The sequence below is a fragment of the Thermobia domestica genome, chromosome 6 (assembly GCF_964235325.1).
Source record: "Thermobia domestica chromosome 6, izTheDome1.hap1.1, whole genome shotgun sequence".
Taxonomy (NCBI): domain Eukaryota; kingdom Metazoa; phylum Arthropoda; class Insecta; order Zygentoma; family Lepismatidae; genus Thermobia; species Thermobia domestica.
Window position 1 is genome coordinate 157,872,077 of NC_137459.1, and position 72,089 is coordinate 157,944,165.

Consider the following 72,089-nt stretch of genomic DNA (forward strand, 5'->3'; position numbering starts at 1 on the left):
GTTTCCTCCCACTTTCTTCATTCCACCATTTTCTTGATTTCTGATCATCACCATCTCCTTTAGCTTAGCCGGCATAACTGTGAGATGTAAAACTTAAAGACTTCATTTTATTTCATTTCATGAAATCTTGAAGTTTTACGTCCCACGATTATGCCGGCTAGGCTAAAGGAGACGGAGATAATGAGAAATGAATGCAATTATGGAATGAAGAAAGTGGGAGGAAACGGGAGAACCCCGAGAAAACCCATGCACTCGGTGTTTTGTCCACCACAAGGTTCACTTGGCGAGAGCAGGGATCAAATCAGGGACCCCATAAACCAGAGGTGTGCGCTCTACCGTTGAGCTCCCGCGGCTCCCGCTAATAGATAGCGACAAGTGGTTTGTAACCAATTCAACGTCTCAAAAGAGCATACGATCAACACAACATTCTGCCAAAATCAGAAGTGATTGAAATTTGCTAATAAATGAAATCTTTCAGCTTAACATCCCACGATTATACTCTTTAGGCTAAAGGAGTCGGATGAATTATGATGGAATAATTGGTGGAATGAGAATGTGGGAGGAAATGGGAGTACTCCGAGAAAACGTATAAACACGATGCTGTCCACCACAAACTTACTTGACCGGGAATCGAACCAAGGACACCACATACCAGAGGTAAGCCCTGTACCATCGAGCCACCGTGCCCCCGAAATTTACTAATGTTTCTGGTTTCAATACTTATTTCCATATTATTATTATTATTATTATTATTATTATTATTATTATTATTATTATTATTATTATTATTATTATTTTATTTTTGCAGGTTCTGAGTGCAAAGAATGAGCTTTGTCCCGACTTTTTTTCTTTCTGTTGAAATCAGAAGTGAGATGAATCTACTATTTCTCGGTTACTACACTGATCGATTAGTTAATGAAACGGAAGTAGAAAAAGACAGTTTTTTTAATATGGACTCAGTACCGCAGGAATTTGTTCCACGTCTGATTTTATTGCTTTATTGCAACAGAAACCGAGAGACATCTATTAGCACTTCCGGTGTCAATGTGCCAATCTCCATAGAACAGAAAGGATCCGAGACTTTGGGTAATGGCTTCCTGATATGGATCCAGCTTCCAAACTACGCAAGTTCAATTGTCAAACTGTCGTCTGCCCTGCCCTGTCGTCTATCTGTTATATCATAGGAAAAACTGTAAGAGATACCGATAAGTGATTTCTCGTAATCAATTGAGAGTACCAAGACGCTCCCCCAGCTGGCTAAATGCTCAGGGGCGGATCCAGGAGGGTGTTCAGGGCGATTGCCCCCAGAAGAGGAAACTTTCTTATTTTATATATATATAAATAAAATCCATCCCAAAGTTTGAAGCCCTTAAAAGTAGCAGTATGACAACCCACCGCCCCCCAGAAGTCGGTCCTGGATCCGCCCCTGCAGCTTGCAAAGAGAGAGAAAGAGAAAGGGTCAGTGGATCAACAAAGTAAGTTAGATGGAAACATTGGTCTCCAGGGCTCAAAAGATGAAAATTTCAAGAGATGTACTGATTATTTCATTGCCATCGTTCCTTTACTATTATTCTTGGGCATTGTTGTTTACTTAATTGATTGTATATATACAGAAAGCTATTATCTTTGATTTATAGATTTATTTGCAGATAAGACAATGTCATTCATTTTTCTGCACTTGAATATTCAAGGGTAGAAAAATGCAAGAGCTAATTCGGTTGTGTAATTTTTCTTCTTTTCTAGATCTTACCAACTGATAACAGTTTGGTTGTGGTAATGGAAAGACAAAGATTTGTCTTTGTCGAGATCAAATCTATTGATAAGCGATTTAACGCTCGTTTATATTCTTCTTCTTCTTCTTTTATTTGTTCAACAATGTAGTTTTCATTTAATTTCAAGAGATTTTATGAGAAAAGAAAACGGTATTTTATGTTTAAACTTTCAGTTATATTTGGCCTCATGTAACTTTTATTTATCTCGTATCATTTTGAGAATTTTTGTTGTATATTCCTTGTGTAGATGGTGAAGAATTTATTTCAGTCAGAAAGCAACAACAAAAAAAAAAAAGAGCTTATTCTTCATTCATTACAGTGCTTCATTCATTCTAAATAATCTGTTTTTCATCAAAGTAGCCAATGAAAATTAAGCATATAGAGAGTACATCCTTCATAAAATTACGATTTCGGTTATAAACAGTGTTGCTAGTTCTGAATATTAAAAAGTAGCGAGGTTGAGCTCCAAAAATAGCAGATTAAACTATTTGTAGCCCAAATATAAAACGAATCATTTTGCATCTATATACTTTTACTGATTGTACATATAGCCTTATTAATTGAATGGAAATAACTGTAGTTGGAAATACGTTAGATGTCTGGGTTGACAACGGTCAGGCGGCGACCACAGTATATATTTTATTTATTTATTTAACAATCACCAGATGCAGCTCAGAGGACATAGAATTTAGAAAGGCCTGTTTGATGGGTGCCATCCCATCGGCCAGGACCTGTTTGGGGGGTACAATCCCGGCATTTGCCTGGTAGGACTGAGGAAAAGCTTGGAAAACACCTGTCAGGATGGTCGGCAGCGGGAATCGAACCCACAACCTCCTGAATGCGAAGCCAACGCTCTATCACTTAGCTACTTCGCTTGGATTGTTGGAGGTGGTGTGTTACAGAAAACCATACTAAGTCAGGAGCGGTAGAACTGTGCAATCAACTGGGCAGACGGTGATAGTATAAAATAAACGGCCTTTCTTATTTCCAAGGAGACATGTTTGCTTAAGTCAGTTTTATGGGCTCTGAAATACACTTTACGCCGTTTTTTTTAGTATTATTCCTTTAATTCATTTGCTAAATTCTTTATCTGGGAGTCATAAATATTGGAAGTTTTTCCTGTAACTCCACTTACTCATTATGTTAATATGGATAATACAGTAACAGAATTAAATTTGAGATGTTCACGTTTATAGAGCTCCGTACAACTATTAGGCGTAGATATGAACTAAGAGAGTAACACAGTCAGTAATAATTGCAACAACGCAAACTGAGCAAAAGCTTAGTGTTATGAGATTTGCAGACTGAAAAATACTAAAACAAGAATTGAACTAGTATCGAACATGTTAGTTATCTCACGCCGTAAGCGTCGGAGGGCAACTAGCGACATCTTGCCAAAACTTGGCGGCCCCGCAGCGACGATCCGCGGTGGCCCCACTTCCGTTTTTAAAACTATACCACCAACGGCAGAGACGCGACGAAACGCCATTTACTTTATTCCCTTTATTTCGTAGTTCTCTCATATTCACTTTCCAATGATCAGTGACAGTTGTCATCTAAATTCATACAGTTATACACACTCATCTAAAGGTTTTTCACTTGGAGATATAGAGGTAGGGGTTACTCTTGAACCCCGGAGCTCACTTGAGAAACAATTCGACAGGAAAAAGTAATATATAATAATAACCGCATGCACATGACTGACGATAGTTCGTGTTGGTCCCTTCGCGTTTCTCTGCGACGAATCGAAGGAGCGCGAACCAAAATGAAGTTCTCGCTGCTACGCAGTGGTAACTTCAACACCCCGACTCTAGTTATCTGTTTCGACTCGACGAAACCCTGCTGCCAGTGACACACTAGCGGCAATCCTTCGACGCGTAGCTATACCGACGATTGACATTTACTGGCAATTGGGCCACTAGGTGTTGGCGACGTTTAGGGCATGGGGTATAATATAATTATCGTTCATTGTGTAACAGAATACTCCACAAACAAAACTTTTATTGTATTATATAGAAATAATAATGCGTGATTTCATATATTAACTGGCATTTCGCTAGCTGGGGGCTCATGTCTGGGGGGTCCTGGGAGAAACCCCCGGATGATCAGCCTTTGCATCAACAGTGAATTTCGTGAAGTTATTCTTCATATTTCCAGAATCTTCCCATCCGGGGGTTTCGCCCCCACACACTGTATTTCCTCGGCCTATGGCCTCGCACCTCTTCAACCCACAGTTCTATCGTTTCTCTTCCTATTTCAACTATCTAAAAGGTAAGATTTTTTATCCCAAGGAAACGCCCATTTAAATAGCATGGGAATTTCTTCATCCCCCTTTAGACCTATAAAATGAAAAATATTCACTTTTCGAAATTTTCCTATCGGTTAGTCCTGGAAGGCTAGAATCATGCCAAATTTCATCATTCTAATCCTGCCGGAAGTACCTAAACATTTTGGGGTGTAGAAGATGTCTCATATAAATAACATGGGAAAGAATTTTCAGTTCCCCATAACAGCGCTCTACGATTGGAAATTTTTATTTCTGATGATTCACCTAGGTAAGGCTAACAAGAACGTACAAGTATACTGAATTTCAAGTTTCTATTCCAATTCTAAGTACCTAAACATGAGATTATAAGTCCAAAAAACGGCCCATTTAAATGACATGGGGAAATTCTTCATCCCCTCTTTAGACTCCCTAAAAATTAAAAATATTCACTTTTGGCAATTTTCCTGTGGGTTTGTCCGAAATGCTACAATCGTGTCAAATTTAATCATTGCAGCCCTACTCGAAGTGCACAATAATTTGTATCAGCTCATGTAGTTTTATATATAGTTAGGAAATACACAAGTAGCATATAATTAATGATAGAACGTACAAGCCTACGTCCTTCGGGAAGGCTCTTTCGGGAGGACTTTTGTACAGAGTAGCCGTCTGCCAGTCGTACCAACATGATTTTTTCTGTGCTAACACTAGAGCTTCTCTTTCCAGCAGAAGAACTTTCTGTCCTGCTGAAGTACACAAAGTACTCTAATGTATAGAAAAACATGGAAGACCTTTTCGGACATTACGTATTTCCGGAAGGACATTAAGAGATATAGTCTGCAAATAATAAAAAGTGGCCCGAAAAGTATCATGTCGCCCAATTTGAAGTTTTGTTAGCAAGGACACTTAAAAATAGCCCAATACGCTACTTGAAGCCCAATCTGGCAGCGCTGGTTGTAAGTTTAAGATTTCTTTGGTTTCCTAGATTTACTCTAAATATTTTCTCTCGTAAAATTCTTCTCGGCCATATTTTCCATATTATTCTATTTTTCTTTAGTTACAAGTTATGTTATCTTCATTTTATAAAAAATAAATATACAGTTTGGGAACAACATGGTGACATTCGAAGTTCATCTAAAGCCTTTATTTGAATTCAGATATGGAAACATTTCAGATAAGAGCACTATTTACCCACCGCTTCTCAAAATTCAAGATAATTATCTTTACGGTTGTCGAGGTTGAACTGGCTATAGATAGGTATGGTAGTTGTGCCAAACACATCTTCCAGATTTCAAATATTTAGTTTCAAAATTTCACGGAATAGACATGGTAATTTTCCTTTCCCCCATCCCACACACCCTCTCTTTTTCCGCAAAAATTCTCAATAAGATGTCAAAATTTAATTGGCTACTATTTCTAAATTATGCTTTTTGATTGGCTAAATCATCTTAATCACATTTTGACCTAGCAACTGTCCGCTGAATAGAGCCGAACAGCTAGCTATCTTCCCCTCGGAGCAGGCTTGCCAATCATATGATAATTTATCGTCATATACAATAATGGAAGCCTTAATGCTATATACGATAATTCCCTTGCAATAATATATGAATGTACGATAATTTTAGAACGTACACTTTTTTTTTCAGTTTTTCAACGAGCAAATAAATTTTAGAGGTACATTAAATAATTATAAAACACATACACTGAGCTTATTAACAGCCATTCCCGCGAAAATAAATGAATAACGATTTGAAAATCGGCGAATGGCAACCCTGCATTCATTGTTCAAATTCAATTCCCTTTACAAGTGGTTGGAAATATTTTTATTGTCCAGAGTAATGTTAATAAATATTTTTAAAATGATGAGGACAGTGACGAAAATTTGAAGTTCGAAACTGAAGATTTCTAGATAAGTTTATTACATATTATTGCTATTAGTAGTATTATAATTGTTCCTACAATTATCACGTGCATAACGAATATACGATATTTTATTTGTAATATACGATAATTTTAAAAATGAAAATCGACAATTTTGTTCTCTGAGGTTGGCAACTCTGCCTCGGAACTTTTCCAAGTATTCGAGTGTTAGCCTTCCTGAGATATGGAAGCACAATCAGCGTCGGGATTGAAGTTTAACAGAAAAGTGAATTTTCGACTTTTCTCTCTACTAAATGTTTATAGTTGGAAAACGTTTTGAAGTCATTACTAAAACAACGACGTCTAGACTTATCACTGTAGGAAAGTACCATTTTGAAATTGCGCTAGACTTACAAAATTTGTGGTTGGTGTGGGGCATTAGCGTCATTTCAGATTTGGCTTGGGGGGCAAGACCCCTTGATATAAATAAAATTTCGCGTTTTCCACTGACTTACTACTATTCTATTGATAAAATCTGTATAAATCTCAAACTCGGGGGGCAAATACCCCTCCCTGCCCCCCTAAATGACGCTTCTGGGGGGGGGGGGGCAGTGCACACTCAGAAATTTTTGTTGGGAAGTTCCAAGCTTGAGGTGAGGGAAACCCCATACTTACAAGCCATTACATCTCTGTAGTATTGAATGGGTATTATTATGCATCAGAAAAGACAATAAGTAATTGTAAAATACTTCCACCTATATTTCCAGAGAAAATTAAAAAACTAGATTCATTTTATAAGAGAAAGAGCACAGATGAATTGTAAGATCAAATATTTGTGCTACATCAATCATTTCTTTCTTAAACAAGTATAGTTTTATATTGAGAAAGTGTACACATGTATGTTGAGTTAAGAAGTTTAGTGGGGTTTTGGGACCGGTGGATCCCCGATGGATGCGCCACTGGTGTCGGATCCAACTTTGTCCCTCCGCAATTTTACAAAGACAAAACCATATATATTAAGCAGTTTTACGATCGTGTTCAGTTATTAGAACTAATGACGATATTTGTTGAAAATATTTCCTCGCCGTTTAGTTATTGATAGAAAGTGCAGTGCAATGAAATAACGCTGGTTAGAACCAATTTAAATCAGTCAAAACTTAAGAACGAACACAGGAAGAAGTTGATTTCCTTGACCAGTTTTAGATTCCCAAAGTATTCTATGTTACGCAAAGCCTTAAAGAATGTCTCTCTTGGACAAGTAGGCTATAATACCAGAAATAGTAAAACACCATTTAAAAAAATCCTAATTACCAGTACTCTGAACCAGGGGTAAAAGTGGATCTGAAAAGGTGGGGGAAGGTAGGTAGCGGCATGACGCCACGCCGTTCCTCCTGCCTATCTTTGACCATTGTATTTTTTTAGGAACTGGGCGAACGCCGTACATATCTTTTCGAGGTGGGGGAACGGGGTCCCCGAGCGTTCCCCCGCACTTTTATCCCTGCTCTGAACAACAACAATATTTCCACACTGCTAAACGTAATATAATTTAAAGATTGAATGAAAGATTGAATAGCCAATTGCCAATTCTCAAATCGTTATTGATTTATTTTAGCGGGAATGACTGTTAAAAGCCCCACTGTGTGTTTTATAATTATTTAATTCTCATCTACAATTTATTTGCACATTTAAAAACTGCAAAAAAAAAAAGTGTGCGTTCTAAAATTATTGTATATTCACCTATCATTGTATATAGCATTAAGACTTAAATTATCATTTATCACGATAAATTATCGTATAGTTGGCAAGCTTGGCAAGCATTGAAACCCTCCAACTATTAGTCGAATAATATTTTTCATTATACTTTTTCCTGAAAGAAAACAAGGAACTCAAAGAAGCTGCCGCACATAGCACATAAAATATTAGGTCTCTAATTTCTAACCGCGACAGTTTTCAAGACAGAAATATTTTCTTGTGATGTTAAGAATTTTGTTAATTTACAAATTGCGATCACTACTAATACATTTAATCCAATTTTGTGATTTGTTATTAATCAACGAATTACAACAGACTTAAACTTTTTTACGTTTTACCGAACTTGATGTGACAGTGCCATCTACTATGTTACTTGAGTACGACTTAGGGGCAAACAGTACTTAGTAGATGAAAGGGATAGGAACAATTTGAGTAAATCACATTTCTATAATCACACCATCAAGCAGTAATGCCAACCCGTGGGAAAAATCCACTTTTGTGAGATTTCTACATTAATTTCTCGAAAACAGATAAAGGAAATTGTAGTCGAGATTGGCAATTATATGGGATTTTACATATAGTCCAGTTAAGTTGACTTGAGTTGATTTTGAGTTTAACGTCCCCTTCAGCAGCAAGGCTATATGAGACGTGGACCTATTGATTAACATGGATTCCGATCCACTTGATCTCCCACCGGGAATCGAACCTGGATCTCCCGCGCTAAAGGCGCGTGCGCTAACCGATTATAAATATAGTCCAGTCAATGAAGATGGTATAGAGGACATTGTCGGGAACAGAATTTTTTACTGCACGGCTGTGTTTGGAGTAGTTAGGAGGTAAACATACTAAAAGTCCCCGGACCTACAAGGTGAGCGAGGGTAGGAGGGGCAGGAGAAGGTCACTTTTTTGGGGGGGGGGTTTCGCTTATATCTCGAAAATGGTGCGTCGTAGCATTTTTTTTTCAAAAAGAAAGCTGAGAAAATTTACTACAAAATTGTTTCTACTCCTTTCTTCCCTATTCCTAATAGTTTTCGAGATATCCGCTTGCGAAAATCGCAAATTTTCAAATATCGTTTTTTAAGGCAAACTTTGCATTTTAGTACCTCATCCCTTAACTTCAGCCAATCGATTCCCGACGGGAGCTCATGAGGTTCGGATTCCACGGTTAATACATTTACAATCCCGTAATAGTAGATCCCGTCTCATACGCCCTCGCTGCTGAAAGGGACGTTAAACTCAAAATCATCTCAACTTTGGAAGGGTGGACAGTGGAGGAGAATTTTCCTTTAAAGGCCCCTTATATTCAGGCATTAGGACTCGAGTCCAGTTTTTAACGCGAACTGTGTGACATTGCTAAAGAATCTGTTTAATTATAAGAGTGCTTTTATATTTCCTTAGAGTGATTCGCAATGACTACCGGTAATACTCGTAAGTGTTTTGTGTGTGATGGAGACATCAATGAATCTGCTGATGACGTTTTGAGAGTGTCAGGAAACGAGAACTCTTTTCGCTTATGAAAGCAAACAAGGGAAGGAAGGACAACAAGAGCTCCCAGATATATGCTTTGAAATCCCTCCTAGTTCACACTTCATGTCGGAAAAATTACACAACGACCCAAAACATTGTGGCTGATTTGAAGAGACATGCTGCATCAATAGCATCACAACCAACTGAAAGAGTGAGTTTGAGATCTTTACTACTAGATTCTGATTTCAAAAATAATTGTTTTCTATGTGCTGATTCTATTGAGAATGAGGTAAAGAAATCCTGTGACAATCACACTGTCTCGCAAATATTGAACACTCCCTCTTTCCTCTGTCAGTTCATCCATAAAAATCAACGATGAAAAAGTTACAGTAGATACTTTCCCGCTTTTTCAAAGGATTACAGTAATGAAAAAAAGAATGAAGATTTTTTTTAGAATATGAATTGGCCCCGTTCCCATTAGCCTTGTTCAATGAAGGTGGAACAAGAAAAACCTGGGAGCGCAAGACGGTCAACCAACTCACCCTGTACAGACTAAAGAGAACTTTCTTTAGCACCAGAGAAACTTTTGAAGAGGATTTTCTGTGAGTGCACCAAATACTATAGTGGCGAATGTAGGTGCAGAAGAGCCTTAAGGAACTGTTCTCTTTTATGTCAACACTGTCTGGGAAATTATTCCAATAGCGCCCCCGCGTTGGACAATGAGGAAGATGGCGCTGAAGAGACAGAATCCCTACGCATCCCTGAAGAGACAGAATCCCTGGAAGACATGGAAACTAAGGTGGAAGAAAATATAGATGAAGATATAAATGAAAAACGATAGGAGCCACCTCGGGAGCCAATTGCCGTATCTTCCCGTCGCAATAGAGCCAAGAAACAAAATTCTCGTATGAATAGTTTTTTCTATAGTTTCAATGAATAACTGAAGATAAAATATTAAATAATAATTCACTTCAAAGAAACTTTAATGTTCTACGATCTTTTTTCCTGAGGACTTGGCTGAAGTTAAGGGATGAGGTACTAAAAGGCAAAGTTTGTCTATAAAAGTGAAGGAAAAAGCGATTTTTGAAAATTTGCAATTTTTGCAAGCGGATATCTCGAAAACTATTAGGGACAAGGAAAACAGGAATAGAAACAATATTGTAGGAAATTTTGTCAGCTTTCTTTTTTAACATAAAAACTTTTTCGCTACGACGCACTGTTTTCGAGATATAAGCGAAAATCCGAAAAAAGTTACCTTCCCGCGCCCTCTCCTGTCTCCCCTCACCTTGTAGGTCCTGGGACTTTAAGTATGTTTACCTCTTAACTACTTCAAACACAGCCCTGAAGTCAAAAATTTTGTTCCCGACCTTGTCCTCTACACCCCGGTTTTGAGTGTTCATTGACTGGACTAATAGTTCATCGCCAGACAACAGAATTCTCTATGGAGGCGAAGGAGACTAGTGACTCCTCAGTAGCTTGAAGTCAGTGTTAATTGTCAAATTTTGTTACCAGAAAACGTATGCACGTTACTGTAGAAGTTACGCGTGATTCTAAAAAAAAAAAAAAAAAGGTAAATAGTGTTCTGGTACTTAATAAATAAATTTTAAAAAATACGGAAGAAGTAAAATATGAGATTAGAAACAATCAACTTAGAACTAACTCACACAAACTGATTGTATAGTAAAATTCTTCCAATATCGTTACGTTCATTAAAAGATGATCTCACAAAGATATGATGTAAATGCTAAATACTGCCAAAAATATACTTCTTTGCGTCCATATTTTCAATTTTCTCTTTCTATTAAGGATAATACTTAATCAAAAACTATTTGATAAATGCGGAGTTCTAAATTTACAAATAGGCTAGTCCACTCATATATTGAAGAAAGTGAGTGATATACAATATTTTTCATATTTTATATTAAATTTTGTAATTAGTTTAACGTGGGAAATTCAAGAAAAAATGAAAATTTCTGCCTCTAGAGACGGGATTTTGTAATTTTTAGGTTGGCATCACTGCCATAAAACAGTGCAGGTTAAAGAGTTAAGGATGCAAGAACGGAGACAGTGACAATTGCAGCTGCACTTATTTCTTGCGGGAGTGAAAAGGAGGGGCGGAGAAGTTTTTAGGAAGGCGGCTTCTGTTTTGATACACTGAAAGAGATACTTCCGTATTATTTGAACTACAATAGAGCACAATAAGTCTGCGAGGACATTCAGGGTGCACACCAACACCGAGGGAAGCTCACTCTCTTGTCTCCTGTGGTGTTATCAATGGAGAGAAGAGGTGTAAAAGACTGTTCGAAGAATAGAATTGCTGTGGCTATTCCGGCATAAGACATGAAGAGATCTACTCGTAATACATATATATTTTCATATACGTATATAAAAACGTCCCAACGTAACCCTAAAACGCCTGGAGAAATTTCCACCAAACTTGATATACAGATGACTTACAATCTAAAAAAAAATGTAGTGGGAATAAGACAATCCTAGCACCGTTAGAAAATCTGGTGAAAGGGTGGCATGTAAAGATAATGGAAAACGATCGATATTAGACTCCAATTCATAGCTTTTGCGGCCTGTGAGGTGAATAAAGACATTTCCGATGCCATTTAAGTCCAAATTCATTTCTCATTGGTATGGCGGGGATGAAGGGGTGACATGTAAAAAAATAATAGAAAACGACCGATATGAGTGCCGAACCCAAAGTTTTCGTGGTCGTTGAGATGAACAGTGACATTCTTGATGCCCTTTAAGTTCAAATTCATATCTCATGCCTATTCTAAGGGGATAAAGAGTTCAAATAGTTTCCGTAAATCTATTCTCATGCGAAGGACAGATATTTCAGCTAGTTTCTGCATAAAATAAAGGTTGAGTTAGTATTATGTTTTAGAGAACAGAAAAATATCCATTCCACTGACACGGTCTAAAAATAAAAATAAAATTCTGTGAATAATGAACTTTCACTACCGCTTTAATCTAACTTCTGCTCAAAATGGTCGTTTGTTGCATCAATTTTACAAAGTGATCTCATATTAGGTTTTAGTAGAATATGTGGCGCTCGCAGTAAAGTGCTTCCCGAACGCAGAACGAGATAGAAGCGTACTTTTATAGGAAAATAAAAGAGGTCTTACAATTAGATTCGTTTCTTGATTTTGGTTTGTTCTTGTCTGCTACTGTGAATTAAGGCAACCCGCAATATTTTGAGGCACTGAGCAGGTGGTTAGGCAGCCAAATCAACAGGGTGGTATGTTGGGTTGCATACCATACAACTGCATAGGAGCAATGTGATAGCTTGAAAACTGATCAAATTTTCAATCATCCGTCTCCGTTAGTCTATCGGGCATAATCGTACGACGTTAAACTCAAAGATTTCATTTCATTTACATTTCCGGAAGTCGTCGAATTTACCAGTACTTTTTTTACGGGTGCTTAATTTGAAAAGTATTTTCAAAGAAAGCTGTGTCGTCAAAGTGAGATTCTTGGGATGTTTCTCAAGGGTAGAACGGGTCCTGGGACCGGACGACACCCGTCTGATTTTAAAAGAAATAAAAATAAGAATTTTAGCTTTTTTTGGAGAAAGAAAGAGTGAGGGTAGGAGAGAGGTGAGGAAGAGAAAGGAAGAAAACTGACGTCACAGTACCTGTAGCTTCATCTTCTCTGCTGGGCTTCCTCCTGTTGTTCGCCTGGCGTTCAATATGTCGGATACCGAATTATAAACTGGTCGGTTTGTTTTCCAAGTTACTCCCGAAGTGCCCGATTGACTGCCGTGCACTCCCCGGACCGACTCCGATGACTGTCTTTTGATAACTTTGCGACTAAAGACCTCGATAACCGACTCCAAAGTCTCCAAGCGTCTCCAAAGGTTCCGTGTGACTTCGAAGGCTCCGTGGGACTTTGAAGGCTCCGTGTGACTTTGAAGGCTCCGTGTGACTCCCTGTTTCCGGGATGGAGGGAGTATTTAAAGACAAAGATCTTCTGGTAATCCTGCTGACTCCAGACACGTGTAGATGAGATGTTTTCGTCCCAACAGGTACTCATGACGTCAGAGATGGACAGATAGTTGGGAAAGTAGCTCTCTCAGCTTTATTACATAAAATACACATTGACATAATACATTATATAACATAAACAAACACTTCCACGATTTAGCCACGAAAACACAAAAATACGGAAGAGAAACGTAGACTAAATTCTCAGACATATATGAATTTCATAAACTAAGACATCCGAATAACTAGCGTTCTTCGACACATAAGAGATAGCTTTATGAAATTAGGAAGAAAAAAAAGGAATAGTCTCACAACACCGAAGATAAGTCTTAAAGAATAAATGATTTTGTAGGAGATCAACGAAAGTCAATAAATATCAGTCTCTTCACACTCCCACCGCTAAACTTAGACATGCGGTTTTAAAGAAAACACGCATCGTCGTGACCACTATTTTGAAAATTGACTGTATATATTATTTTGATTAACGTCACTATACGATAAATAAAATACATGAAATACACTGTAGCAACAAACAAAAACAAAACAAAAATGACTGAATATCAGTTTTTCAGTATCTCATTTTTTTCTTTTTTTTTAAAAAAAAAGGAAAATAAATCTCACACAAAAGAAATCGACGATAATCAATAAATCGATAACCAAACACTGCACATAAACACATAAAGCACTGAATAACATTCTATGTTTCGAATGTAACTAATGACACTTGATGTCAACAAAAACATATGGAAAAGCACGTGTAGATGTTGAGTGAACTTGGTCAGCAGAATTGAACATCTTCACTGGGTCAGTGTTCTGAAGATAAGACAATTCTTGGAATGTACGTGGCCTTGTTGTTTGAGAAGAATCACTGGCAAGGTGGCCACAAGTTGGCAGCACAAATCAAACTTCTTGACATCCGTTGTCTGAGAGGGAGGGGGGGGGGGAAGATGACGCTAGCAGCCATCTTGACGGAAAGTGTATCTGCTTAGAATGGAGGAACAATGATATTTTTCCTTTACTTTTGCTTTCGTGTTTGTGAGTTGGAGAAAAAAAAATAAAATAAAAATGAAATAAGGGATATCAGCGTGGTTATGGAGCTGACGTATTGGCTGATAAATCAGGTGAGAAAACTGAGGATTATAGTTAAAACTGGTGGACGCTAAGTGTTGTCATATTGAGAAGTTCTTGGTTCGGGTTCATCCAAATTGCAGTATGGAGAAGAATTGGTGTCCTCTTCTTCTCTTCATAAAGCTGTGGAATCTTCTTGGCTTCAAATAGGCTGCGTACTGTGAGGGGGAAGGGGTATAATTGCTAAAAATAAGGAGGTTATGGATGTGAGTAGGACCATGAGGGAGGTGGAAATCTGAAATGCTAAGATTTAAAATTAGGGTTCATTTGGTACAGGGTGATTGAAATATAACGAGGAAGAGTTATCAAAATATACAGCAGAAGTGTAGTGGGTAAAAAGAGAGAGAAAAACATGAAAATTAATGATGGGAAAAAACGAAAAGAAAAATTTCTAAGATGGCGGCTGAGCGTTGATGCCAGTAAACGCAAGGTATAATGGGCTTAAAGATGGCGACGACCATGAAAGTGCAAGGGTAAATACAAGAACCGGTAAACTAAGGTAGGTAGGATTTAGGAAGGGGGAGGGAGTAGAAAAAGAAGAAAAAAACTCGAGCAGATATAAATACACATAAGTAAAACGATAAACGTAGTGCCCAAACTCTTGAATCATACAACTATTTATAATAATGACAAAACTCTAATTTCGGGGGGGGGGCTTATTATTTCCAACATAAACCTAACCCATTTCCTGATTAAGTTGGGAACTTAAGGTAACTAGAGGTTGGATTGGGTTTTATCGCCCAATACTCGATTGTGTTAGTAAAATTATGTTGGAAATAAAAGTTGGGGGAGCAGAAGGTCTCTAAATTCATAAAAATAGGTATGTGCGGTAATGATTCTCAATTTTATATGGTCGTGCGTATATACGTTCTAATATCTTCTTCTAGATGCTCTTTCACAAAATGCGTGAATTGCTCGACATCTCAGTTTCCGTATCCACTTTTAAGAATACACTATATAGTTGGAAATGTACGAAGATTTTACGTTAGAATTCGTTAATTCCAAGACGGTAGAAGGCGGTACTATGATCTCTGTACCAAAACTTCCGTCACTAACTATCAATTCTTCCGGAGGAGGAGGTAAACTCAATTCTGACACTGAATATGCATCCTTATTTCTGTTCGAAGTGGTGAACTTTTCTGGGGTCACTTCAGGTTCTTTATCTCTTTCTTCAGACCTCTCGTTACATTTATTTTCAAAACTCTTCGTCTGCAGTGGCGTATCATCACCAATTTTTTTCATTAAACTTTTCATTACTCTATAGAGCAAAATTAGACTTACAATTGCAATAACGGTTTGCACAATGTCTAAAAAGTAGCTCAATTCTTGCAAAGAAAATTCCGTAGACGCACTACATTTTCTACAAAACCATATAAAATTGAAAATCTCATGTTCCCTTAGCAAATAAATAAGTAGAAGAGTGAAGATGATATTCCAAATAATAATAATTCCTGGTATAAAATATTCATGCTTATAGATAGGCATCTTAATGGGCGTCTGGTCAATTATCGTAAATGCTGATATATTCATATGTCGGATCGAAGAACTCCAAACATCGTTAAGTAAAGATGAAACATTAAAAAATTCATTCCCTTTATATGTAGATCGTAATAACATCAGATCATTAGACACTAGCTGGCTCGGAAAAAGATGTAAAAATACAGGTTCTGTAAGATCATTGTCGAGACACGGAAAATCCGATCTGACGAAAAGATTTCTCTCCACAATTAATTTAGTATTGCATGGTATTCGAATTTTAAGGGCTCCGTATAATCTGGCTTCTTCTGGAACTCGAATGGTTGACACATTTTCTCTAGTCTTCAAAGTTAGAAATTCTGGCGGGTGTGTTAAAACAAACTCATGCGATCCAATGTCTATAATCTGTGCCTCTTTCGAATCATAGCACGTATGGTCACAATTGTGTAATATTTCCCTGACTGTACTGGCAACGAAAGCTGCGTGAGCACAATTTATTAAACGAGATCGTGTCATAGTGTGTGTAGGTATCTTACATAACTTTGATTGGCTATAATGACAAGCAAGTAGGCTTGTTCCTGTTATTGGTATAAGATCTTTTTTTGTCTTGAACTACCATAACTAAAGGTTGGATATCAACGGTACAAGTTTGGTTGTATACAGCAAACGGAAGTGGCTGCACATCATATAACTCAAGCGAAGGCTGTATTTCAACGATCGGAATTTTCATCTGTAGATAAATGTACGTGTCGGTGATTGAACAAGTCAAAACATTAATTGAATAATACATCTCCAATAACGACTTATCTATGGCTAACTTATATCCATTTTTCAAAATGATATTCTCAAATTCAGATAAATGTGCGTGCAACACTTTATAAGGAATAATATTAGGGTTCAGCCTAGCATCTGTACACATCTGAATTGTCAGATCATATTTAAAAATTTGTAGAAACTGTACAAACTGCGTTGAAATCGAATAAAACTCTTGAATGAACGAAATGACCTCTTTATGGACTCGATTTGCAAGCTTATTAAGATGATCTCCCAGATCACGTTCTTGATCCAATATTTTTGCCGAGAAGTTTCTAATTTTATGAAAATTATCCTGTATCTGATCTTGAAAACTTAAAAATTCTGAAGTTGTGTTCTGAATATATAAATTGTTTTTCAACAATTGTTTATGTAAACCCAGTACTGTCTGTTCCAAATGAAATTCCTTCTTGTTTATCGAATCAATAGATGAACTGTCAGCTACGTCACAACACCAATTCAATGCTTTCCCAATGAACCCTAGCAGTGCACGCGGAGATCTGGTTGATAATCGATGAAATGAAGTATTACCTTTCAACTCTTATATATATATATACATATATATATATATATATATATATATATATATATATATATATATATATATATATATATATTTTACCTCAGGCTTTCTCCCAAATGTAATGGGGCTGCAGTGAGGCACTATTTGCTAAGGACATCCCGTAAACAACAGTTACATATAAACGCAATTTATTATTATTATTATTATTATTATTATTATTATTATTATTATTATTATTTTAACTTAGCACAGAAAAGGGCAAATTCCCCTTGAAGCATACCTGGAAGGAACACTGTTTTAACCCCATACTTGTAAAGTAAAATAACATAACAGCATATAGAGAATCATGCTTTATTCGTAACTAGCAGCGTTCACCCCGCTTCGCTGCGGTCACCCCGGAACGCAATAAACTTTGTTACTTAGATAATTTTTACTTTTTCGCTTTCAAATTGCAGTAAATGTTAACATTATAGCGCCTGTCATTTATGTTAACCCGCCGAGTGACCCGCTTCGCTGCGGTCACCCCGGAACGCAATAAACTTTGTTACTTAGATAATTTTTACTTTTTCGCTTTCAAATTGCAGTAAATGTTAACATTATAGCGCCTGTCATTTATGTTAACCCGCCGAGTGACACGGTCATGCGGGTTGCATATAAATACGTTTATTTTTACCTATGATGAACTAATAACAAAGGATTTGTACGTATGGACACTTGAATGGTCAATTATCTCAAGACACTGGTAATTAAAAATTAAAGTGATATGATAAAAACCATCTAGGGTCCAAATCCTAATAACCCCCCAAAAATAAAAGAAATTGGTTCAGCCGTATTAGCGTGATGAGGGAACAAAGGTTTTGTACGTTCTCTTTTATAATATAGATTACCAGGGCCTTACTTAACTTGTTTGCCGGCCCGAGGTATTATAAAAATGCCCTTTCCTCTCGTCAACAAATACCGATAATAAAATTGATTTGAGACAGTAGCTGATGATGACACCAAGCTGATGGTGATAAAATCAACCAGGATCAAGAATATTAATATACGTTTTTCACTACAATGAAATACTCATAATTTTCTTGCGCTGGCGGCTGGGTTGACAAACTAAGAAATTGAATGTGAACCTGTATGTTACTCAACAATGGAAATATTTTCAAATTACGATAAAAGAACGTGATTTCAACAATAAAATAAAAAAAGAGAAATAATGATTATAAATTCATAAGTAAAATGTTAATTATAAGTTCTTGTCAATTGGATATTTACAAATATTAAAATCACATGTCATATTCACATCTGCATTAATCATGAATTTCTAAAATTTTCTGAAGAGTGTGAAAAAAGAACTGGTCTGAAAAAATGGTCACCTTCCGAAACTTGCCAACCCCGGCCATGCTCCATGATGCCCGCTGAATACATACGGCTCTGTAAGTTACCGCTTCTTGTAAAATCAACAAAGTCAAGCAGTGCCAAGTCTGGTCAGAGAAAAGATGGCTGACATTTTACACTCACTGTAGATACTTTTGCGTTTCGGCATTCATCCATCGTCTTAGAACACGTTGGGAGCCACTTGAAAGAAAGAAATGGCGAGCTTCTGTCTAGAAAGCAAGCATTAACAACGACTGGAGCAGATGTCTTGACCACACATCATTCCAAAGGCATGAGTGCCATAAGTTGGCTGGGAGGCCCAGAATCCTAAAGTTATTTTTGAATATATAAAGTTATTTTTGAATGTCTTCATCCATAGCTCCACGTTCCTTGTCCATTTTGCGTTCATGCCTTTGGCATTTTTCGACGAAATAAGATGATCATCGAAACTAGATGGATCCCTTAAATATCCTCGACTACTTCCGGACTCGAAAGGCTGTCGGAAGCCTTTGCAAGGCTTTGGGCATTCTTACAGAAGACAGTTGGAAGTCGCCTTTAACAGTTTCACTTATTAGCTGGTCATCGGAATCACCGAGACTTGGTTACGTCAAGAAGTCAGCAAAGAAGAAATAGACACGGGCAAGATAATTTCCTGCAGAACCTGAATTCTTTATCTATTTCTATCCAACAACCAATCTTTCTCAAGGAATACTGTCTACCCTTCTCTTTATATGTCTACAAAGTAGCATGAAAATACAGGGTGTAATCAAAGTCCCTTGTCATTGGACAACTTCGTTATGATCGCAGACAGAAAATTTTAAGGTTGTAAAATTTCTGGGAATGGTAGGTTTTCAATCTAAAGTGTAACAATTTTTCAAATCGGACCAGCAGTTTTGGCTGTACGCTGGTAGTCGTTCCAATGGTAATTGATAAAGCAATGATCCCATCATAGGGATACAATAGAAGCATTAGTTCACGCAGTAATTGAATGGAAAGCGAACAAAAGTTATGTCGCAGAGAAGAAATAAGAATACTACAAATCTCAGTTGCAATCATTTAGCATCGGGGGTGCAAAGGCGGGCCGGGGTAGGACAGATGCAATTTGCAATGAACTGAAAGTTGATTTTAGAAGTCATGGTTAAGATGCGAAATACATAAAGCAGTTAAAACTACATCTGATACTGTTGTTTACGAAGTTTACTGGACAGATTAATTCCAGTTCATTGGAGAGAGTTCCAGCGTGAATCCAAACTCTGGAGCAATTTCATCCAAATTTGGTAGACATATAATTTTTCAATCTGGAAAAAATACCGTGGGAGAAATACAACTGAAAGGGTGGGAGATAAAAGGAGTGATATGTAAAAATAATGCAAAATGACATACTGGGCAGTCCATAGTTTCCGAAGTCGCTGAAATGAATAGTGACGCTCACAATTTCTTCTAAGTACAAATTCATCCCAATCAACAGACGGTGAGTGGGAGGTGAAAACTGAAATGTCAAAAATGAGATTTGTGTCGAATTCGTAGTTTTCGGTGTCGAATAAACACCTGACCCGTTTGAAATGACTTTTGGAAAATAGTATCCACTTCAAGCTGGATTTTGTAATCACAAAAATTTGTTTAAAGGCGTATACTGTGTGATAGGATGTTTCAATATATTAAAAGTAGAGTATATTCTGAATTTTTATTATTACTTCTTATTGATATATATATTCTAAGAAGGAAGGGGATTCAAATATTTCCCATAAATCTATTCTTCCTCTGCGAAGAACGGGCATTTCAGCTATAAATGTAACCAAGAAAGTTCAGTCGCTTCTTGTGGAGGTTTGTGTTCAATTGGCCCTCACACCATGAGTTGAATGCAAATGGCGATAAGATGAAGCTCAGTTGTTGGTGCGGGTATATCCAACATACTACCTGGTTGTGGCAGTTCAGTTACACCGTGAACTTGCCTAAGGACAGAGTGAAGTTGGGACCTCCACAGAGCGTCACAATGAGTTCAAACTATGGTCAAATGCCGCTCCAGAGAGTGTAAGATATGTCAGGGTGCCGTGACTAAGAGGACAATGCAGCTGCGGCTTAAGAAGCTTAGGGACGGTAACGAAACACCCGAAGACGCACCACGTGCCGGAAAACCAACATATGTACAAAATAAAGATCTTCAGGCAGCAATTGAGGCGAACAGTGGCCATACATGTGAGGAACAAGGACTACAATATAGTGTGAGTGGAGAAACCATTCGGCAGCACCATCATCAACTTGGAAAGCACTACAAGTTGGGTCCATGGGTCCCACATGATTTGATTCCGGGCCAGAAGGCAACACGAACAGGCACCTGTGTTTCTTTGCTATCTCGTCTGAGGAAGAAGCCATTTCTGGACAGGGTGTTGACATGTGATGAGAAGTGGGTCCTGTACGAAGCTCCACGGCGCCGTCATCATTGGTTAGAATTCCCATGAACCGGTTCCAAAACAGCCGAAACCAGCAATGCACCAGAAGAAGGTCTTCCTGTTTTGCTGGAATGCTTGCGGCGTTGTGCATCGGAAACTGCTACCAGCTGGTCAGAGCCTCAATGCAACTGTGTACTATCAGCAGTTGAGCCGTGTTCAAGAAAAACTTAAAACTCTGGAACCAGCACTTCAAAATTGCAAAGGTGTCCTCCTGTTACAAACAACGGCAAGCCCCACATGGCTAGGATGACTCGGGACACCATTCTATGCCTTGAATGGAAACACTATTGCATCCGTCATACTCCCCGGACATTGCATAGTGCGACTATTATCTGTTCCATTCTATTCACAACCACCTTAGAGGACGCCAGTTCAAATCCCTAGTAGAGGTGCAAAATGCACTTGATACCTTCTTCGCTTCACGGCCCACCAAGTTCTACCGCGACGGAATCCAATGGCCTTCCAGAACGTGGCAGAGGGTCGTCGATGCTGATGGGGACTATTTTGATCTTCCAGGTATGTCTTAAGTGACATATGGATGTTCGATGTTTGTGGGTGAAAAAGCGACAGAACTTTCTTGGTTACCTTTAAAGTACATATATAAGAAAATTAATAATATTGTACTTTTGATTTTTTAGAACAAATTAAAACATATTACTTACCTTTAGTTGGCCATCCTTGTAAAGAGATCAACAGTCAAAGTAGCACAATTGTTTGCTATCCTTGCCAACACACACACTTCACGAAAAGTGTATAGAACGAATGGTGAACTTCGAAAATAATGCACTTCACTTACAAACACAGAGCAACCAACTGCATCCCTAGAATCACTTACACTTATACAAAATAAGTAAAGATGAAACATAATCACTCAATATTAAATTTGGACACACTGCACTATATGGTGATGCCATTTTCAGAACCTCTTTGCTTTAATCCTGGAACACAAATATGGGAACGACCTGAAAACAGTGAACAGATATCAGTATTTTTTAATAAGATTCTGAAATTTTGTTTTAACTCAGACACATTTTAGATTCAGTATTTAAAGAGTTATTTTGTTAAAACGCTCCTTTGTTTAAGAAAGTCAGGTCAATTAAATTACATATAGTCATTAAACAAGAAATTTATAGAGTTGTTCGAAAGTATGGAAACAGGAGTAAAACGTTACCTTGAAAGCCACCATATTAGATTCGAAACATTAAAAATAGTGTAAAAAAGGTACCGTTTTCTGGTAGAGCATGCTCGCAAAACCAATTACAGTTAACTATTAATAAAAACAGAATAAAAAATATTTACACTGATATATTTCTGAGAGCATATGCTATCGGAAAAATAGTGCCATATTTTATGGTTCCAGTTTAGAATTTTTGACTCCATTCAATAATTGAGTTTTCAAGACGGCCTCTAAGAACCTAACGTGCCCTGCCATGTTTGTCTCCGTTACCAAATCACAATCAAAGACATTGATTTTATAATTTGTACTCCGTTCCGGTATAATTTATGTATTTCCACCTTTTATAATCATTTTCCCTGAATCGTGACATGAAGTAATTGTAACAATTTTGATCTTAAAGGATTACTTGTTCTGGATCTATAGCCATTTTTTGTTCATATATTTCTTTCCACCAATATGTCTAATTGCACTGTATGCGTATTAGAAGTACCTGGTTTCAATTCACGGTAGAACAAGTTCTCCTTAGTGAGATCTTACTTAAGTTCTGTTAACAGTAAACTTCTTGAATGGAGACCAGAGTCGCTTCCTTCCCAAAATCTCTGTTTTATGTTTAATAAAGAAAATAGTTGCCGACTAGTATGATCAATAGGCTTAGCTTACTAGACAAACATCATAAAACGTATCAGCTTTAAGCTTCAATTTTGTGCATGAAACGCAGCTCCCTCGTGGACAAGCGGTCAGCGTACGTCTCTGTGGCGTGGACGATCCGGTTTTGATTCCCGGCGGGAGCTCATGCGTTTTGGAGACCGCGTTACCTATATGCCTCTTATAGCCAGGCTTCTCAAAGGGACGCTAAACTCAAAATCAAAACAAATCAAGACGGATGACCAAATAAGGAGGAAACGGGAGAGCCCTCAGAAAACCCACGCACAGGTGTTTGTTCATCACAAAGTCCACTTGGTGGGCGCTGGGATAGAACCAGGGACCCCATACACCACAGATGAGCGCTTTACCACTGAGCCACGGCGCCCCCGTTCCCAGAAAAATGCATGTTAATAACACTGTAGCGTCTTTAGTTTGTAAAACTGAGAAATAAATGTATAAGTTTTCGTCTGATATGTATATTTTAAATACGGTATCATCTAAGAGTACAGTTTGAAAAATATAACTTCATGTTGGGTTATCACAGTGTTGGTAGGTTTCCTAAAGAAACTTTCCCTCGACTGACATAAAATTTTCCCTTTCCTTTCCGAATTCTCTCTAGTTTGTTGAGTGTCCAATTCCTATGACGGAAATTATGTGATAAGATTCATTTAGTTATATTAAAATAAGTGCCAACCACATTTATTTTATTCATTTGCCTTTTGCTTATATATTGTTTATATTTTCCTTAACATTTTTTTTTTACAAAAAATGCAAATACACCCAGTCAGCAATGAGTGCAAATTATGCTACTTTGAACACATAGACACCAACTATTGTTATTGTATTGGTTTACTTCTAAAGAACAAAGCAAATTTAAGTATTTAGATTGGTCAAATAGTAAGCGAGAAAATTCCCCTGGATTTTTAAGTTTTATGGGAAAATTTCCCATTTCCCTTTTTGCTAAATTTATCTACGAAATTTCCCTTCTCAAGCTGCGAACACTGGGTTGACAACGCTGTACACCTCTTGGTGTTGCTGGATATGTTAAACAATTTTTACCTGTTGATGTTTCCTTTATACAAAATTTCAGCGTTTTCTATCTATTAGTTTAGATGTAACACGGTTGTCTCAAACTTCAAAAAAATATGGTCAATTTAAATAGTATGTAGTCCACATATAGGCTTATATGCTACAGTACATACCTAGATACATACCTGCCTGTCTGCTTGCCGCTATTATAGGGTTTTCTCATAGTTCGAAGGCTTTGCATAATAACGTGGACATTCAATTCCAATCACTAAATATGAACGTCGACACATTTTAAAGTCCTGACAGAGCGCTGTCGTGAAGCAGAACATTTTCTCCAAATTCGGGATTGATCAGGTAGTAACTCTGGAGCTACTCCTTAGCTACCTACTGTTAGCATAAATCACTATGCGCCTTTGGTGTGGAGGACCCGGGCCATGTTCTCCGGAGACCTGCCCTGGTCTAGTAGCTACTACGCGGGTTTTTGATGAACAGTCCTGTGTTCGATTTCCAGAAAAATAGACTTGAAATATTGGAAAGTATTCACTGATTTGGATTCCATCTTAAATTGTGGGTCCGGAGTGAACAGGATTCCATATTAAACTGTACTTATGAAACACGAACATAATCACATGAATAGTCTCTGAGAAGATCGTCCAAAAGGAAATCAGCCTCAAAGAGTAAACATTTCCCTTTATTGATTTTTCCCAGGGAAATTACTAATATCGTACTTTTAGGTTGCAAATAAAATATTGACATCTCCTCCATCACAGTAACATAAACGTAATATAATCACATTTATATTTTTTTACTTAACATATGGCCTAATTATGTCATTTTCAAAGAATAGTGAATTGAAAAAAAATCTTGAACGTTCCATGATTATGACCTTAAGGCAAGTGAATGATTATGGAAGAATTGGTGAAATGAGACTGTGGAAGGAAACCGGAGTACTGCGAGAAAATCCACGAATACGATGTTGTCCACCGCAAAACTTACTCGACCGGGGATCGAACAAGGGACCGCACGAACCACAGGTAAGTTCTGTACCACTGCTCCACTGTGATCCCCCAATAATAACTTAGAAACACTATTATATAATATGGCGGCTTCGTATTAGGTTATAATACGAGTAAACTTTAAATTTTAAAAAAAATAAGTGTATTACAGAAAATATGCAAGTAACAAAGGAAAACGGGAACAAGTGTAATTATCCGTAAAATATACGAACATAACTGTTGTTATTCAGAAATACAATGTAGTACACTGTGAATTTTCAACTTACAATTTCCTCCCCCTTCCATTCCATTCAACTGCAACCAAAGCTTTTCTAGGAAGTATGTTTTAACCTTAAAACAAATAACAATGCATCATACGTATACAAAAAGACACTTATATTAATAATAATTTGCGTACAGAATATATATAAAATTATTAAATGAAGATGGCGTGCAAAAGCAAGCATTTGAAATTTATCTTCTACTTTCGCAACCTTTTACATTTTTATTTCTTATGGGAGATAAAACAGACACAGAAAATTCATGAAACTGATAATTGTATTTTTTTAAAATAAATTTGACCTACATAGCAATTTTTTACCTTCAATAACGTATTCTCCTACTGAATGTAGTCCCCCATGAATTATATAGGCTAAGCAGTTGCGCAGATGTCGTCAGAAATCTGCTTTACTTACTGGCTGGAAATTATAAAACATTTTAGTTATCAATATTATCCACTCTGAAAGTAATTTAAAACAGAAAATAGCTACAATCTATAGTTGTATGTACACAATACAATAGGAACAGTCAAACGAAATTTGGTCCAGTGATGCCAACCTGAAACTTTATAAAATTCTTTCTCGAGAGTCAGAAATTCATATTTTACTCTAGAATTTCCCACGCTATACTAATTACCAAAAGTTCAATAACATGAAAATAAAAACTACTCTATGTCACTCATATTCTTCAATACAGGGTGTTTCAAAAGTACAATACCGTCTCTTTTAAAACCCGCACTGATGCATTTATATTGAATTTGATGTGAGAAATATACAACATGCCTAGGAGCACACCTTTTGGATGATGGTTCGCGGACGGCCACCATCTTGAACTTCATTTTTTTTTTAATTTCAAACAATAAGTAGGTCAGTTGATACACGACCTTAGGCTAGAATTTGCGCAGGATGTTAAATCTGAAATCAGATTTCATGTATTTTTATTTCGTGAGAAGTTATGGAGAACGACAACTGATGTTTACCTGTCATACAATGTGCTCTACATATGCTCCGTGCTGGGCAATTCACGTGTGCAGACGCCTCTCGCAATTGCTATGAACACGGAGCAGAGTAGCTAGGAAAATTTGCTCACAGGCAGTCATACGGATTCCATTTGTGCCTCTGTTGCACCCTGTACACTACACTGGGATTCATATCACATTGCACGAAGAGACGACGTGTGTTCTGCTGTGCTGACATCGAGAAGGATGCCAACGCTGCCGTAGCTATTGAGTCCTCCGTTGCTGTCCGTCGTCGTCCACTACGCGGTCTGTCCCCGACCGTGCATGTCACTTCAAATTTGGTTAATAACTGTGTCACTGCAACATGTGACACAGAGTGACGTGGATGACGCTGATTGAAATCGGCTACTACTGCACGAGCACTTCACTCACCCCACAGTTTGACGATCTGAATGCGTTCCTCAGTTGTTAACGATATGGTTCACCACCTGCAGACAGAGGAGTAATCACCAAATAAAGAGGAAATGAAATGAAATCTTTCAGTTTTGAGTTGAGTTGAGTTGATTTTGAGTTTAACGTCCCGTTCAGTAGCGAGGATATATGAGACGTGGGTCTACTGATTAACGAGGAATCCGAACCACATGAGCTCCCGCCGGGAAACGATTCCAGGTCTCCCACGCAACAGGCGCGGACGCTAACCGCTTAGCCACGAAGGAGCTCTTTTCAGTTTTACGTCCCACGGTTATGCCGGTTAGGCTAAAGGAGACTGTGATTATGAGAAATGAATGAAATGGTGGAATGAAGAAGGTGGGAGGAAACGGGAGAACCTCGAAAAAACCCACGAGGTCCGCCAGAAAGTCCACACGGCGCGAGCTGGGATGAAACTAGAGACCCCACAAACCGGAGGTGAACGCTCTGCCACTGAGCCACCGCGCTTCCCCAAATAAAGAGGAATAACTTCTCACCAAATAAAGACAAATGAAATCTGATTTCAGATGACATCCTGAGTAAACTCTAGCCTAAGTTCATGTATCACATGGTCCACTTATCGTTTGAAATAAAAAATTGAAATTCAAGATGGCATTCAAGGTGGCAACCGTCCACGAACCACCATCCAAAAGGTGTGACCCTAGCCGTATTGTATATTTCCTACATCAAGTTCAATATAAATTCATTCGTGCGAATTTTAAAAGGGGTGTTAGGGGACTTTTAAAACACCCTGTATAGAGTAAATTATGCGTAAATTCCGATTATCTACGTTTATAAAAAAAACATCTTCCTTAAGTGAAACAGGTAATTACAAGTGTTGAGGAAAACAACTACATTTTGATGTCAGAATTTAGCTTCTTCCATCTCACTTTTGTATTGTAATCTTCTACTGAACCTAATGAAAGTAGACCAGGTTCAGTCTTCACTTATTTCATATGGATTGGAATGAATGTTTCCAAAATTGGCGGTCGCTTGATTCGTATTTTACTTTCTTCCGTAGAGAACCATTTACTGTATGTTCCCTAATGCTTTTTTGAGCTTTCCAAGTCATGGTATACATTACTTCTACACTAGCATGCATTTTGCAGTAACAAAATTTGATAATAATCCTTGATTTCATGTTTACTGAAGACTCATTACTTTACTCGCTGCTTATAGAGAATTTTTGTTGACACTGATGAAGTAAATGTAAGAAAAATCCAATATATGATGTCAGTTCCTAGGAAAATTCCCTTTCCGCTATTCGATAAATTAGTGTCAAAAAATCCCACAAAATGCCACTTTTCCCATGGGTTTGCATCACTGGTTTGGTCCAATCAATGTAGGCCTATACAAAAGGAAAAAAATGAAAGTAAGGACCACTGCATTAAGTTTTCTCGCCCTTAATTCTTAACTTAGCACAGCAGATGCGCACCCACTCCTGATTCCCCCTCCAAAAAAAAAAAAAAAACTTCCTAACTCAACACACATTTCTATGCTTTCTCAATGAAAGTAACTTTGTTTAACAGGGAAATGATTGATGTATCATGAACATTTGATCATATACTTCATCTGTAATCTTTCTCTTATAAAATCAATTTAGTTCTATCATTTCTCTCTGAAAATATAGGTGGAAGAATTTTAGAGTTACTTGACGGGTGCAGAATAATACACGTTCAATACAATATAGACGTAATTGCTTATAGTATTGGAAAACTCCGCGAAGCTTGGATATCTCCCAACAAACATTTCAGGATGCCCACCTGGTGTACAATAAAGAAACTACGGATAATTAAACATATAAAATATATACATTGGAACCTAAGTTTAAGCTGTAAAAATTTTCACATACATCGAATAAAACGAATAGAAAAAATACGTATGATTGACAAAATGTTTTTAAAACTAAAAAAGAAAAAATACAGTAGACTCCGAGTACCCAGCCTAGTGTGGCGGAAGGGTAGGCCGGATAACAAAAAAACCGGATAGGCTGGAGTTCTATGAACTCATTTCTTTATGAAAATTAAGAATACCCCAAGAATTTACGAATACAGTACTGTACAGTTATAATCAGGAACAGCGAAAAGCATACTGTATTGAGGCCCGTTACACACTGATGAAAGAAATAAAGACCAGAACGCTGCTCTTTTCCTGTCACAACTTGTATTTTGCACACGACACATAGGAGAAACGTAACAGACGCTCGCTTCCAATGCCTTGGCAATGTTGCAAAGCCTTGCCTTCCTCAATTAATTACGATAAAAGAAAACTAGGACGGATAATCGCGGGCCGGATACTCGGGAGTCTGCTGTAGTTCGATTTCATTTTCTCCCTCAATTAAAAATTTACTGACCTTGTGTGACTGAATGATCACCGTAATATGCAGTCATAGGGTGGATTCCCAGTGAAAGAAAGCTTCATCAGTGTTGACCTAGTATTTTGACGCAATTAGTGACAGCTATTAAATGTAGAAATCTCAAACACTAGTTTTGGAAGCCAAGGATACTGAGAACAGAATTCAACGAACTCACCTTTGATTATCCAAGCTATCTGAAAGGCTCAGGATTACTACAGGCGGTACGACTATCTTGGTTAAATATCTCAGTGAGTTCATCCTGGGAAAATTAAACTTACAAAAATAAATATTAAATTATTGGTAAGTCTGATGGAAAATATAGGTTCAATTTGTACTGAAAACATATTGTTATATCATTTTCTTTGCAAATTTTTTCAAGCAAACGCAATATAACCAAATTCTATTTTTCCCTTTTACGAGGGTTGTTTAACTCGAAGGGGAAACATAGTTTTGAAATGGAATGTAGTGAATCACTCACCTCAAGAAGCGTACAGTCCTTCGATGTAGTCTCCGACAGCCTGTTGAACTTTTCGCCAGATGTCTGGTAACCGTTGAATATCTGTCAAAGCCCTACTTTGTGAGAGGGTGTTAACAGTGCGCCCAAAGGCACAAACAATGCTGGGAATGTTTCTGAAACCTTTACCCCTGATAGGTTCTTTCATTTTGGGGAAAAGATCAAAATCGCAAGGGCTCATATCAGGGGAGTATGGCGGGTGTTCCAGTACCATCCAACCCAATCGTCGTAACACAGTCTGTACTGGATTGGCTGTATGGCATCTGGCATTGTCGTGTAGGAGAATTGGTTTCAACTCCAGGAGGTGTGGACGTTTGCGCCGCAATGCTGGACGCAAATGGTGACTGAGGTATGGAGCATAGTTTGCAGCATTGACGGTAACGCCTGGTGGAACTGGATGTGACAAGATAATGTCTTCTTGGTCGTATGACATTATCATCATCACCTTCATGTTTGCTGGCTCTTGCCTAAGTTTTTTCGGTCATGGAGATTCTGGGTGGCGCCATTCACTCGACTGACGTTTCAATCCAGGCTCGTAGGATCTTCCCCACGTTTCGTCGCTTGCAATAATGCAGTGCAAGAAGTCATCACCTTCCTTATTGTAACGTTGAAAGTGTAGGCGCGCACATTGCCACCTATGCCACTTTTGAACCTCAGTCTGATCATTGGATACCCATCTGGCTGCAATTTTCCGCATCCAAGATCTTGTGTTAGCATGCGGAACACTGATCCGGACGAAATGTTTAGCTCCTGCGCCAATTCACTACAGTACAGCGCCGATTACCGTCAAGCAATGTGCGTTAGCGTGGTATTTCACACAACAATCACTTTAACAATGTCTACTCGCCACACACACCGTAATATGGAACCAAAGCAGCGTTGAACTGACTCGTATACGTCTACGGAACACACTCCATTGTCATTTGTCTCCTGCCCAGACGAAACTCCAATCGTAGCAGTGTTGCCAGTTCGAGTTAAGTGGCCCTCGTATTTCTGTTTATAATGTTGTTTTCTTTCAACAAAAGACGATAAAACAATAAAAAGACAGAAGTATTTTTTTTTACGGATTATATAGTAAAACTAGCCAGCCTGGTTCTGATTGTCTGTATAACGAATACATGCAGTAATTTATTTATTCTATTATTATACTTTTAAGATAGAGTCTATAAAGACAAGAACGACAACGGTGGTAAAAGGTATAAAAGTGATCTATACGATATTTAATGTTAAAAGGTGGCTTTTGTCCTTTAGAACTGAGGGAAAACTCTACAGAAAACTCGATCCAGATCGTTGGTCACTGTATTCGGAGCCGAGTTCTCCTGGTTGAGCAACAAGGACGCTAGTCCTTACCTTTAAAAGCCAATGGCTTTCAATACAAAATTTCAGCAGTCAGACTATGATAAAATGCAGTTTTTTCAACAATGAACAAATCAAAAGCTTCTTGTCTCATTTGAAGGTAAGCTGTTTCGTTGGAATCCTTATAATAAATAAACGATGGAAACATAGTCTGGCAGCTAAGGCACTTGAATTGTGGTCTGCACCATGTCAGATATTCAAGCGATGACTGAAGTGAGTCTAGATATGCAATGCGAGAAGTGTTCTTTGTACATCTATAAACAACAGTTCATCCGTTTTCTGAAACTAGCGATGATAGAATGTCCGCAATATTTCATAAACTGATAAGAGTAAAGCATCTACGAGCAAAAATGCAGATATAGCAAATATTTTGTCTTAAATTGCTTCTTTATCCGTTTTGGATCAAAAGATCCAATATATTTCAATCAAAAATTTCCTGCATCCCTTATATCTGGAGAAGTACACATAGTGTAGTCAAACCCAAACTATCACTTAACTCAGTATTATGTGCTTGTTCCGTAGAAAATACAAAAACTCAAATTAGGGGCCCTTCAATAATTTTGTAGCCTCTCATCCAAAAAATAATTACGGGCCTAGATCGCAATATTTTGATCCATTTCTTGAATTATTCCCAAAGTTCTTGTTTAAATTTTTCTTTAATCCGTATTTTACCTATGCGTTCCGAAAAAAACGAAATGAAAAATTTTCAGTTAGTGGATGATAAAGCAAGTGAATGATAATGAAAGATTTGGTGGAAAGAGAATGTGTGAGAAAACAGGAGTACCACGAGAAAACCCACAGACGTAATGATGTTCACCACAAATTTACTTTGGTGGAGATCGAACTAGGGACCTCATGCACCAGAGGTAAGCGCTTTACCGCTGAGCTACCGTGGTTGAGCAATTAATTAATTTAAAGCAATCAATTAATATTTCCCCCTCAACATAATTGTTTTCATTATGTTTATGAGGGCCATAGACGCATACACTTGCATGACCAACATGCATGCTAGATTTGTTTCATCACGCATGTTGGAAAAACCTTTTGCCCACACGCGCACCAACTTGCTGTCCAACTTGACTTTGGTATTGCGGAGGAAAGAGTCACATGATTTCTTCCGCTGTCATGATTGGCGGACCTAAATATAAAACAACCAACTTGCATGAACGAGCACATTCACGATAAACATGCATGAAGAATGGCAAGACCATCATGCATGTTTACAGAAGATTTTGAGAACTTTCAACGTGCATGAATGAGGCCACACACGATCAACTTGCATGTGGTTTTATCATTTTTTTTATACCGTTGGAAGGTTTCTTCATGCATGAGTGTGCGTGTATGGGACCCTTTACATGCACCTCTAGCTAAGCATTTCTGTAGATATACCAAATGTATGTTGGAAGGTCTGTTCATGAAAAACTTCTTTTTCGCACACACAATGATTATTGCTCATAAATCTTAATAAACCCAACAAGACACATATTGGATTTTATTATCTGGCAATTCTGTCAGAATTACATATTTTGGCTACCTGTACTTTAATTTCCCTCCTCTTAAGAGCGGTTGCATGTTGAACAGAAAACAGAACACCCAAGCTGAGGATCAGTACCATGAAAATTAAAACAAACCCTCGTAATTCATATTCAGTCTAGCGCGTGCTAGGCAAAGGTCTCTCCAACGCCATATTCAATGCAGTCAAACATCTCTCTACGCATCGTCTCCTGCCTACCTCCGCATCGGCTCGGCTCTTCTGCCTCTGCTCAATATAAAGTTAACATTTAGAGTATAGTGATCACGATGAATCGTGAAGCTTGACCTAGATTTACAAATTTCAGTACTCAATAAAACACAAGGGTATGTCGCGGTCGTCAACACCTATCCATGAAGTGTTGCCAATGTCATTTCTCGCGCTATACGGAGGATAAAAGTGAGGTTGCAGTGTTGTCGGATTGCCGCTAAGTTTCGTTTTGTTTATTTTTGTTGCTATTGTTGTTGTGTTGTTTAATACTTTTGTGATTATTATTGTTTCCGTTTCATTCGAATAATTGTTAGTTTTCATGTTAAAGTTCTTTAAATGCTTCTCTTTTGTCTCTCGATCGCCACGCATGTGGTTCGGATTCCACGTTAATCAGTACGCTCACGTTTCATATAGCCTTGCTGCTGGAAGGAACGCTAAACTGAAATCAACTCAACTCAACTCCTCCGCCACGCCTTCTAAGTTAGGCAAAATTGTTGGTGTGCTTCTGTTTCACGTTTTCACAAGTGTGCGTTCGGAAGGCAGTTCTACAAGTCGTACCAAATTCTTCCCAGGCATCATACGTGAGGCAAAGAAGTTCTATGGTTTTTGTAGACCCCACGCTTCACGACTCGTCGCGATCACTATAGTCCTTACGTTAATGTTCTTTTTACTTTTCACAATTTTCACGCCACTCCCGAAATTTAAGAGAAGTACATTATGATTCCCAAGTCTTCTGAAAGTGAATTGATCCCCGTAACCATTCATAAGACCATAAAATCCAATAAAGTTTTAACAAAAATTAGATAAATTAATGGACAAGCTGACCACATGACAGAAGATATTGCCTAAGTATAATTTTGGAATTTTCTTAGCCCTAGAAAGGGACAAGCCAAATTTATAGAGGAATGTATTCACATTGTAGAGAATAGTTAATAAATTTTAATTTTTGACATTTGCCAAATTTTAGTGTTGGACCAACAAACTCCTACCAAAATTATAGAGTGGACCAGCAACGTACGCATTTCCTATCAGATAGAATACTCTATATTCAAAAATATGACCATATAAGGTGATAAATCTCATTAAAGATGATAAAATTGATCAACAATCTTCCAAATTTGAATTTTTGATTTTTTTTTTTTTGAATAGAAGGGAACATGATGAAAAACTCAAAATTTTAGAGGTATATACATACCTTTTTCCTATACTACCATACAAAACTTTTCGTTTTTGAAACCTTTCATGTTATAATAATATTCCAACTACGTAGGCCTACTCCTCCCGAAATTTGAGCAAGCTGAGCGTACTTGTGCCTGCTGAAACCAAGAAGACATAGTTTCCATGTCATCAAGCCCAACAGCCGATCAGGACCAAGTTAGATGAGCTCACGTGATGGTCATTACTCAGAGTCATCCGTCTTGGGTGATTTAACCTTGAAGATCTACTTAACGGATCTATTCGAATAATTACATAGACAAATCCCAATCACCGTAGATTCCAGAAATCATGAAAAGAAGAATCATATCCAGCAACCGAACTAATATTTTTTTTAAATCGGTTTTTGGATGATTTCTTACACCGATAGAGAAAATACGTCGCTCGTGGGTTTTTTCTCTCGGATTTTCTAATTACAATAAAGAGTAGTTCGTAGTTTTGTTGTCCGGTAGTTCAAATGCTGGCAATACTGTACATCATGACTTCATAGGTATGGTTACACTCATAATTAGATTTTCTACATGTTATAATTTGTGTTCCGTGCCATTTAATGAAACTTCACTTTGTGCTCAGTTGGCAACACTGCATTACATATGATGTTATTGAGCATGTCTGTGGTACAATGTTTGCTTACTATACTGTTGTGTAAATATAATTTTGATTACTTTAATCATTTTCAAGTTCTTTCTGTGTCAGTGTATCTTTTGCATTGCTATCTTCACATGATTCTAGATCCTTCTTTCCTTTGTATCTCCTGTATTTTTGGGTGTCGGCCCGTGAAACTTTGGATTTTTCACTTTTCTTCACTCCTCTATCGATTGCGTATTGTTTGATTGGGCAATGCTACTATCAATATAAGATGTTCCCTTGTGAGAAAGTAAAAGAGACATCGATTAATCCTTTGGAGTAAATGAGTCAACTCTTGGAACTCGTTCCGTCGGGAGCTGTAGGGAGCAATTACGCCAGGGGCGGATCCAGGACGGACTTTTGGGGGGGAATGGGATGTAATACTGCTACTTAGAGCTACTTTTAAGAGCTCCAAGCTATATGATAGGTTATATTTATAAATAAAATAAAAAAGTTTCCTCGTCTGGAGGGGGGCGATTGGGGCGATCACCCCCGTGGATCCACCTACGAATTAGGTCAAACTTAGTAAATCATACTTTTAAAAAGTTGACGCCCTAGAATATCAATATGTATTCAAGGAATGTGTTTATGGTAAGATTGTGACAAACCATAAGAAATATCCAGACATTTATGATCAGTGTCTGTTGTGTAAGCATCATTGGCATAAATATTGATCATATTACGAAGACGCTGCTGAGTTTCTGTGCGATGTTTGCTAGTACACATCCTTAGAGGCATATTATTTCAAATAGTACAAAAATGCACTAAAATTTAACTATCCCATTATGGTTTTGTAATTGGAAATCATTAGCCCCGATTTTGTATTGAAATAAATGAATAAATGAAGATTTTGGGGCAAAAACCCGTTAAGTCTAAAAAGTGAAAGTACGAGGCCACTTTTTTGATTTTAGAAGCCAGCCGATCCAAAGATAGTGATATGCTGGATTTCAGTCAAAATGACAGAAACAGTGATATGTTGTAGATATTGTGATCCTGAGAAAAAGTATTAATGGACACAACCACAGGCCATTAATCGTTTAGTCACCATAGGGTTACTTTCTTCAAACAGCCAAGTATAATGATGTTCTGGATTTCTGTAAGAATGAGTAAATTTGTGATATGTTGTAGATCTTCTCATCGTGAGAGAAAGTCTTAATGGACACAAGCATCAATTGTTGACAGTATGGCCACTACAGTTCCAGATTTTTGAAAACAGCCGGGTATAACGATATTTTTTATTACAGTGAAAATTAATGAAACTGTGATACGTTGTAGATGTCATGATCCTGAGAAAAATTGTCTAGTGCTTTCCAGTTTTTTTTTTTTTTTTATCCCTCAAGATGTACATCGGAATGTTGTCTATGGTTAAATGGAAAAATGAAATCTTTCAGTTTTACGTCCCACGATTATGCCGGTTAGGCTAAAGGAGACGGTGATTATGAGAAATGAATGAAATGGTGGAATGAAGAAAGTGGGAGGAAACGGGAGAACCCCGAGAAAACCCACTCACACGGTGTATGCTTAAATGATGTTAGCCGCTACTCTCCCCATCCCTTTTCCGGGTTGTTAGATAGGACTTTTCATGGCTTCATACAATTCCAGCAAAATTCCAGAATATCCTTACCTTCTGCTGTTTTAAGAAATGTGGTCCCATACTTGCCAAATGGTCAGTGATTGGTGGTTGTGTCCATTGAGGCGTTTTCTCAGGATCACAATATCTACAATATATCACGGTTTCAACCAATTTCACCGAAATCCAGACACCTTCTGCAGTTGTCAAAAAAACGTCGTCCTTCAATGGTCAAACAGTCGGTCATACAGTCAGCTGCCCCCACTTTGTTTTCGTTCTGGCGGCGCCCCTAATTGTGTACAAACAAAAATTTCACCTGCACATTTCTGTACAAACGATGTACAAACGATTGCGGCAATTTGTGATTGAATTGGACATGGTAGGGGGTTACCATTTAGACAGCCCCCACTTTGTTTTCGTTCTGGCGGCGCCCCTAATTGTGTACAAACACAAATTTCGCCTCCACATTTCTGTACAAACGATGTACAAACGATTGAAACCATTTTCGATTGAGTGTGAAAAGGGGGGCGGGGCTGTCTAAATGGACGTAATGTTTTCACATTACCATCAAAAAACAAAATTAGTTCATATAATCACTTTTATCTGATGTTTTTACAGTCTCAAAGTGGAGGGGCAAAACGAGTATCTTGCCCTCCATGAAAATTTCAGGGGGGCAGCTTCCCCCCTTGCTCCCCGGTTCCGGTGCCGCTGCAAACATGTAACACAATAGATTTTGTTCGAAATAAAAATGCTTTCTCGTTAGTTTTACTCGTTTGCCGATAGAGACGCAGCAACGATTTTAGAATACGCCACAGACCTTTTCACAATTGTTGCTAGATGTTGCTTTTCCCGTTCTGTTGAAAACAAACACAATAATCAGAAATTAACATAAATTAAATGTATTATCTCTGAAGCAAATATAATAATAATAATTCTGTTGGTATAAGCTATGAATTAACTAACATGAGATTTTAGTAGATCACGCTAGGATCTTAAACAGCAGTTCTCAATAAAAATATATTACAACCACCTAAGAAATGCAGTTAAACGTCAAACGGAGATAAGCTTGGAGCTTGGTTTCTTGTTGTGTTTCTTTTTCTTTTTGGAGAGACATATGGGTATTTTAAGCCCGCGTCTCTAATAATTCTTATTAATATTCAATACTAGAAGCTGGAATAAGTTTGTTTAGCTTCAGTGACCCTTTTCAGTTACCAGGCTATATAAGGTAGTACCGGTATATTTTGAAGGTGCTAGAAAGCCTACCAATTTATTACTTAATAAGATACATGAATTTAAAAAAAAGGATGGACAAATGCGGACTTTTACCCCAGTATAGGGGACAAAAGTTCTATTGCAATGGGGCAAAAGTCCGCTGAAATACACGAAGCAGGAAATCGACATACAGGCATTTTTATTGAATTATTTTGCTTTCTACAAGAATCTTAAGATAAAGAGCATACGAAGCATGAAGTGATTCTTCGTATTGGAAAAAGGTAGACTAAGCAAAAAGATAAGTTTATCTCACTTGAGAAAAACTCAATAAACATACAAAATATGAAGTTATTCCGCCTATTGATAAACTACAGGGTGGTCCATAAGTCTTTGTACAGTGGATTATTTTGGAAACAAACATGAGTAAAGCAAATCTGACTAGTGGAGAGCGGACTTGAGTAAAAAAATTACCGATTGATGCACGCATGGTGAATGGCGGCCATCTTGGATTCAGTTTTTTAATGGGAGGGAGAGCATGCGACACATCAATTAACACTGTTTGCTGCAGCGGAATGCAGTCCCGTAAGCAGAAATGCATTATCGTGTCCCGTTCAAAAGTTATGACGCCCCAAAGTTTCACCTACAGGATGTGCACCACATGTTTCTCGTCCATTGCAGCACACACCGGAGTCTCTTAATCCAGTTATCCTGAACCCGTAATAACACCGCGGGGGTGATGCTATCACAGGCGTCCTGAATACGTCCCTGTAGGTGTGCAACATCGCGAATCTTCTCCTGATACAGCAGGTGTTTTAAGTGTCCCCATAAAAAAAATTCCAAGGGAGTGAGGTCCGGCGACCGGGCTGGAAACCCCACAGGGCCTCGGCGACTGATCCAACGTGCAGGAAAATGTAGATCCAAGCATTCCCGCACAGACAGCGCATAGTGCGGTAGGGTACCATCTTGCTGAAAATATCGTGGTAAGGTGGCATCAGGGCGGAGAAGCAACGGAAACACCAACTCCTGTAACATGTCCAGATATCGGACACCATTTAGGGTACCAGGAATGAATACGGGTCCTATGATCGACGTGTTCCACATGCCATACATCACCATGATATGAGCAAGGGTATGAGGATATGATATGAGCAATCCTCTTGCAAGAGGATATGAGCAATACTCTTGCAAGGCTTGATCGCATGTGAGTTTGCATGCGACCAATATCGCATGTTCTGGCGATTCACTTCCCCATCCACATAAAAGTTTGCCTCGTCTGTGAAGAGAACGCTGGCTGGGAAATGCGGATCTTGGTCATATTGTAACAAAGCCGAATTCGAGAATTCCATGCGCCGGTCTGGATCATCCTCTGAAAGGTTGTGGAGAGGCTGCAGCTTGAAGGGATGCCACTTGTTCGTATGGAGAATCCTAATCACGGAAGCACGTGGTACGTCTGTTATCAACTTGTGCTGCGCTTCGGACTTCTCACACTCGCAGCAAGCACCATTGTGGATGTTTCCCCATCTGTCGGTTCGTGGAGGACATGATCGTGGTATGTCGGCAACATTACCAGTTGCACTGAATTTCCTAATATAGGTAGCTAACGGTGTTGTGGCTTATTGCAGGTGTTAAGGAGTGGTGCGCGTTGAAGTCCTGGGCAATCACACGACTGCTTCTTTCCCCAGACATTAGAATGATCTCAATTCTTTCCTGCTTCGTCAGTGCCATTTCACTCTACCTGCAACGAAAAAAAAAACTGTCAAATTTGGGGCATCATGCCTTTCTTGTAGCGTTAGTGCCATGTCGCTCTCCCTGCAAGGAAACAGAAAACCGTCAACTTTGGGGTGCCATAACTTTGGAAAGGGACATGATAACGCATTTCTGCTTGCGGGACTGTATTCCCTTGCAAAAAACAGTCTTAATTGATGTGTCACATGCCTACCTTCCCATTTTAAGAAAATAATGTTGATCCAAGATGGCCGCCATTCACCACGCATGCATCAGTCGGTAGCTCCTTTGCCCAAGCCCACCCGCCGCTAGCCAGATTTGAGTTAATCATGTTATTTTTTTTTAATAATCCACTGTACTAAGACTTACGGACCACCCCGTAGGAAAGAAATTATACAAAGGTTCGTTGTTGACAAGAATCAGAAAATAAACAAACACCACTCCCAGAAAAAAAAAAACACGTGTATTGTAAGTTCAGAGCCAACCATGGCACATTTGTCCAACCAAAGCGACAACGCATTTTTTCTTTTCTTTTTTTGACCTTCCGAAAAAGATGTGGCATCTGTTTAAATTTAAACCGTATTTTTTCGTAGTGTTTCTAATAGCAAAGAACAAATCACTCTCAGCACCGATGAACCAAATGACATCAAGAGCACTTCTCGCACCTCACCAGATGGTTTCAGCAATACAAACGAGTCTGTGCTAGCACTACTGGCTATTAATCCTAGCCTCTATTTACACCGCCGAAATATGAGTAGTGCCCTTGGTACACTAATCAGTGTTGAGCGTGGCTTGCCCAAATAAAGGGATCAACTTCCATACAGGCCTACATAACTTTAGGTAAGCTAAAGAAAGCCTACGTAGCAAACGAATTTAAATAGGTCTACAGTTAGAAACTGGAATTTAAATTTAAGAATAAAATTATTTACAAATTCGAGAGCTGGGGCAAAAGTTCGCATTCGGATTCATACCCCAGAAAAAGATCGGACTTTTGCCCCATTCGCACATGTTTTAATTACAATGAAATGCTGACTTCATAACTGATACTCATTGTATCTATGCAGCATAAGCATTTAATCTTTCTGCAGCATAAGCAACGTTACTCAATTCCAACAAAAAGTACCCCAAAATCCCAAAAAGGACTTTTGCCCCAGACACTACGGATATTGACTTAGTTTCTTCCTTATCTATTATTAATTTATTTTCACTTATACCTTAAGCGAGGAACAAACCAAAGCAAATAAATTCATTATCTTCATAAATTAAACTGCAATACTTGATCGATGCTGATCTGTATACCTACTTTGGGGCACCCTGTATTTTTAAGATTTAGGGGATCCAAAGGGGAAATGAAAAATCTCTAAGTTATTTAAATGGACGGTTTCTTCGGATATACAATCTTATCTTATCTTGAATTAGGATAAGAAGCTTAAAATTCGATAGAATTGTGGGTCTAGGAAAGGATGTAGGCCGAGCAAACGTGAGGGTCTGGGTGCGAGACTCCCAGTCGGTTAAAGACTAGTATATATATAAATGTGGAACTGAGTGGCTTATTATCAGCAAAGACAAATTACTATGTATCAACGGGAAATTTGAACAAAGTATTACTTTTGTCAAGAGAGCAAGAAATAAATAATGTAGTAGTTTTAGAAATATATATCATAAGGGGGTTCATGATTTTTTCCCAAGAATAGGGCATCTTATGAATCCTTAAAGATAGGAAAGTAAAATATTGCATAAGAACTCACTATTTAAAATATTATAAAATTGTCCCTTTCCCCTTAGAAGCATTCTTGGAAATACCACACCTAAATTCGAAAAAAGCAATTTGTATAAAATTTAAATTTTCCCATTACTTGTTGTAAAAGTTCCAAATGCAAGGATTCGCATAAGTTGAAAATATGAAACACTTAACTACAAATCATATAATATATATTTCAGAACTAAGTAGATGAGGAGGTAATTTAAATTAGGCATTTTCAACGCATAAAACAAATAGAATTTTAAAAAAATGACAAATAGTCCATTTTGATACCGTGAGAACTTTTTTTAAAAATCTGTTTTTGAAATATCTTCATTGACATTGGAACTTTGTAAACAACAAACAAGTGCTAACGAAACAGAATGAGATTTCTAACTTAAGTAACATTTTAAAATTTTAATGTCCAGAATTACAACAGTAAAATGAAGATTTTACCACCTTCTCGAAACAACACTTTCAAAAACTCTCTAGTTTATATATATATATAACCTTAGATACAATACAATTACATGATCTTGCAGTGTTCAAAATTAAAATACCTTGTCGCTGGTTTTACCTGTTTGCCGATAGAGGCGCACCGACGCTTTTCCTGTGCATGCGGCAGTGTTTCGAACTAATTTCCTTGTTTGCAAGTGACGCCTCCATCATGGTAGGGTTGCCAGAGGTATTGGTTTTACTTGAGAATTCTTTCATAAGCAGTTTCTCAGGAAAGTCAAAAGGGTATTCTGAACCGAATCAAATTTAACGAAAGTAGTAGTGTACATACTTGAAACAATTTTGAGCTGAATATATATATATATATATATATATGTGTGTGTGTGTGTGTGTGTGTGTGTATGTGTGAATGGAGGTAGTCAGGATCTCTGCGTTGAAAGAAGACGCGACTTGAAAGTTCACACAGCAAATTGATAACGACACTTTCTTTTGGGGGGGAGGGAAGCACAGAAGAATGATTTACATAAACTTTCTCAAACGTGGAATGACCATTACAATATCTCAAACGTGGATATTGTTCGTGCAGAGACAAGCTGAAGCAAATCGACCAAACAAAGATGCAAGAGTTGTACCTAAACGACATCAAGTTGCTCCACGATAATGCAAGACTTAATGCTGCACATATGATAGTTCACAGCATTAGCCAATTAGGATAGACAGTGGTGCCGCAAACCCATAAAGTTCCGACCTAATGCCATAATATTTAAATCCTGATTTGGACGACTGAAAACTCATCTGCTTCGGAAAGAGTTTCAAGATAATAATGAGCTCATTGTATGTGTTAAAAAGTGTGTAATGACAACCTCAAAAGATTTACGAACGGATACGTGTAATGGAAACGAAGATATCTGCAGCGCAGTGAAGCAAATGGATTATACAGGGTATCCATAAACTTTTGGGTCAAATTTATACAGGTGATAGAGTGATCCAAGATACGCATTTTGAAATAAGAAACAGAAGGTCGAAAATGGCTATTCCAAGCGTCATGCCATCTTGAAGTTGTAGCAACTTGTGCGAACGAGTACAATGTTCCAATGACAAATGTGTTTATTAAGTCGATGTAACCTCTTTTATCGTGCATAACACTACTTCTGAGTATGTAAGGTTTAGTACAAACACACTACTGCTGCATTGTACGCACCAACAACTCTCACTAACTGCACAAAGTGACGACCAACAGCCTCAATTCACGTAGCACAACGCCTAAGGGATATTTGCCTCAAATATTCCCAGCGTCTCTTGTACAATCAATCAGGCAGCTAAAACTTTTGCAAGCAAGTCCTCCTCGGATTCTACCGGCGATTCATACACCAAGGACCTTCGTCCCTTTGTGATGTACTACCCAAACTATTGGAGACTGTACTTCTAGATGTCTGCGCGAGAATATGGTTGCAACATGACGGCGCACCTGCCCACTTTGATGTGAGTTCACCATTATTTGGATGCAACCTTCCTTAATCGTTGGATTGAAAGAGGAGGTCCCATCCGGTGGCCAGCGCATTCTCAGGATCTCAACCCTCGCAACTTTTTTCCTTTAAGGACATATGGAGTCTTTGGTGTATGAATCGTCATTAGAATTTGAGGAGGACTTGCCTGCAAGAGTCCTAGCTGCCTCCTTAATTGTGCAAGACACATCAGGGATATTTCAGCGAGTGAGAAAAAACTTCCTTAGGCGTTGTGCTACGTTAATCGAGGTTGGTGGTCGTCACTTTGTGCCGTTATTGTGATTTTTTGATACGTACAGTGCAGCAGTAGTGTGTTTGTACTAAACCTTACATACTCAGAAGTAGTGTTGTGAACAGTTCGCAGCATAGAAATTGCTACACAAATTCTAAGTCCATATTAATAACAAACTCTTGCCCCGTTTTCTTATGCATCCAAAAATACATGTCCCAATCAATTGGTTTGATTACTTCTAGTATTCAATCCAACTCCTTCCCCTCCTCCGCCTCCCTTTGTCTACAGCAGTGTGTGTGACGTAGTACACTCTTTCCATTCAGCTGAAAAAGAAACAAGAATCAAGTTTACAACGTTATAGCTTTAAAACAGTCTTTTCCATTCGTTTGTTCTGAAATATTTTTAAGAGCCGAAATTAAAAAAAAAAAAAATAGTCTCACAATGTTCTCAGAGCTTTATCATAAAGACCTTCAGTTTCATTCTTTCCCTTCTTTAAAGACTGCAAACTACTAAGATGCTCCCTAAGAAATCTATGGAAATTGCCAATAACGGCAGTAGGTTTTGTGCTTCCTAAAGTCTGTAATGCACGCACAGAGCTCTAAAATATCTACTGACAGAAATGAGTGTTATTCAATGATTCATTTAATTTCTTTTCCGTAATTGTAAGCAAATGTTCCAGGGGGTCATTTGGGCAGGACAGAAGGGTGTAATTCCCCCTCCCTTGAGCTTCATAAATACGTATTGTTTGATCAAATGTATAGTAATACAATAATAAAAAAGTAAAAATCTTTTGTCGGCGGGAAATCCCCCCCCCCCCCCGAATAAAATTTAAAGACACTGCTTTTAGCAAAAACCTTTAGAGTTACGATAGCACATTGCTAGAGAGCTTACGTTTGGTTTCAAGAGTCGAAGGTTTGATCTCAAGCCATATTAGTTCCAGGGCGACATTGAGAGAGAAAGAGAGAGAGAGAGAGAGATTCAAGTATGGAGACAGAGAGGGATGATTTATATACGCAGATTTAGAATTGGGGGAAAATGATCGGACAGCATTCGTATTATGACGAAAATTGTGATTTTGTGAAACAGAAGAAAGGAAGGTTTCGAACTGGCATCCAAAAGTTGACAGAAGAAGGGAAGGCATCCAAAAGTTGACTCGGTGGATGCGCCGTTCAGATAGCTCGTAAAGCTCTTGTAACTTAGTTACAATGTATCGTGGCGGATATAAATCATTGATCAGGTAATGGCGACTGCTTTGAAACAAAGTATAAGATTTAAATCAGTCATATCTGTGGTTTCGTGTGAAGAAGAAACAAACTTGTGAACCAAAGGTTTAAGAATAACCTAAGTTATTAATATAAACTATTCCGACAATTATTTACTTATATCATCATTCAACTTTGCAAGCGGAGGCAAAGCTAAAGTAACGATACTAAAGACGAATCATTTACCGCGTAGCGATCGTGGTCCAGTGGTTAAGACGCTAGATCAGTGATCTGGAGGTTTGTGGTTTGAATCCACGTCGGTCATTTATTTTTACTTTAGGATTTTTGATTGAGATTGATCGACTATGACACACGTTTTATTATATTTAGATATTTGAATATTCGGATGTTTCAATACTTGATCTATCAAATCTTCATGAATAATAATAGTAATAATAATAAACTAATAATAATTATTATTATCTCGTAGAAGATTAAAAGCTAGGAGCTAATTATCGCTCAGGTCATACCATTACAAGCAGAAACGTGACATTTGGCAAGAATAATTTGGTTTTGTTTAATGTTGCCCACGAGAAGAGGAATTTTTCATCTCGTTTCTAAAACAATGAAAAAAAAAGATAATTAACATTTTACTTTCGAGACGGAACAAAGCTAACTCAAATTATCTTCTCGCTTTGGAGATGAGAATCGAGACGAGACGATAAGTATAGTAAACATTTCTCGTCTTGTCTCAATTCTCGAAATAGTGTATGTCCATTCTTTAGTAACAATTGCTCTGTAGACTGAATCTTCTGGTGTCCAGGAGTATTTCGCTGGAGAGTAAGAGTTTAGTTAGCAGATGGGAGATGATTTCGAAACTTTCAAGAAAGAAAAAAACACTCGTTGCATTTGCGAATCTATCTAATATCTTCCCAACGAAACTGATATGTTCGGCGCTTATAATATGAATAATGTTCGCATTAATACTCTAATTTACAGGAATAACATTCTTAATTGACGTAATATTAATAATATTAAGTTATAAATGATATATAATTTCCATTTTGATATGCAAACTTTCTGATAGCTAATTTGTATCAAAATTCAAATTAAGTACCCATTTTCTACGCGTAAGTATATAAAATGCGTCATGCTAAGATCTTACTCTCTCACGTCAGAGCAGTCGCTGTGCCCCACATACGCTTTTCTAGCTGTGGAACGCGTAGAAAAATTACTCTCTGGATGGACCTCGTACAAATATTTTATATGGGTGTTCTCATATACATTACCATGCCTTAGAGGGGGGAAGCAGGGCGACGGCCCAGGGCGCTGACGTAAGAGGCACAAAATTCGGGAGGAAAAAAGGAAATATATATATATATATATATATATAATGGAAAGAAAAAATAAAACGTACTCAAAATCAAAGAAAAGCAGAGTTTATTTTTGAAAATTTTCTTGTGCTTCGTCTACCACTGCTGCGCTTCCCGGCTGTTCTGTCGATTTCACTCATATGTACGAGGGTGGAGGGCGTCGTATACTCTGGTCCATCTCGCTGATTTTTCACGGCACGGCGCTGCTCATGTACACACCTGTTTTTTTTTTTTTTTTTTAATTTTAAAATCAAGATCTAAATCTAATTAATCAATTTCACCTTCCGAACGGGATTTAAACTGTACTCTTCTAAAATCTTTGATATTTCTTCTATATTCATTTCACTTGCTTCAAACAAGACAGCTTCTGTAAAATTAAATAGTTTTCGAAACAAAATATTCCACTATATTATCGAAGGTGCTGCAGTCAAACGCAAAAAGATGACCACAACAATCAACCTGCAAAAGTTCGTTTACTCTTCGCTGAATGTCAGGTGAATAGTATTTCTTCAAGAATTGAGTCTTAGTGAGTATTTAATACGGCCGACACCCGACCGAAACCCATAAGAAGTTACATAGGGGCTATTTAGAAAAAAAAAAAAAAAAAAAAAAAAAACGAGCTGAACTCGGTCTCCGGCGTTTTGGAATAAGCAGGAAACCCGAGTTTGATTTGGGAGGATCGAAAGTGTTAAATATCCTACCACATCATGAAGAACGAAGGGGAATGAAAGACTCGCACTTAGAAAGGTCTAAAAAGATAAAGTAAACACACCTACAGAGGAAAGATGGTAATCTTTTCTATATAATTCAATATCGAGTTTTAATCTCAATATATCATTCTGAAATTACATTGTAACTGGCTGTTTTATCTTTATTTCTTGATTTTTCTTCAACACCTGTTAAACAATTGAAAATAAACTTGTTTCCACCTTCAATGATACGGAATTTGTTTGTGATCAGGGCAACACTAGTTTTCATATCAAAACTGTGATAGGCCTAACTAACTCCGGTGGAACAGGTGTTAGCTACTGTTCGAGAATTGAGTTCTTGTATTTCACAACAATCAAGCAATTCAAACCGGGATTTGTTTGATCATTTGCTTTAGCACTGTCCACATGACCTTAAACTAATGCAACCTAAATATGATTTATGAATGTATTATTCAAACAGAAGGTCAGCTTAGTAAATGTAACTACCATCATCATGAAGTTTGTTTCCAACAATAAATATTTATTTTAAATCATATAGTTATGATAGATTTTTCCCTGTCGAAACTTGCCGCTCCGTCCAATTATCCATCTTACACATATCAGGGGCGGATCAAGGACCGACTTTTGGGGAGGGCGGTGGGTTGTCATACTGCTACTTTTAAGGGCTCCAAACTTTGGGGCGGGTTTTATTTATATATATAAAATAAGAAAGTTTGCTTTTCTGAGGGGGGGGGCGATTGCCCCGATCGCCTCCCCCTGGATCCGCCCCTGATACATATGGTAGAGCTAGCCCTGTATCTTCATGCGGTTCAAACTGAAAATAGTTCGTCATTAGTTTCAGTTGTTCGCCAATATGAGAAAAGTATTTGTGATAACTCCTAGAGCTTTTTAAAATTGTCGCTAGATGTAATAAATATTGTCTTGTTAGATTTAAAAAAACTACTAACAAAAATTAACATATATATTTATTGCATAGTCTCTGAGGCAAATAACAAAATTATTATTCTGTTAACATAAGCTTTGACTGGAGTAACGGTAAGCCATGCTAGACCAAATGAATATATACAACAACAGTTCTCAATTAAAATATGGTGCAATCAACTTAGAAATAAGTTAAGAGTGAATTCAATGTTGACTTGTTCACTAGCTTACCGTTTTATTATTTTTGGAGAGACTTATGGGTAATTTAAGCCCGCGTCTCTAATTATGCTTAATTATCTTCTATAATACAACTTTTCTAAATCCGAATACAACCTTGAATAACATTTTATACAAATAATCAGTATCGGATTTAGAAAAGTATTTTAGGAGGTGTTTCTCTGATTAACGCTTGTTTCTTCTGAAAATCCTTAACTTTTAGTTGGGAGGAGCTTGAAATTTATGAGTACAGTCATAACTAATATTTCGTTTCGTTTGCATATTCCGCAATAATCTTAAAGATACGGTCTTGAAAACCATTTTATACTCCTAATCAGTGATTTAGAAAAGTATCTTCGGAGGGGGGTTTCTTATTAGTGTTTAGTTATTCTAAAAAATTCCTAATGTTTATTTGAGGGTAGCATGAAGTTTATCAGTAAAAGCACAACTAATATTTCGTTTGTTTTAGAAATTCCGTAATTTTGGGGAACAGGCTTCAGTCCGAAAGACCGTAACTCCCTTCGTAAATCCGTCACTACTGGTAATTAGTAATAACAACGATTTAAAACAGCAAGAAAGGAAGTCGGCCAGGAATCACAGTACATGCACTATTTCTACATTCATAGATGGAACTAAGAAAAACTTCTGTCAGAATGGTCGAAAGTGGTATTGAATCCCGGACTTCGCGATAAAAGCGGAATAGCTAACTTCCCGCTCATGTTTGTTGTGCAGTTGTGCTTGATTTAAATGTATTCCGTATGTTCTCTTTTTTTAAGAGGGAATTTCGTAATGATATATTGAATTCCTCTTGTTAAAAATTCAGAAATCTTTAGGAGAGCTAGCGTTTTACTGTAAGTATCGGTCCGTTTAGTTGGTTTGTAAGGGCTTTAGCATCCCTTCTCATCACTGTGGCCTCTATAGAGACGGGACCTATGACTTAAAGTTGGATTCGAACCGTTATTTGGTTTTGAATCTGAGAGATCTCAGTGGGAATTGAACCCACGATCACGAGCGTCGGAGGCGAGCACTCTACCCATTAGGCTATAGAGTCGCCCTTTCGAAGATGAGCTAAATCAGTGACATTTTCAAAATTTCTTTATAAAATTATAGGAAATGTGCATTGCGAATCCTCTCCTGTCCAACTTTCAATTTTAAAGAATATTTCTGGAGGAATGGAGTTCTATGCTTAATGTTACGTTTGCCTCCAATTTTCAAGATGGTGAAGTGAACAGCGGTACCCAAGATCGCAAACTTGACAAGTTTACAATTCTGCCCAATTCCAAAACTACTCAGCCTTTGGCACCAAAACTGTAAAGGAAACTGTTGTACCTAGACCATAACGTACTTAGGAGCATTTGTAATTTCTGGTAAGTGTTGCAGCCTGTCGTCGTTCTGCAATATGAGGTAGAGAGGAAGATATCAGATATGACTGCAGTGCGTTTGTCTGTGCCATTGAATAAGACTTGCTGTCGTGAGAGGTAATACACATTTTAAGGTGTGGTTTGTAAATATTTTCGTAATAACATTATTGTAATCTAGTATAAACCATTGATGAATTTACAAACAACAACGTGGTCATCGTTTTCAGCGTTACTCGTTAAGAACAATACACTACTATCTCTTTTCTGTAGTTGTAACTTATAACTTTGAAAATACAATTTCTGAAACATGATCTCTTGTTGTAGCAAGGAACACAAGCACATGACAAACCTTCGAACATGTTCCTAGATACTTCAGTACATTTATTTTTTGTTATTTTATTGCAGATCACAATGCACGAAATAAATTTGGTGTAAAGAGGGTGAAATGAAAACAAGCTATTGAAGCTCATACAGCTGAACCTGCTACGAACATCTCAATTAAGGAAGCCTGTAAAATATACAACGTAAAACTCGCTACGCTTTCTAGGAGTTTGGCAAGTTCAGGAAATCTGGTGTAGAGACTTACAAATATGCTGGAAATTTTCATGTGAAGTGGGCGTAGAGCATACACGGCATTATGACGCTCTGTGGAGGTTCCATGTTCACTCTGTCCTGACGCAAGTTGAAGGTATAACTGAACTGCCACAACCAGATAGTATGATGGATATACCCACACCAACAACTGACTTTCGCCTTATCTCCATTGCATTCAACTCACAGTGTGAAGGCGAATTGATTACAAACCTCCACATAAAGCGATAGAACTTTCTTGGCTACCTTTACATATTAGCTAGAATGCTGTTAAATATATATATTCATGAAATAATATATGCGTATATGAATTTCAACATAACACTAAAACGCCTGGGTTAATTTCAACTAAACCTGTTATACATATGACATGCAGTCCGAAAAAGTTCAGTGGGAGCAAGGCCTCATTAGCATTAACTTAGGGGGTGGAAAGAGTACGCTATGATTATTTAAACATAATATTTCTTTGTGTTTTTGAACACCATAAAATGAAAGACTAAGATGAAACTAAACAATCGTTTTAAGCTGAACGGTCTAGTACAACGAAGAGCAAGAAGCATAAAACTTCCCTAGAAATCCACTAGGTGTCTATTTAAAATGAGAAATACTTAGAGTTTGTTTTCTTATTTATTGCAATGTGGATAATTAGTTATTTAAATGAGAAATAACGCTAAACAAATCTGTTCTACGTGCCTTAATACTTCTTAGTCTTACAAACCGTCCATTTTCTTACATTCGTTGGTGAATTTGTAACATTTCACAGGGATATGATTACTTCTTGGGATACTATTTCAATTTTGAGGCACAATCTCTAGGTACGTAAAGACACGTGTTGTTTTACTTTCTTTTTGCAAGGGAGCTGAAGCCTTCCCTGATTATATAATACAATGATAGGAAATGAAGTACCACTCACTGATTCAGCACCCGGAGAAACGAATAAGAAACTCTACGGAAGATACAAAACAAAATAAAAGTTTTAAGCCACTGAACTATCCTTTCTCATTCCATTTCTTACTTTATTTTATATTTCAATTATTACTCAACATTTACTCATGAACAAAATTATAACAATCGTTTCCTGAAACGAAAAAGAATTCAATAAAACATTTCAGTAAAAGATCCTCTGCAAGTTGTTTAGAAATAAATGAAATAATATATAGTCTGGACTTAAATCTTTCGGATCCAGTTCATTTTTGGTGTTTTCCTACATTTGCAGTTAGTGACTTATTGCTAAAAAAAACTATTTACCCGATTGATATGGTTAAGGCCTTGTTTCTTAGAAGAGAGATGTGGATCTTTTCGGTGTAAGTTACATTGCAGTGTTGGCAACGAAAGGGAAATTCTTGAGGGAAATATAGCAGTAAAATATACAAAAAAATTCCCTAACCGAATTTCAAGATTTTTTGTAGTTGGCACCACTGTTACCACATGGGTCCAGGCCACCTGAAAAACATTTGGTGTGTTGACAAGGCACAGTAAGACATTACGTTGCTGGTTGCCATACAAAGAGAGAAAGAAAAAGTCCTCTGACATCATACACATGAAATTTTGACACTGTTTACGTCTCACAAGCAAAAAATTAACAATCAATCACAATCAGCTTTTACAGCGTCCCTAATTATCCTACTTAAATTTTTAATAGTGAGTTTTGTAGGTAAAGAAAAAGGCTTTCAGGTATTGAAACGTTTGTTCCAATGTAGCCAGCAAGAGGGAAATAATAGAGGGTGAGAAAAGGAAATTTTCCGAATTTTTCACCCAAAATAAAGAATTAATTTTGTGGTTGGAAACACTGCCTCCAGACAAACGCCAACTATTTGAAAATAAATCTTAGTACCCCATTAATACATCCTACGAGTGTCATGGCGATATTTAACAAAGCAAGCATGGAATTAAAAAAATCTCATTCTACCTCAGAAATTCATCATTTTCTTACCATTTACAGAATATGGTATATTATTAACCTCAACTGTACTTTTCTTAATTATTCTAGTGAAAATTTTTATGGTGCGTTGTGTAGGATATGGACAAGTGTTTCAGAAAGTCGTGAGTTTGTTTGAATGTAGCCTTCAAGAGGGAAATGATAGAGACAAAACAATGATTTTTTTTGTTGCAAATTTTCCCCCTAAAATTGTGGAATAAAATTTTGGCTGGAGACTGCTACCAGACAGACACAAACTATCTCTCAAATAACATAGGTACACCACTAATATATCCTACAAGTATTATGACGATATTTAAGAAACAGCTTCTAATTACAAAAAATACATTACTGTAAACAGAAAAGTAGGATAAAAACTAGACAAATCAAGGGTTGGAAACTAAATACGAATCTTTATTGCGCCCCCTAATTACTCCATTGTAATTATCTATACTCTCTTTTATTCAGTAAGAAGCAACGTTTGACCTGTGTAAGTTGACTTGTGCTCGGACGTGTAGGTACGGGTTTATAAACAAAATATTTCGAAAATTTCGATTTTTTTGCCCAATTTTGGTGAAATTTTAATTTACCTAGCTGGCAACACTGCACGTGTACCAGGCATGTTGATGTCAACAATTAGGTATTCATCCGAGGTATCTACCTGATAAATCTTAAGAAGTTTTCTCTACAACGAAGAAAGTTACAGGAAAAATAGAAAAAAAAAGAAAATTCGAAAATTCTCATTTTTTTTTTTTACTTTGGGCTGAAATTTGAGAAGGAAATTAGACAACCAAAACGAAAGAAACTAATATAATATACTATGTCCAAATCATATTTGACCAAAAAGATATCCCGATATCGTAATTAGTGTCCACACAGGAGTGGATTAAAAAGTGGCAGAGCCGTGTTTGCTAGTTTGGCCGCCTGGGTCCGAAAGGGTTAATAGTGAAGCATTTATTGCAAACTATATATATACAGTGATTGAAGTGAGACGGTATGCGGTGGTATGCCATACCGCCTCTGGTTTTTCAGTGATGAAATCATACCACCCCTGGTTTCTTAGTTATCAAGACATACCGTCACTGGAGAGTAGATGCTAAAATACCTTTAATAAATCAATTTTTATGCATAGTACTTGACGAATAGCTTTGCAGGTAAAAAGATTATATTTTTTTATATATATAGAAATAATTTCTAATTTGACAACAACGACATTTTTTGTTATCTTTTTCCTAATTTTTGTTTTTAAAATAACGTGCCTTTAAAAAAGTTAATCTTATTTTATATGTTGATGTGCCATATTGAATTGTTTCTTTCTTACGTGTGTGTGGGTCTTCTTGCCTTAATGCATATAAATGTCGGGTTTTGAGAATGGACGGATTTATGGGTTGTCTGCTGTGGGGTGGATGTTCCGGGAGTTTGGAATACCCCTCAGTCAAGTGGGGGTTCCGGGAGTTTTCCCGCAGGAAATTGTTAATATGAAAACTCGGTTCTTCAGCATTTTCATGTATAATTTTCTGTAATACAAGATAAGGGGATTTTTTTTTCGGAAATTTGTTCGCAGGGAGTAAAGTCTCTTCATGTCCCCCGATGTAACTACAGAGAAGTTAGCCCCCCACTCATTTGTATGCAAACAGATTTTCACCAAATTTATCACATCGTTAGTGCACTTAAACTCACTAAGCACTAATGTTAATGTTACCATATTTTGGGATTTATTCCAGATTTTTCGTGGGAAGCTAACTTCAGAAAAAAATCAAATTCTATACATATTGACGTAGAAACATGAAGTTAACAGCAATTGTTAGTGCATCGTTAGTGCACTTAAACGCACTAAGATCTAATGTTAGTGCTGTCATATTTTCGGATTTTTTTCAAGCTTTTTGGTGGGGGCAAACTTCAGAAACATCAAATTCCATACAAACTGTTAGTGTTTCCTAGAACCACTTATGATGCACTAACGAATGCACTATTTTTTCGTTAGTGCTTGAAGTGGGGGTAAGTTCACGCTGACCTCCAAAGATATTTTTCTTTTATCACCTACACTAATGAAGCACTAACGTTTGGGTTGGTGCACTATGAAGCACTAATGATGCACTAACGATTGCATTAGAAGAGACCATTAGTGGTTTTGAATTTGACGGAAATTTGACGCAATTAAAATTTTCCATAAATTTATGTCAGTTTTGTAACAGGTAATTGGCCATAACTTCAATAATAGTGAAGCACTAACGAAAGTGCTAGAGTTTTCTAGAAGCACTAACGATGCTCTAACAAATGGCAGTATCCTTTTCGTTGTTGTTTGAAGTGGGGGCTCCTAGTTCACTCTGGCTCTCAAAGGTATTTTAATTGTAGCGCCTATACTAATGAAGCACTAACGTTAGGTGTAGATGCACTAACAATACACTAACGATTGCTTTAGAAGATATTATTATTGCTTTCGAATTTGGCGGAAATTAGATTCAATGAAAAATTTTATATAAATCTTTTATGTAAGTTTCCTGACATGTAGTTGGCAATAGGTGCACTAAACGTGAAGCAGTAACGAAATTGTTAGAGTGTTAGAGAAGCACTAACGAATGCCACTATTTTTTCGTTAGTGCTTAAAATGTGGGTGAGAAGTTCACGTTGGATCCCGAAAGTTTTTTTCTCTTGTAACACCTACACTAATGAAGCATTAACGCTAGGTATTTGTGCTCTAAGAAGCACTTACGCTTCTTAGAGCATTAGTGCTTTTGAATATGATGGTAATTTGATGCAATGAATAATTTCTCATGTATTTCTTATGGGAGTTTTGTGACATATAATTGGCTATATATACAGTAATGTTGAAGCTTTAACAAAACTATTTGTGTCTTCTAGAAGTACTTACAAGGCACTAACGAATAGCACTGAGTTTTTTGTTAGTTCGTATAGTGGGGGCTTAGTTCACGCTATTTCCTAAAGCTTTTTATTTATAGCACCTACAATAATGAAGCAGTAACGACGTCTGTGAACTTGGGCCCCCACATGACGCACTAATGATAAATTTAGTGTCAATTGTTAGTGCATCGTTAGTGCTTCTTAGTGCTTCAACGACTAACTTTAGTGCTTCATTAGTATAGGTGCTACAAATAAAACCCTTTTTGGGGACCAAGTTCACGCTGCCCTATCCACTTCAAACACTAAGAAAAAATAAGGGTCATTCGTTAGTGCTTCCTAGTGCACCAACACCTAACGCTAGTGCTTCATTAGTATAGGTGCTACAAGTAAAAAAGGATTTGCGGTCCAGTGTGAACCTGGCTCCCACTTCAAGCACTAACGAAAATTAAGTACCATTCATTAATGCATCGTTAGTGCTTCTAGAAAACACTCATAGTTTCCTTAACGCAGAACTATTGATGTAGATATAGCCAATTACATGCCAAGAAACTCCCATAAGAAATTCATGGGGAAGTTTTCATTGCGTCAAATTTGCGCAAAAATTAAAAGCAGTAATGATCTCTTCTATTGCAACCGTTAATGCATCGTTAGTGCTTCTTAGTACACCAACAGCTAACGTTAGAACTTCAATCAGGCTGAACTTGGAACCCTCACTTCAAACAATAATGAAAAAATATTGCCGTTAGTTAGTGCATCATTAGTGCTTCTAGAAAGCACTATCAGTTTTGTTAGTGCTTTACTATTGGTGTTTTTATGGCTAGTTACATGTCATGAAAATCACATAAGAAACTTAAGGGGAGTTTTTCAATGTGTCAAATTTCCGCCAAAATAAAAACCATTAGCGATCTCTTCTAGTGAAATCGTTAGCGGATCGTTAGTGCAACTTAGTGCACCAACCTCTAACGTTAGTGTTATATTACTGTAGGTGTTGCAAGTAAAATGACTTTGGAGGTCAGCGTGAACTTGACCCCACTTCAACCACTAACAAAGTGATTAGTTTATTCGTTAGTGCTTCAAGAAAACACCGACAGTTTGTATGGAATTTTATATTTCTGAAGTTGGCTGTTGCCAAAAATATAGAATAAATCCCAAAATATGGTAGCACTAACGTTAGTACTTAGTGCGTTTAAGTGCACTAACGATTGCCGTTGACCCCATGTTTCTACCTCAAATTCTATGCAATTTGATACTTCTAAAGTTGATCCCACCAAAAATCTTGAATAAATCCCAAAGTATAGAAAGTATAGTAGTAGTAACGTTAGTGCTTAGTGCGTTTAAGTGCACTAACGATGCACTAACGATTGCCGTTAACCTCATGTTTCTGCCTCAATTTGTATAGAATTTGATATTTCTGAAGATACCAGAGGCCAAAAGGACAATAGGAAAGGATAAAAACAAACCAAACCAATAATTTCCCTTCTTCCAAAAATTACACTATATTTAATGAATAAGCCCGCAAAATTTTGACTATTCTTAATTAAATTGCAACCGACTTTAGTAGTATACCTGTCAAACAGCCAGTTGTTAGAGTAAATGCCAAGCCGCATCTGAAAATTGCTATTATTATAATAATTGTTATTATTAATCAAGATCTTCTTAAAACTAATAAAGAAGACAAAGAATATGTTGCAGAATGACAACATCCAAATACAAGTGATATTTTATTTGGACGTTAAACTAAGACGTTTCAAGATAAAATTTGAATTTAGTAAGTTTTAAATGAGTTGGAAACAGGATTCTCGGAGTCAGCTGCTTAGTAGAAGAATATTACTCAATCTAAATGTTAAGGGAATATAGATAATATTTTTCGGAACAAGAATATTGAATGAGATTTTATCAAGATATACCGGCACTGGAATTAAACAAGGACTTCTTTACAGAGCCCTGAATAATTTCCTTTATATTTAAAATGATTCTCTCTGATAACGAAATATTATTTTTACAAGAAAATATCAAATTGATGATTTAAATACAGCTATTGTATGTACTAACAGAAACATAACAAAATTAATTACATTTTTTTCTCTACTGCACACGTGTCTATTCAAGAGAGAATCTCTGAATCGTCTCAACAGAAGACTTTTACCCTGAGGCACCATCTGTGTACTTAAAGAAAAATGAAACTGTTACTTTGACAAGAATATATTACATATTCGTTCGAATGTAGAAATTCAGTGTTTCCAAGTGCAAGTGGAAAAATTACACTTTCAAAATAGTCGAACAGCCGCACTGAACAACAGACGCATAAAATAAAATGCACCCATATAAAATACACTTACAATACGATAATCAGGAGATAAAACAGCGCATCTGTTCAAAAAAAAAAAAAATCGCAATATACATATTGAATTATCATAATCTCCATTCAGTTATCAATCAATTGGTTTGACGCAGCTTTTCACCCAGAGGGTTGAGGGGATCTAAGCCCCCAATTTTTTGAGTGACAAAAATAACTGAAGCTATTTGTTATATATTTTTGAAAGTTTATAGTAAACTCATAATATATACCTATAATAGTCTGGGTTCTGGTTGCACCCAGTTTTTACCTTCTAGAACTGCCGCTGTTTACACCTTTCTCAATATTGGACTAGACTTTCTTTGTACCTTCTTTTCCCTATCTCTTTTAGAATTTCCACTTTTTGAGGGGAATTTTAGACTTTCAGTCAAAACACTACTGCTTCCTTACTATTTTTGTAGGATCATGGTCCATACCTCGTTATCTTTTGTTTTTCACAATACAGCAGCCTATTTAATCGTACCAGTCGCTTGTCCATATTATACACCAGAAACGGGAAAATCGGGAGTTTTCTTTAATTTTTTCAAAACATTTGCGCCCCTCTGTCCCGTGCCTGGGTTCACGTAGGGATCTGAAAATCACTTGAAGAGTAGGTAGTTATGTACACAATGCGTGTGCAAAAATTCATCTTATATCTTGAAAACAAAGGGCTGAAAAAGTCTTGGAAATCTGAAGGTGATCCATTTTATTAATTGCTTGATATACAGTTAATATTTATTGTAGGATAATGGTTAATACCCCATTCTCTTCAGAATAGAGAACCTTGCAAAAGGTACCACTTGCTTGCCCATATCATGCATCAGAAACGGGAAAATATTGAAAAGCGGGAAATTTTCCTAAAAATCCTCTTTTCGAAAAATTTGAGCCCCTCTGGCTCGGGCCAGGTTTAACGTAGACGTCTCGAAATCACCAGAGAAATACTTAGAGTTATACATAATGCGTGTATAAGATTTTAATTTGAATGTGTTGAAAAATAAGGAGGGAGAATTTTTCAAAATTTGGCCGAAGGTCAAAAATATATAGATATATAGATTTATATACTTAGGTACATAGTACATGATATAAAAATTTCCTGCAACATTACTATTTGACCTAGTGTCGTGATTCATACGCCATTTTCTTTAGTATGAGGCTCTCTTTCTAATGGTACTACTTAATGTCCGTATCATACACCTGATCTTTTCTGAAAAACTCACTCTCTCGGAACATTTGGGCCCCTCGGCCCTTGCCCTGTTTTACATAGAGATCTCAAGAAAACTTAGAAATACCCAAAGGTGCACACAATCCGAATGCAAAATGTCAATCTGATATCTTAGAAACTAAGGGCATGAACAATTTTTGAAATTTGTCTTAAGAAAAAAAAAAACATTGTCATGCCCCTCCTCGCCGCCAAGGTGACCATTCGGTTCCACAATGCATCTAGGGTTATTTGGTCCATGCTTGACTTGGCCAATAATAATAATAATAAAAATGATTCAATACGCGTTATGGGAGTTTCATAAGCGTCTTTTATAAAACACTACGTTATGGTAACTTTTGTTACCATAAATCCTAAAAGGGCTGTCTCCTACCATTCCCAATAGTTTCTCGTTTGATGCTTTGTCCGCCCATCTAGTTTCCATTATTTGTCTATATGATGAAATGTATACGCTTTGGAGATGATATGACGCTTGTTGCAGAATCTGAAGAGAAAATCAATAATATGTGAGAAAACTTGAGGAAGAGTTGTGAAGAATATTGGATGAAAATAAATGTTAAAAAGCCAAAAGCCATGGTGATTGGAACGAAGGGGTTGGTGTCAAATATAGAAGTAGAAAGGGCCGAAATAGAACAGATGACTAGTTTTTGATACTTTGGTAGTATTATTAGTAATGATATGAAATGTGAACATGAAATAAGAGCAAGGACAGGAATGGCGAAAGAAGTCTTTAGAAGGAAGAAAGTGCTATTTTGCGGGACCTTGAATAAAGATTGAGAAAAAAGACTCATAAAATGCTTCGTGTGAGTAGTATACTGTATGTTTCAGAAACATGGACATTACGCAAAAATCATGAAAAACGACTGAAATTTTTCGAAATGTGGGTGTGGAGAAGAACGTGATGTGATTTTAGTTTAGCGTCCCGTTCAGCAGCGAGGCTATATGAGACGTGGACCTACTGATTAACGTGGAATCCGAACCACATGAGCTCCCGCCGGGAATCGAACCCGGGTGTCCCACGCCAAAGGCGCTCACGCTAACCGCTTAGCCACGAAGGAGCTCTGGAGAAGAACGATCCTAATAAGATGGGTCGTGCGGGAAACAAGTAAGAGGGGTTAGAAATGGTAGAGGAGAAAAGAACAATTTTCGAGATTATTAAGAAGAGCAAGAGAAACTGGTTGGAACATTGGATAAGAAGGAACTGTATTATGAGGGACGTGCTTGAGGATGTGGTGACAGGAAAGAGAGGGTGGGAGAGAAGGAGACTACAACTAATGGACGATATCAAAATATAAAAATCATACGTGAAGGCGAGAGGTTAGCGGAAGACCGTGGAGCATGGAGTTTCTCAGTTGCAGCAAGTGACCTTCCAATAAAGGCTGAATACCTATAATAATGATGATGAAATATGAAGATTGTATTACTACTTTCTGAGTACGATTTAGTTTAAATGTATTCTTCATTGGAGTTCATTTGGAAGAAGGTACACATGTTAAAGCCATTGATACTCAGTTTTTCCTCTCTTCTTACAAGTAAAGGGTCCAAATGGATAAATCGAGTTGCGGGACGAGACATAGTGTGTCTGATAGAGGATGTGAAAATATGTATATGTGCAAAGTTATAGCGGCTGAGCACCATAAGAGACGGAGAAGGAGGGTGTCAAAGTTGGTGGGGAAGGCCTACGCTATGTTATAGAAATACATCAAATAGTGTTGAGTCGTAAAATTACTGAAAGATAGACAATACAAAGAGTAGTAGTTTCACATATTGGCAAAAGAAGAATGGGCAGAGTAGATCATGAATCTACGCCGCCATCTTGAAATCCGCCATTTTGAAATCTGTGGTATTGTTTGAAATGGAAAGGTAGTCATGTGATATATCAATTACGGCCAGCATGTTCTCAAAAACTCAATTATGAACTTTAGTGATCATTATCTGCACTTATTTGGAAGATTTAGGATCAACTTTATAGCTAGGCCTTTTTACAAAAATCTAGGAGGCTGATACTTGTATGTTGAAAGTTTGGATTATCATGAAAACAAATTTAAGTTAAACATATCTACAAGCCAAGAAAACTAACAGTGAAATTTGATATCCAAGGTGTATATTAGTGCATTATTATTTATGACATTACTTCCGATTTGCTTCACATAGTGCTGAAGAGAACTGTTCGGAACTGTCTGGAAGAACCGTTTCAGCTTTGTTTTTTCGCTTTTAGTTGAAAACAATATGGAGTTTATATAGCTACCTTTTGCTAAATGACATACTTACTAATATAGACCATAACACAATAAAATCTGATAGATTGGAATGCAATTATAATGTGCTGTATGTAGACCACTATTTTTTTTCACAACTTGCTATATTTTCACTCAACTTTCTTTGTCCACCTTAGTAAGCAAAAGTAACTTGGGACGAGCGTAGCATGTGATATCTGGATGAAAAGTGGGCTACTGCAGTCGAATGTATTTTCGTAATAATCCAAACTTTCAGCATATGAGTATCAGTCTCCTAAATTTTCTTAAATAACTGTAAAGATAATCCTAAATCTTCCCAATAAATACAGGTAACGATCACTAAAGTTCAGAATTGACTTTTTGAGAATATTCTGACCGTAATTGATATATAACATGACTACCTTTCCATTTCAAAAATATCAAAAGTTTCAAGATTTCGGCGGAAAGTAATGATCTACTCTGTCCATTCTTCTTTTACCAATATGTGAAACTACTACTGTTTGTATTGTCTATCTTTCACTATTTTTACGATTCAACACTATTTGATGTATTTCTATAACATAGCATAGCCCTTCCCCACCAACTTTGACTCCCTCCCTCTCCATTTCTTATGGCGCTCAGCCGCTATAACTTTGCACATGCACATATTTTCACATTCTCTATAAGACACACTAAGTCTCAGTTCGCAACTCGATTAATCTATTTGAACCTTTTACTTATTAGTATCCATATCTCACATCCATACACATATGCTTTAGGGATGGCCAATTCCGGAATTTTTAGTTTTCGGACTCCGGAAAGTAAAATCGGAAAAATTCGGGAATTCAGAAAATTTCAGACTTCGGAAAAATTCCAGAATTCGGAAAAAATCCGGACTTCGGAAAAATTCTGATTCCGAAAAAATCCGGAATTTAGAAAATTCCGATTTCGGAACATTTCGGAGCTTAAGCCGTTTCACTCTATCGTTGATCAACCAGTCACTCATTCGGGACTTTCAACATAACACTGAACCTCCTGGGTCATTTTCAAACACACTTGCACTTGTTACAGATATGACATACAGTGTGAAAAATACTGTGGCTGTAAAACATCCTTATCACCATCTTAGGGGTGAAAAAAGAATATTTAATCACCTGCGGCGGCTCTAGAAAGTAAAAACTTGGGGGGTCAGCCGGATCCTAGACTATGATAGGTACAAGTTGAATTTACTATAAACTGTTAATCTAAATAAAATAAAGAGTTTGTTTGTGTCTCTCTTTATATATCTGTCTGTGTGCGGCCTGGGGACAAGAAGAGTGGAACAAGAGTTACCAAATTTAGGTCACGGTTACCTTGGTCCTTTTCCCAGACCAAGACGAAGAGCTTTTTTTTAAATTCGAACCATCCGGTCTCAGGGGGCGATTACCGGGACATGCAAAAGTAATAGAAAATGACCGATATTAATGTCAAATTCATAGTTTTCGCGGTCGCTGAGATCAATAGTGACACTCTCGCAGACATTGAGTTCCAAATACAGCCCCCATCGGTTAGGGGTCAGAGACGTTTTTTTAATCCGAACTAGGGGATCTCAGAGGGCATTTACCGGGATGAGTAAAAGTAGTAGAAAATGACAGATATTATTTCTTTTCGTTGTTCAGTTTGTTTATATAGATATGTTATCTGACCCGTGCGAAGAATGGATATTTCAGATAATAATATATAAATATTAGCTTCTGCTTTAATTATTTTTGTCACTCAAAAGACCGGGAATGTCTCGGGTCAACCGGTTCCGGGCAAGATCCGCCACTGTTAAACACAATATTTGTTTGTATTTTTGAACACCAAAAACTGAAATACTAGGATGAAACTTAACATTTGCTTGGACTGAACGATCCAATAAATCAACATAAAGAACCGTATAACTTTCCTAGAAACCCACTAGGTGTCTGTGTGTAAACCAAAATTCTTAATGTTTGTTTTCTTATTTATTGCAATGTCAGTAGTTAGTTATTAAATAAGAAATAACTGTTAAGGAATTTATTGTTCGTGTTTCGATACTTTTTAGTCTTGAAAAGCGTTCAATTTCTTACATTCGTTGTTGTACTTGCAACAATCCACAGGGATATGATTACTACTTTAGATACTAGTTCCACTTTGAGGTAGAATCGCTAGGTAAGTAATAATAAGGGTCACTACCGAGTCTTTTTGGAAGGGAACTGAAGCTTTCCCTGATTATATAATACAATAATAGTAATGAGAATAGTACAATAATAGTAATGATGTAATCATATCGCTGATCCAGCATTCGTAGAAATATGTAAGAAACCGTATCAAAAATACAAAATAAAATAAAAAGGCATATGCCACTGAACTAATCTTTCTTATTCTAATTTCTTCATGAAAAATCTGAAAGCAAAATGGCGTCCACGAAGAGAATTTTTGAAGTTTGGGAACAATCAAAAGTCACTCGGGGCTAAATATGGTGAGTATAGTGAGTGTGAAAGTAGTTTAATGCCATGGTCAACCAAGAATAAATTCAAAATATTAGCACGATGTTGCGGAAGATTGTTGATGTGGAGGATGAAATTGTCATTTGCCAGTTGTGGTTGTTTCTAAGTCAAATTTAGCATAAATTCTTTATCCAAAAGTGTACGAAAATACTTTCCTGTAATTGTATGATCTTTTGGAAGAGGGTGAAATAATATCACTCACTGAGAATCCAATAAGATAGCGTATAGCAACTCCTCACTCGATGTCATTTGACGATAGATTTTTTTGGGAGGGAGGGGTGAAATTTTAGATGTTCCACTTTATGGACTGCATTTTTGTTTCTCGGTTGAATAACATAATCTGTGATTCATCCATTGTCACAACACTTTCCGAGAAATTGCGCTCTCTCTCCTGAAGCCTGTGAATTTTCAACACGGACGAATCCTTGCATCTTTTTAACCACGCATTTGTGGAACCCAGCGAAAACAAGCTTTCCTTAGCTCCAGTTCGTTTGTAATTATTCATTATGCTATTCCCATTGTTAGCCTTAGTGCATCACAAATTTCAACCGAAAATTCCATGTCTCTAGGTAATATCAGAAACACATCTTACTTGTTCAGGCACTGTGATTCAACTGCTACCACCTACTAAACAAAACTTGCACTGCTTAGAGACCGAATTCACGTGCGAACGTCTCCCTCTTAACATCATTAACTTTTGTTTAGTAGGTGGTAGCAGTTACATTAATTTTGTAGGGGAACCTAGAATACATTAATTTTGTAGGGGAACATATGCAGATCTTGCCTAAGAATACGCCATGTGCTGGTCAACATTCATTATTTTCCATAGACAAACGTCTCAACGATTTCTTCGTTAGAGAGTCCATAACACCGCGACGAATGGCCTAGATGTTTCCTGGTGTGTAACCGCGAGGCTTGCTCCCTCCTTTTTTTCCAGTCACATTTCCCGTTTCACAGAATCGCTTCACAAATCTTTTAATTTCAATTTTATCCGGAGCATATGAACGCTTATACTCCTTTCTGAACACTCTCTGCACGGTAGCGGGTGACTTCGTTTCTGTCGTTAAGAACTTACCATTTTGAAGTATGTATAGACTTCAAGTATCTGAGATATAAAACAAACTTTGGACTCCAATTCACATGACAATATCAGTAAAAGCGCTCCGTCGTATTTCGTTCGATCATAGTAATACATTGAGAAAGGAATAGAAAGAATCTGAATTGACTGAAACATCCCGTATAAAAAGTAGTGAAATCTGAACAAGAACACGAAAGGTGCAGCTAAGTTCGTCAGCCTCAAAATGTTTTGAGACGTAGGATGGATGAGTCAAGTTCCTTGGCTACTGCATCTGAGACAAACACTGAAACATGGATCGCGGTGTCAAGGAAAATGATGTTAACAAGCCTTAGATATGTTGCTGGTGAGCGTAGTGGATTTCGGTGCCACCACCAGCATTAGGGCTGGAATGTCCTGACGGTGAAACTAGAAACAAAAATCTTGGTGTACTCGAAAATGTTAGACATCTCGCACAAAGTTGCAGTGTTTGAATCAGAGGCAGTGGCCAAGGAACTTTGTTATCCAATCTCTATTTCAACACTTTCTGAAGCTGACGAACTTGCCTGCATTTTTGCACCTCTCGTGTATTTGTAGAGATTTCTATATACTCTGTGTCTATCAGCTTTAACTGTCCTTTGGTTACTTTCGATGTAACTGCTTCATGGATTCGTAGAGCAATGTTAATTATTCAAACTTAAGATACAATGTTGCCACATATGAAATTTTTGGTTCTCCATAGCTGGTGAAGGAGGCCCTGAAGGGTATACCATTATGGAGCATTTTCGCTTTATTATGACTTGTACAATAGTGCTCTGAAATTCATGGGCGACATTTGTGTGTGTGTGTGTAAAATATGACATCCGATCCTAGTACACACGCTTCTGAGTCAAATCCTCAAACGTCTAAATGACTGCGTTTGGCTTATTAAGCTAGAAATCCTACATTGTCCTCTTTGAGGCAGCTCTGTATTAGGAGCGGATCCAGGACGGATTTCTGGGCGGGCGGTGGGTTGTATTACTGCTACTTAGAGCTACTTTTAAGAGCTACAAACTCTGGGATGGCTTTTATTTATACATAAAATAAGAAAGTTTCCTCTTCTGGGGAGGGGTGATCGGCCCGATCGCCCCTGCTCTGTATACTCCCCAACATCCACCATACTCTCTAATGCACACTTATACACCGTCGTTTAGATTAATTAAATAAACGAATTAACTATAATATTCCTTTTCCATATATAGAGTATATGAGACAGGATTGTTCGCTTTATGTGGGATCTGAACCATTTGTTGATTTTCTTTCTGCGGCTTAGTACATCAGCTGGGAACTAACCAGAGACTACACGTGCTGGGAACAAAAAAGCTATCCACTTGGGTATGAAAGGGCACATACAGTCCTTTAGCATTGAAGCCTTCGGAGGAACAATGGCAGAATCTCTTAGAAAGCTGAAATAGTCAGTGGAACGTCGAGATACTGGTAAAGAAAAGGACTTTGTTTGTGCGAAGTTGAGTGGAACAACGAAGTGCATGAACAGAAAGTCCTAGTTTATTTGCAAATTGAGGTTAAATCTTTTAAATTACCTCTCTTGTCGTCCTAGGTGCGTATAAAACTAGCGGAAGCTCTTTTAATTGACTTTTCTATACAATTTATTCAGAAGTGATTGTATCGTTGTTCCTCCAGAGACCTTAATTTTATAAAGTAATACGGATTATATTTCTTAAGTAACAATATACTTCATCAGCAGCTACGTAATATTTTCCTGTAACCAAAGATAAGAAAAGGATTTTGGGGACATAGAGTATATGTAACGTTACTCTCTATTTGTCATGTAGGGAAACCTTCAACTGGTACATCCTCAAGAAAATTAACAGGAAACAAATGAAAGAAAGGAAAGAATAGAAGTTAATTTGAAGTAATTTTGCAGAAGGATTCTAAAGAATATTACAATCACTTTTTTCCTTATTTTTTCATATTTAGTCCTAAGAAAGACCATCTTAGTACGTAAGAGAAATTATATCGTTCAATAGTTACAATTTCATATCTTCAATACACAGCTCGTTAATTATTCTTTTTCTTTATGTATGTTAATAATAAACATGTTGGGTCTGTTGAATAGTTGAGAAAGAATTATAACTTTAGTTTAACTTAGATAACACTTTCATTAAGTGTTAAAGAAATATTTAAATTGTATTTTCTTACCTTGTCAAAAATTATAATTATTGTTTCTGAACCCAATACCGGCTGCTAAAAGTAATGTGTGAAAATGTAAGAATCTAGTGAGCATCCGGAGAATTAAATTCACATTTATCACAAGAGGCATATCTATCATCATGCTTATAAGCTAACCCATCAGTTAGAAAACGGAACGTATCTAGAAGTATTAAAATAAGCTTTCTCGTGGCCAAATGTATTGTTTTATTATATAATAATCGTAGGAGCGTACCAGTAAATTTAACTTGGGGGGACCCAAGACTTTCTCAGAATAACCAGAATTTAACATACTAAAAGAAAACCGAAAGTTTTGTTTCAGAATGTGAAAGTAATAATAACTCACCATGGATAGACTACATTGATTATTATTATTATTATTATTATTATTATTATTATTATTATTATTATTATTATTATTATTATTTTGCAAGTTTGTGGGTCAAATTCAATGGTGTTTATTTGAGTATTCTATTCAAAGATTATAGCAAAGGAAGCCAATTGCAGAAGCGATCGCTCACCGTTGAGTGCGTGCAGAGCACGAACCCATGACTTCACTTGTTAATCTTCTCGTGGATGTTATAATATTTTACTTGATATCACGATGGCAACTGTGCAGTGAGTGATGAAAGCTATCTGTAGCTTACAGGGGTGTAGCCAGCAGATTTTTGTAGGGGGGCCCGTCGTATTTCAGGGGGGTCAGCTACAATGTACAAAGCCAAAAAAATGTGTTGCTGCTATAGTTTTTGAGGCCTGAAAGAAAGGAAAATTTTGGTTTCATTCTGGAAAACTAAAAACACTATTTTAGCTTCTTCTTCTTCTTCTTCTTCTTCTTCTTATTATTATTATTATTATTATTATTATTATTATTATTATTATTATTATTATTATTATCCATAAATTATATTCAAGATAGTTTTTATTATGCTTAATCAAGAACTACTACCCGGGACCAAACGCTATACTTTTGTGCATAACTATAAAGGTAACCAAGAAAGTTCTGTCCCTTTTCGTGGAGGCCTGTGTTCAATTGGACCTCACACCGTGAGTTGAATGCGAGTGGAGATAAGGCAAAGGTCAGTTGTTGGTGTGGGTATATCCAACATACTACCTGGTTGTGGCAATTCAGATACACCGTGAACTTGCGTAAAGACAGAGGGAGCATGGGACATCCACAGAGCATCATAAGAGCATGTATGCTGAACGAGTTCAAATGGAGGTCAAACGCCGCTGTAGCGGGGCGAAAGATATGCCAGGCCTTTGGTGAGGGTGTCGTGACGACGCGGACATTGCAGCGATGGTTTAACAAGTTTAAGGATGATGACGAAACACCCTAAAACACCACGTGCCAGAAGACCAAACACATGTACAAAGAGGAACTGGGACTAGAATTCAGTGTGTGGAGAAACCATTCGGCAGCACATCCATCAACTTGTGAAGCACTACAAGTTGTGTCGATGGGTCTCACATATTTTGACTCCGGGCCAGAAGGCAACGCGGCAGTCGCCTGTGTTAATTTACTGTTTTGGAGCCATTTCTGGACAGGGCGTTGACATGTGATAAAAAGTGTGCCTATACGAAGCTCCACGGCGCCGTCATCATTGGTTAGCATCCCATGAACCGATTTCAAAACAGCCGAAACAGCACTGTACCAGAAGAAGGTCCTACTGTGTATTTGGTGCATTGTGCATCGGGAAATGCTACCAGTTGGTCAGAGTATCAACGCAACTGTGTAGTGTCAGAAGTTGAGCTGTGCTCAACAAAAACTCAAAACTCTGGAGCCATCACTTCTGAATTGTAAATGGGTCCTCGTTTACGGGACAACGCTAAGTCCCACGTGGCTAGGATGACTCAGGACACCATTTTCCGCCTTGGATGGGAAACAATATTGCAACCACTATATCCCCCGGGTATTGCACCGTCCGATTATCACCTGTTCCATTCTTTGGACAATCACCTTAGAGGACGCCAGTTCAAATCCTTAGTAAAAGTCCTAAATGCACCTGATACTTTCTTCATTCACGGCTCACCAAGTTCTACCGCATTGGATTCCATGGCCTTCCAGAACGTTTTCAGAAGGTCGTCGATGTTGACGGGGACTATTTTTGATTTTCCAGGTTAGGTGACATATCGATGTTCGAAGGTGTTGGGTGAAAAAGCGACAAAACGTTTCTTGGTTACCTTTATATTTAAATTTAAGAACTTGTATACAGAACCTATCTACACAAGATTGATTTTCTTTGAAATTTCACTTAATTTCTTTACGGTTTCCTGAAAAAATATTTATTTATTGTTCGTGACTAAAAAAAACATAATTATTTTATTACACAGAGTAGAAATAAAAGAGAGACCGAATGAAATCCAAATTGAATAAAAGCATTGTTTCTCACCAAAGTTTCCATCCTTTATGCCTTTTAAAACACTTGTTAAAACATGCAAAAATATACTGTACTTACAAATTAGTTTAGTACCTTTGTTTTATGGCTGTATTTCTACTACCTTGTTAAAACGTTTGTCTTCAAACTGTTAAATATAAATCGCAGTAAATTGTGTAATCTGCTGTCACAAAAAAGTATCCTATTTTTCGATCGGTGTAAGGAAGAGATACTATACTATTTTTCGATCGGTATGGAAAATCAATATTTCTCCATACTATTTTACCATAAATTATTAATTGTCAATAAACTTTGTTACTTTTAAGTGAATGAAGCGAGATAATTTTACTATGATGTTTTAAAAGCTGGTCATTTGGTGGGGCCTGGCCCCGATGGGCCCCCCTTGGCTACACCCCTGGTAGCTTAGAAAATACTGACTTTGTGTCCAGCCTTCCGATGCCGACAAAACAATTGCAAGGAAGGTTCACAAGCTCATCAAGATGATGGTGACAAACTCTGTTCACCAGGACATTACAATGACCGTAGACGATTATGTTACGTTCGAAGACAATACTCAATTCCAGCCCTTGGACACGACATCAAGTCAACAAGGAACTGCTTCGGGTACCGAAGGCGATCCTGATTACGACTACCTGGACCCAAATCCATTTCAGAGAACCGGATTTTGGAGATTATGGAGTGAATCGAAATTGAGGGACAGTGTAGCAGCTTATAACAACGCATCCAGTGGTCGCAAACTTAAGGATGCGAAACGCGTAGCAAGAGTTGACATCTGTACAAGTGACATCATTCGGATGAAACTATTCTTGGACAAGGTATCCAAGAGGACCAAGCTAGCAGAACTACAAGAATCTGTCAAAGCATGGTGCAAAAATCAACGCGCTGCTCCGAATTTTTTTCAGGATCACTGAAGACGACATTGCCGTGGAAGCCTTGGAACAATCGCAAAAGCTAGGGGTTACTGGTTTCAAGGCATCCCAATTCTGGATCCGCCAAATATTGAGAGAAATGAACTGGTGTTCCAGGAAAATCACAAAAGTCATGACAATGGCAGCCAGAACAAAAGCACTGGAACTTTCAAACGAATTCGAGAGCTACATTCAACAAATCAGGCGGGAGATTGAAAAGGGTAACTACAACCTTGATCAAATTGTGAATCTTGATCAAAGTGGATTCAATTATGAATTACTAACACCACGAACTCTAACTCAACGTGGAGTAAAAAATGTCGAAACTCAAGTAAGAACCGAATCAAAAATGACACATTCTTACACAGTCCAGGACACTGGCGGATCCACGTGGGGGGCGGAGGGGGCGACCGCCCCCTCCAAAGGTCTTTTTTTACTTCCAGCATTTACCGTTGGGAGATACAAATATGCTCTTTTCCAGACCGATCCAATCTGTATGACAAGCCTAGCAGAGCCTAACCAAAATTTGTTTTACTTAATAGTACTTAATACAGACATATTTGAATTGTGACTACTTCTGTCCTTAGTTCCTTGAGACGGTCACCATAAGCCCCAAAGAAGCGAGGATATGATTCATTCGTTGGACGAACAGCTGTAAAAAGGAGACTAAGACGACTCATTCTTTGAACTAGAAATGTATATTTTAAAATTGTGTCCTAGAAAAAGATGTGGAAATGAAATTCGGGTCCCGAGACTTCAATTACTTTTATCTTGAATAAAGAGAAATATAGATTCTTCAGCGCTCCTTATTGAAAAGCTCCCTGAAACTGAGACATTTCGGTTCGTTGATTGATTGATATGTATTTATGTCATTTGTCAAAAGCCATGCTTTACAGAACGAGTACTAGAGTTTAAAGTTGGGTCTGAACTACTGTAGTGCGTTCGATGCTCACTCACCGGGAATCAAAACACAGGACCTCATGTATCTAAGATCAATGGTACATTTGGTAACTACTAGATCAACAGAGAGCCGTGACGTTTGGGGTTCAACACGTAAACACCAGGAAGGCACCATGGATTCATTGTGACTTTTAATGGCACTTCATCTTTTCTTGTGAAATAACACAAGCTGTTATTGTAAAAGACGAGGTCCTGAGTGAATAACTGATCTTCGCAAGGCTAAACCGATTAAGCTAGAAACTTGAAATTCGAACAGTAGATAAGATTTGTGACGTAGGGTATCACTAAGAAAGGATTCTTTTTGGAAATTCGAAGAAATTAAGGGAGACGGAGTAGAAATTATTTTAATAAGATTGCCATCTTCCCGAATCTCTTAAGGTTAGACACTTGAAATTTGGAATTTCGATTTCTCATTTAAAATAATTTGACACGCATTAGTAAAATGGGGAAAACAGGTGGAAAGAAAAAGAGGCGGGATTACAATTATTATAATAAGATATCAATATGTAAGAATCTTTAAAGGTTAGAAACATGGAATTCGTCAGGAACAAGGTAGATTTGAGCTTGTGCTGTAACATTCACAGAGATGGACTGCAAGGTGATTAAGAGCGTTGTGTGGTTTCCGCCCGTCGTGGTCTTTGCCCGTAATTATTTTCAACTCGTGAGTATTCCCAGAAAGTTATGAGTCTGAGTCTAAAGTTGAACTCTTTGGATTTATCAGAATCGCAAATAAAATCAAGAAAGGTGGATGAAGGAACTCGAAAAAGATTTTGAAATTGCTTTTCCTAAATCTTTAAATGAATCGAAAGGGCACAAAAACAATCGTAAAAATGTGTATATATTTTAATAAACAATTATACGTATATTATAATATGACATTTGATTTGTTTGTTTAACGTCGCACGACTGTGCCAGAACGGCTAAAGAAGACGTGGATCTAATCATTATAGTGGAATCTGAACAATTTTTTTTCGTTCAACTGTACTCCCACCGGGAATCGAACCCGGGAGCACGCGCACCAAAGGTAAGCGTGTTAGCCATTTTTTTTTTAAGTTAACTGATCCACCAAATGTGCCTCATTAACTTGCTTAACATTAGGTTTCTATTTATTTTACTCCTTTTCCCATTAACCTAGAACAACAAAGACGCGAACGCAGAAACATCGAGGACGATAAAAATTTCAAAGGCTCTCCCACCGGGAATCAAACCCGGAACCCCATACACCAAAGGTGCATATGCTAGCGACTAGACCAGCGGGAGGGCATACCATTAGGCCAAATGGGGTTCATATTATATCTGAGATGAAAGAAAAACAACAAGTTATACGTGCTTTATTCTCTATTGGTAATTTCATTTAAAGATGAGAATTTTTCAAAATTAAATTTTAATTTGCATTTTTTTTTCAAATATTTGATATTGTCAAATATTACCAGTCGGTATGTTAAAGGAAATATAGTTTGTGAGCAGTAATGAACGAACATAGACCCTATCACTTTGGTTTTACATTTCTGATCTCTCGTTCATTTTATCGTAGGCTTTGTTAATCTTTCAAGAGGTTTCATTTTTTTTACTATTTATGCATTATAATGGCTTATATTGTAATTCTAAATAATTTTAATTCATATTTTAATTCATGTAAAATATATACACAGTTCGTGCTAGATTTAACAAAATTTCTGTTGAGTTTGTGTAAGAGAAAGTTTAATATTGATATTTTTTGTTATTACATTATTTGCAGTATTTTATTGAATAAATTGTGTATTTACCTAGTAATGAGTCATATGGTTAAGGAATATGCCAATATATTATATAGGATTTATATTCACAATTCATTTCTTTATATGTTACTGCTGTAGTTTGACTTCAAACCGTCGCTCTGGGTCCCTGTTAGTAGTACGGTACAAGGTTTAAATGCAGAGATGATTAGTATTGTGTATTTGAAAGTGTATCCATTTCATTCTCCTGTGCTTGATCTGTCACCTTGAATGAGCAGGCCTGTTCTTTGAAGGGAAAACAACAACATTCTTCTTTCGGGGGAAATTCGAAATTCATGTTCGGGCAATCACCACGGGGAAGAATCACGGAGCCACTAAAACAATCATTGAGTTCAGTTTGAATATTTTTCTTTTCAATTTTCAATCTGTTGAATTATATCCTGATGTACAGTAAATAGAAATGAAAGTAATATCTAAAGCTTGCTCCCGTATATTTTGAACTATTTGGAACAATATATGCCATATACTATCAAACATCACTTTATAATTAATTATTGTATTATTTTTAAGCTACCAAGAAATGTAAAGTATGTGACAAAAATAAAGACCACAACACCATTAAAACTAATGACGATTTTGGTCATTAATTTTTGTCCCGTACTTTACATAGAAATATCATAATGAATTTTGTTATTTGTTGACATTTTGTATTATTCTTATGCATGCATACTTTTGCTATCTATTCA